We start from the raw sequence: 72,089 nt of genomic DNA on the forward strand, positions 1-72,089 counted from the left end.
GAGGTCATTGAGATGTAGTATCATGCTTACAACACTCATGAAGTGCTCAAGTTAACGCTACAAATCATTGGACATCAATGTGATAATATAGTTTCGGGCTCTCATGTCATTTTCTTTCAAAATTTCTCAAATGATAATCTCCTTCTCAATCGCATTTAGAGGAATATCAATAGGTGGTATATAGGACAAAATGTCATCTATCTTTTCCATATTGAGCATTATTTTTAGACTTCAAAACCAATCAAAAAAATTAGACGTAGTGAGCTTATTGGTTTCTAGAATATGAGTTAACGAATTTAAATTTGCCATTTTATTTGCAGTAAATAAATAGATATATTAGTTTGTATCTTTGTAAAACTTCATTTAATTAAGAACTTTTGATTAAATGGATACTCCCAATAAATTTTTTGAATTTTGCACTTCCCAATCAGAAAACGTGATCCTTATACAGAATTCCATAGTGGGTGGTCAAATTCTCTGTCATAAGAATACCCCTCATATTTACAGTTTTTTGAAATACTCTTGGACCGTCCGGGCCCAATCTCGGCCCTCTCCTTAGGCCCAATTTCAGCCCTCTCCTTAGGCCCAATCTCGGCCTGACCTGATCTCCCTTTTAGACCCAGCTTTGGCTTAGCGCTAGCCTGCCACGGCATCATTGCAAACCCACTGGATATTCGCGCAGCCGTCTCAGATCTCATCCTCATTAATGGCGGATCCCATCCACATTAATAAGAGTCCCGTCGCCACCATACTACCACCTGGGAACCACCACCGGCACCGGATAGCCAGTCCCATCACCTGCAAACGCACGTCTCATGCATGCAGGAGGACATCTCCTTCGTCTATATCAGGCAGCTCTCTTCAAAGCCAAGGTATGTTCTCATCTCTGACCTACTAATACACTGCCTCATTTTACTCTCCTACTCACTTGACCATCGTAGTGCTTACAGGTGCCAGCCGCCCCCCGGACGGACTTGTCTCTAGAACTTGCGCCCCGCCTCCGTTCGTCTTCCTTTGGTCAGGAAGGAACAACTCTCATAATTGAGTATGCAACACTTGCTACCACATCATATGTAGAGCTCAACCTTTAGCTTCTAACCCATCATAAACCTCACATTTACAGTTTTTTATACTGATAGACTAGTTAGATCCCACCCACTGTTTAACTAAATGCAATGAGTTGAACATCACCCTCCCTCACATTTTAGTTACTTGGTTAGGTGAGACCCGTTGAACATTGCCCCATCTCATGGTTAAATAGGATAAATCAAACAATCTTTCATGAAATACACCCTCACATTTTAGTTTTTTGGATATACCCAATGTAACATCTCGATTTTCCTTTGGTAATTTAATTATTAGAATATTTGGGTTAATAAGCCTAATCTAATCATTGTCAGGTATTGAGAGTTAGCGACGGGTTGCTTGGGAAAAAATGGTGATTTTTATCCAAAGAGTCGGGTAGGAAAATTTATTGTTTAATGCATTTTCAATAAATTATGTAAATTATGTGGGTATAATATGGGGATAGAAAATTGAGAGTTAGTCTAATTGTGGTTGAAAATTCAAAGCAAAGTCAATGGTGGGATTGGAGAAAAGTCTAAGTCTAGTGTAGGAATGAGGGAAGTGTAAAAGTCAAGTATGAGGAGAGTTGAAAAGTCTAAAAAAGTGGCTAAAATTGGGATGAAGGAAGTGGTGTTCTTGGAAGATAAAAAGGCAATTGAAGTTGGCTTCTAGAAGCATGGACTTGGGAAGAGAAAAGTCCAAGACTTAAAGGCTACGTTGGAGATTTAAGTTGGAACTTAAATAAATAAAGTTAAAGGAATTTATGTGGTAGGAATTACAAGGAAATTGAGGAACACTACAAAAAAATTGATTTTTTGCGGCGGTTTTAAAAATCGTCACAAAACATGGTATTTTGCGGCGGTTTTGAAACTGCTGCAAAATATGATTTTTGCAACGGTTTTTTTAAAATTTTGCGGTGGTTTCATAAAACTGTCGTAAAATTTAGTAAAACATTAATTTTGTGGCAGATTCTAAAAAACTGTCACTAAATTTAAAAAATAATTAAATAATCAAAAAATTAAATTCAATTTCGCAGCGATTATTTAGAAACCGCTGCAAAATTCAAAAAAAATAAGTAATTCAAAATTAAAAATAAAATAATATTTGCGGCGGTTCTCAAAAATCACCGTTAAATTAAAAAAAATAAATAATTCAAAATTAAAATTAAATTAACATTTGCGACGATTTTTCAAAATCGCCGCAAAATTCAAAAAAAAAATTGAATTTAGTGGTGATTTTTGAAAAACTGCTGCTAAATTCAAAAAATTAAATAATTCAATATTAAAAATAAAATAAGATTTGCGGTGGTTTTCGAAAATCGTCGCAAAATTCACAAAAAAAATTAAATTTAGTGGCGATTTTTCAATTCAAAAAATTAAATAATTGAAAATTAAAATTAAATAAAATTCTTAAATATTAAAATTAATTATTTTCATTAAAAAATTAAATTTTGCTTAAGAAAATAATTAAAAATTAAATTAATAAAATAAATATAAAATCTTAAAAATAAATTTAAAACTGCATTTAAATTAATAGCAAAATTCATTAAAAATCTAATTTAAAAAAATAAAAATAAATTTAACAAAATTTTAATATATAAAATTTTAATAATTTTTAAAAAATATATAAAATCTTCTTTTCTATTTTTAATCAATTAATTTATTTAATTTAACTCAATTAATTTATTTTTAATTTATTCTATTATTCTTTTAAAAAATAATCAATTAATAAATGTTTTTAATATATATTAAAAAATATAAAATATAATTCTGAAAATTAGTTGTTAGATTAGTATATAATATATATATGTGCATATATGTCAAGAGGTGTTTCGCAGATCAGGCGGTTCACATGCGCGCGCGCACACTAAGGGTCTTGGATTGAAAACTTGGGAAGGGGGAAGGTGATGGGTTTTAATTTCCAGCATCGCTACGTGGCGCGCACACAAATGGCCATGTGGCGCACAAGGGTTGGGCGGGGGCAGGGCGGGCGAGCGCGGGTTGGGCTGGCCCACGCAGGTAATTAAAAAATAAAATTTTTAATTTTAGCGGCGGTTTTGAAACTACCGCTAAAATTAAAATTTTAATTTTTTTTATTAATTTTTGCGGCGATTTCAAAATTAAAAAATTAATTTTTTTTATTAATTTTCGCGACGATTTTGAAACCGCTGCTAAAATTAAAAATTTAATTTTTTGAAAATTTTTTGTGACGATTTCAAAACTGCTGTTAAATCACTTATTTTGCGGCGATTTTTAAAACCGTCGCAAAAAATATAATTAGTGGCGGTTATTCCAGCGATTGCTGAAAACCGCCGCTAAACGCTCTGTGATAGCTGACTTAGTGGCGGTTTTCAAAACTGCCACTAAATGTAGATTTTTTTGTAATGGAAGTATATAAGCTCATAAATCTGAAAATTAGAGAGGAAAAAAGGGGAGCAAAATGTGAAGTCTTCTCGTGGGTCTCTTCCTTCTCCATCTTCAAAATTCCTTCTTTAATTTTCAAGCCAAATCTCATCCTCCAAAGGTTTCAAGTCATCCAATCATCAACTAAGGAAGCTAATAAAGGCAAGTTCCTCTTCCTATATCTTCTCTATGGTCATTTAAATTCTCTCTTGGGGTTAGATTTGGGGGTTTTTAAGTTATGGTTAAATTCCCTAATTTGGAGCCTTGAAGTGAGAGATTGAAAATGTGTAAAGGTTGTAAAGTATGGTGTTTTTGTGTTGGTAGTGGTTTTGGGGAAGAGAAATGAAGTTTTGGATAAAGTAGGGTTTGGTTTTATATTGGGGTAAATTCTTGAATTTGAGGGTTTCTAAGTTTTGGGCATGTTGTTATGAGCTTAAGTGGGGTTTGTATTCTCCCACATTTCCTAAGGAATGGAGTGTTCTTGAAATTAAGCATGGTAGAGAATTGGTCTTCTCCCATGCCTTGTGTTTGTGTATTCTTGTCATGGTTGGTCCCAAATGATCAAAAATATGTTGAATCAATGCTAGGGTGCATATCTTTATAATTCTAAATGCCTAAAGTTCTAATGAAGTTTTAAAGAAAGAATGGCAATGATGATTGTATGTAGATGCCTTTAATTTTATGAATGCGAAGCTTTGGCATGACATAATTTGGAAAGAGTGGTAATTGTTCATCATGGACATGATTTGTATGAACTTACCACATTTCATACATGAGTGAGCATGGAGCATATACTTTATCTATGGCATGAGCATTTGAATGTGGCCACTGAAATTGTTGCATTGCATGAGCATTATAGCGCGGTGCGGAGAATCTCCGCCGGGATATCCCCCAAAACTAGTGGGCATTAGCCGAACTAGTGTTTACACTCTTTCGGTGACGACTGGGGAGTGCGTCCATTGGTGACGACCATGGGCGAAGGTTATGTATGTATAAGTATTTGACTATAGCCATAAGTATGGCAGGACCAATGGTCCCCAGAGTTATTACAGTTTCTATGGATACAGGTTTCAGTCACGAACCCAATATGTATTATGATTATTATGTGGGTCGGGAGGCCGTGTATGTGTTACAAGCTTTAATGTGCATGTTGCATGGCATAATTTGCATTGGGTGTGTGTGTGATAGTGTATTCGCTTGGCATTTCAAAATCTAAGCAGAATGTTTCGAAATAGCTAAAATAGGGTCATATATTTTGAAATATGTCATGCAGGTTTCGAAATATAACATTCTGTTTACCAAGTTTCGAAACATGTCTGTTTACCAGCATGCACACCCTGTACGGTTTTTTCCATAACTTTTTATGTAGATATCCGATTGATGAACTGTTTAAAGCATTGTAAACTAGACTCAATAGGCTTCGAATGGGTATAAAATTAAAATCATTTGGACAAGAATTATATGGTTTCCCTCTGGTTTCAACATGAGTTAAAACCTACATATCTTGAATTCTGAAACATAGCAAAACAACATTGTATATTTCGAAACCTATGTCCTATTTTCAACTTTATTATTCTTTTATGCTTATTACTTGCTGAGCCTTGTGGCTCACTCTTGTATTCCTCACCATTCCAAGTAAGGGCAAGGATGTGACGAATGTTGGTCCAAGTAAGGTGGTTGGGTAGTACCATGTGTGCCGGGTGCCCTTAACAAAAGGTCTTGGGAGTGTTTTAGGAGACTAGTGTCTTAGGATTTTCCTTTTGAAGTAAATGTATTATTTTGTGAATGCATATTGGTAAAGTGATGAAAGTCTCCATGCATGTTTTGGATTGTGTAATGATGAATGCTATGTAAAATCTAATGTTTGTTTCAGTTTCTCTTATGCACATTATGATGTGAATATTTAGGTTTCTACTCTCCCGTGTGACACTCCCTACCCGGGGCTCTCTAGGCGTTGAGGATGCCCGACGGAGGGGTGTTACACCCAATGAAACTAATGAACCCCTACGACAGTGGAAAGTAATGATAAATTAGATTTACTATTTAGATCTAATATTAATTTTATGGGAAGATTTTTGGGCGTCTTATTTTAAGGTCTCATCAAATTCCATCATTCATTCTATCACACAACCATTGCATAATAAAATAAACAACAAATAAACCAGAATGACCATGGGCTTACACACAAAATAAACTCGAGCCTCCAGAGTTTAAACTATGTCACACATCAACTCCTTGATGGACTGTTGCTTCACCGCTTCTGCTACGATCGACTCCTTGACGTAGTCTTCATTTAGAACTTTTATAAAATAAATACTAATAGAAGCTATTAGAAGCTTATGCCTCAATATATACCCAAATGAATTAATTATTAATAATATGAATTAAATCAAACAAAGTCCTCTAACTTTTATTCATTCATACCAAGCTCATACTCATCTTGAACATACATCCGTTTCAGCTATTTCAAAACAATTTTGAAAATATTTATTTTGCATATGTCAGATAATACAATCCAAAATCCAAAACAAGCATATTTAAATCCCCGTAGTAATGTCCAATGTGAGTTACCGCACAATCATAAAAATGAAGCAATTAAAACATGTTGTATGGCTCTCAGAACCAACATGCTAATTAAATGCAATATTTGACACATACAATTGCATATATGCATTAAATATTAAGTTGCGTCTCTGATACCACTGAAACAAATCACTAGTATGTGGTTCGGGCAAAAATTAAAATTTTTACCGCATATCAGTTACACGTAGTGGAATATAATATACAAGCTATATATAGTTTGATTATTTAAGTAATACACATATGCAACAATTGAATATAAATAAATGCATATCTGCTGCCTGATGTAAGGATGGAGTACAAAAACGATTTATGTACTAAGATTGAATCGACATCAAGATGTGGTGGTCCTAGTCGGTTTACACCTAGTATGCCAAATGGTATGATTTTGGTCACTTCTTCCAGTGTTGGACACAAAGATTTTGAGTATCACCAGTGCCCGCGTCTCAAAAATTATATGCGTAACAATTATACGTATAATTTCTATGATAGTAGAATATTTTTCAGAAGAAGTAGAGAGGAAAAAAAATGCACGCAAAAGGAAAGAGAGAGAAAGCAGAGGCGTTGCCTCCTTTCTTTTATTCAATCTTTCTTTCTCCTTTTTCTTCTTATTCTTTTAATTTAATCCCTTCTCATGTCTACCCCCTTTTAATAATGTAATAATCGTGCAATTTACTATGCACTATGTATTATGCATTATGCACTTTGTACTATAAATATGCACTATATACTATGCACTATGCATTATTGGTAGTGGGTCAAGGGTCAACTTTTGACCAACCATTTTCAGAGACATTTCTGGCATACGATGTTGATACTAGACGCAACACTATATGGTGTATGACTTTCTAGATTCATTACCCGTTAGTAATTAGATAATACTAAAACATCTTTCGATATCGGTCAACCCCTTGACCCGTCACTGGAAGTTCTCCAAATCCCGATGACATTCCGAGAGTTCCTGAATAGCACCTAGCAGTGGTTCAAGACAATATAGGTGGTAGTGAAGTCTTATTTCAAGTGAACCTATTACAGTAGACGATTACCGTGTGCTATAATGCTTTCATCACCTAACATCCCGACTGATGGAGAGCTATGGAGTGAAAAACTCACAAACTCAGTAACTATGTGTCAGACTTCATTAATGTGACTAGATAATATCTTAGGAAACACCTTTCCTGACTTTCAATCTGTCTTGGCGAATGTCCTGTCACATTAATAGTAGTTACATAAGACGTTTACCCTATCAAATACCAATAAGGGCAATCGATTATATTCCCACACATGTCTCTATATACTAATAATACAGAACCATATAGGTGAACATTCTCACCATTGAATTGGATGGTTCAACTCATTAGCAAATCCCCCACACCAATACATAAAACAATCGTGTCAGTTTAAGTCTAAGGATCAACACACCATCGCAACCGGATGACTTGACTATTATTCGTCATGCCATATGGTCAGTCATCGGCGTCACATTTGGCTGATCATTCCCCAACAACCATCCATAGGTTTACTAGCTACATCTCATATCATATGGCACGTGACACACCATTCTCCCATCAGTATCCCCATACCTAATGAGGTAGTAACTCTTGTGTTAGTCCATACTCAATTATTCGAAGTCCCATCCAAAGACTCTAAGGACTATGAATAATTTAAAAAGTCCTGTTATCAGAGAATCTTATCACATAGTCTCAACACCTTGAGAATAAGATTCTCACACAGAAGATCTAGGGTCTGATTCATATAATTGATTGGGAAAAATATGAATGAAGAAAATCTTTCCTTTTATTGATTTATACAAAAATACAATTTATGCATTAAAATAACCCCACTAGATATCATTCAAATCTAGTATAAGGGCACACAACACTAACACCAAGATGTCTCTTCAGCTTCTCATGTGCACTCTTAGCCCTTGAACGAAAACATATTGATATATTAGATTGATTAAAGATATTACAATAAAAATAAGTAATGATATATGACATTTGAGTTTCATAAAGAATATCTGTTATTAGTAACATTGCCAAAATGCATTATTCTATTTGTCCACATTGTAACAAATTTTTTTCCTTATAATCATTCAACCATTCATTTCTCACATAATCAAGTGCATCCTCATATGCATTGTACTCAACTGTTAAGTCATGAAGATGACGTTCATACTCATTCTCAGTCGAGGCAAAAACAACAAGGCTCGAACCTAACATAAACTTCTCCCATGTCTCATTTCTATCAAATAATTTCTTACATTTAGCTAGCACATTTTTTATATATGCCACCTACACAATGGTCATGGTTGGAAAACTTTATGTATTACATTCATCATCCCAATTATCTGTTGGTGACAACTACTCCTGGAAATGTATTAAGAGTCATCAGACTCTTTAGTTTCTCTATTGCCCATGTGTAGTTATCTTTATATTCATGATCCATGAATGCAAATGCAACAAGAAAAGTTAGCTCAGTCGATATCACACCAACGATCTCAAGTAGCGAATACTTGTAACTATTAGTTTTATATATACAATCCATTATTAACACATGTGGGAAGACTTTTAATAACTTTATAGCCATCGGATAAGGCCAAAATAAGTTTGTAATACAATCTATTGATCCATCGTTTCTATGTCACTCCACATAATTGCATTCTCCCAATTTCTTCATCAACTGTTGCATTAGTGATCGACCACCTTTCTCTTTAGGTCTGTATCTTTAGCGTGCATTATATATACTTTTGATTGTAATAACGTTTTTCTCATCCTATGCCTTTAAGGTTATCAAAATATTTATAGACTTAACAAAATTCTTAGACATTGTTTTCAGGATTGCTTTCTCTCTGTAAGACATCTGGCATAAGAATGACCCTCAAGTTAAGCCGCTAGTGCATGATTGTGCAGTCCACATACAACCTTCAACTTCCAATGCTTATTTAAAAATTTGACGCCAAATAACTCAAATGGACTAGACTTTTTTGAAAAAAGCTCCCGTTATACAAGCTAATATACCTAAGAGTCTCTAGTTAAAGTTTTCTTGGTCTACCTCTACCTTTTCTTGTTCCATTCCATCGACTCTCCTCACATGAGCTTTTATTAGTCTTATTCTCCAAACCATTTTAATTGTGTCTAATGCATCTTATCTTCAATAATATCCACCTTGACTTTATTGTGAATTTAACCTCATTTCTGATTTTATCTTTTCTTGTATGACTTGACCACACATCCATCTTAATATCATGCTCATATTTTGCATATAGTGGTTGTTAAATTGTATTATTTCGAAAATATTTGGAGAAAAATTCCTTATTATTTACATGGATATTGACCCCTATATATGAACATCTTGTACAAGCCTAAATACGCAAAGAGAATAAAATGTAGATCTAGATAGTAAGAAACCAGGGGAGAGAATGGTGAATTAAAATAGGATAGTTCTAGATCTTAACACTCCCCCTCAAGATGGCATATAGATATCATGCATGCCCATCTTGTTTACAATACCATAAAACACTTTTCTTTTGAAACCCTTTGTAGGAACACCAATAAACTTTCAGAAGATTTGTGAAATGGTAGCTAAATTATTCCTCTATCAAGCTTTTCTTTGATGAAGTGTCGATCCACTTCAATGTGTTTCGTGTGATCATGCTACACTAGGTTATTAGTTATGTTGATAGCTGCTTTCTCATCATAGTAAAGCATAAGAAGATGCCGTGGCATAAGCCTTAACTCTATAAGAAGCCTTTGTAGCCAAAAAGCCTCACACACTTCTTATGCCATAACCCTATACCCACCATTTGCAGTAGAGCATGTGACTATATTTTTCTTCTTCCTACACCAAGTTTGCATTAGTGAATGTTTCATGGCAGCGATGATTGTTGTAGGCGAAAAACAAACCTTTACCCAGATAACTCTTAAGATTTACATTCACCTTAGTTGGTCATTTATAAGAATGTCCATGATAAAATGATTAAATGAAAAGGAAAGGGTAAAAAGTGAAGGGAAGTTGGAGAATACCGTTGGAAGGCATTATATCTAATGATTTGAAAAACTTATATCGGTCTTTCCCAGACTTCCTTGTTCTCAACAGTAAACTACCAAGTATTTTGTCAAGTTAGCTAAGTTGCAAATCAAATAATGTTGTTTTTGCTCGTTCTTGTTTAAGCATTTATTAAATCGAATTATATGCATATAGAAAAATACAACTTGTTGCATGAAAATACTAGAAGAAGGCAAGTCCATTGCTCATGATTCTTGAATCATTAGATTTGCCCATATTTGGCCATGATATGATTTTTTTTGTTCTCTACAGAAACTTCCTCTGTAGATGACTATGCTGCCTCTTACAAGAATGAATAACTATATCACTATATGTCTGCCTCAGCTTCATTTGTTGCCACTTGTGGACGTTGATCAGATTTGACAGGCTTAGTTTATTTTTCACTCTCTAGGCCCAACAAATGCCACCTGGCATCCGCTTCATTGTTTCATATTGTAAAAAACTAATGTCATTCTCTTGTATTGAGTTGATAATAATGTATTCCCTTTTGGTAAGCAAAGATGGCACAATTAATTCTATATATATGAGTGCGCGTGCATGCATGTCCTGCATTAGATTGTTGATGATGGATGGTGTTGAAGGGAATCATTAGTATGGCAGTATAGGTAAAAATAAATTTTTTACTGTGTATCAGATACACGCAGCGGAATATAATATACATGCCATACATAGCTTGGGTATCTAATTAACACGCATATTCAACAATTGAATACATAAATAAATCTCATACCTACTGTCTGATATAAGGTTGGCGTACAGAAACTATTTCTGTACTGAGACCGTGTCCACCTCACATTGTGGTTATCCTAGTTTGTCCACACCTAGTATGCAATAAGGTACCGTTCCGATCACCTCTTCCTATGCTAAACACAGAGAATCTATTATACATATCACACTGGTGTCCATGTTTCAAAATTATACGTATAACAATTACACATATAACTTCTATGATATTTTCAGAGGAAAAAGAAAAAAAATGAGAAAAGGAAGTGATAGGTTTGAAATGCAATGGTACACACCCAATAGGGGGGTGAATTGGGTAATTTAAAAAATATGATAGAACTTAAAATCTTTTTAATATAAATGAGATTTTAGTGAGTTAAAACATAAAATATGTATAGAATGACAAATGAAATGCTTAAAGGATAAAAAACAAGAAAGATAAAGAACACGAAGGATTTATAGTGGTTCGACTTAAATCAACCCTAATCCATTACCTTAGCTTCTCACTAAGGATTTTAAATCAATTCACTAAAACCTTCTACTTGATCCCAAGTAGACCCTTTAGTCCAAGATTGAGAAATTACAAACCTCCTACTTATACACAAGTATGTCCTCTAGCTTACAAACTAAGAAATACAAGAATTGAACACTAAGAGATAATCTAAGATATGAATCTCTTAGTTACAAGGTCTTTCAAAATGATACAAGCATTGAAACAAATAAATACAAATGATTTGAGAGAAATTTATGAAAGCACAAATACAATTGAGAAGTATGAAAATAATTTGTAAACTCACTTCTTTTCATACTCATCCATTAGCCTTTTCTAGATCATTCTTGGTTTGTATTTATAGGCATTCCAAGAGTTTTAAGAGAAAACTAGCCGTTTATAGCCATTGGATTTTGAAAAACTAGCTATTGGAGGCTTTCAATGACGAATTCGGCTAACAAATGAAGAGAATTAGTCGACATATTGAATTTAAAAATTTTATTAGTCAATAGATTGAATGACTTAGTCGATAGACTCAAGGGTTAGTCGACAGGTGAAAATGAGTTAGTCGACAGATTGAAAGAAATATAAGTTTATGCACATAAATGAACAACGAGAAATTCCAACTGGAATCGTTACTTGTGTGCACTTTGGTGCTTAGGTATGTTGGTGGCTTGGGTTTGAATCTTGGGGGTAGTAATGCTGGTTTTATTTTTTAAATTATTTGAAAAATAACTTTTTGGAGCATTTTTAATTAAATAAAAATCATAATATTTCAAATACAAATTTATCACATGATGAAATTAATTTTATTTAATAACAAATTTTTTAATTAAATAAAAACATAATATTCCAAATGTCATTAAGAAATTTATAACAAGATTTTTTATATTCAATTCTATGATCGAATTAATTTTATTTTGGTGCTTAATAGAAAAATAATTTAAAGCACCAAGATAATAAATATTAATAAAATAATTTCATCATCAAAATTCAATTGATTTTTATCATCAAAATGATATCAAAGGCAATCATCATTAAATATAAGTTGTTGCAAATCTCTATTTATATATATATATATATAAATTATAATTCATTTGATTTTCATTTTAGTAAAGTATTTAAAATTAATTTTTATTTGAAAACCATATACTTGACTTGTAACTTAGGGTGTAAAACTTATTGTTATTTTTCATCATCAAAATCAATCACAAGTGTAAAACATTAAGAAAAAGCTACGTGAGAAAATAAAAAAAAAAAAAAAGAAGGCAGAGGCCTTGCCTTTTGCCATTTTATAAAAGAATTCCCCATTCCCCTTATCTTTTTCCTCCTTTCTCCCATTTGAAATTCTTTCACGTTCGCTGCCCCACTATCCCAATTATTCTCTCAATAATTCAAGAGGTTATTATGCAATTTCACTATGCACTATGCATTGTAGACCTTTTGCAATCCGCCACCTCTTACTGTGTAATTAATAATTGATTTCACACTATGTAGTATGCATTATGAGTTATACGCCATGCACTATGCATAAAAATTATTTTTGTACTAAGACCGTGTCCACTTCACATTGTGGTGGTCCTAGTCTGTCCACACCTAGTATGCAGAAAGGTATCATTCTGGTCACCTCTTCATGTGCTAGACATAGAGGATTTGCGTATCACCAGTGCTCATGTCTCAAAATTATACGTATAATAATTACACGTATAATTTCTATTATATTTTCAAAGAAAAAGAAAAAAAAAAAGTTACAAGAGAAAATCAGAAAGAGAGAGAAGGCCTTTGCCATTTTATAAAAGAATTCCCCCTTTCTTTTATTTTTTTCCTCCATTCTCCCATTTGAAATTTTTTACGTCCATCACCCTTCATCTCAATTATTATCTCAATGAAAAGGTTACTATTCAATTCCACTATGCACTATGCACTTTCTACAATCTGTCGCCTCTTACTATGTAATCAATAATTGATTTCACACTATACACTATATACTATGCATTATTACTATGCACTATTGGTAGGGGACTAATGGTTAACTTTTGATTAATTAATTTCAAAGACAATTTTGGATATACGATGTCGATACCAAATGCAAAACTATATGGTGTATGACTTTTTAGGTTCACTACCTGCTAACAATCAGATAACACCGAAACCCTTTTCGGTATCAATCAACCCTTGACCCATCACTTGAACTTCTCCAAATCTTGATGACATTTCAAGAATTTCTGAATAACGCCTAGCTGCGATTCAGGATAGTATAGGTGGTAGTGAAGTCTCACTTTAAGTGAATTTATTACAGTTGATGATTATCGTGTGTTATAATCTTTCTATCACCCAACGTCCTGATTGAGCAAAAGTTATGGAGTGGTAAACTCACAAACTCATTAACTATGTGTTAAACTTCATTAATGTGACCAAATGGCACATCAAGAAACACATTTTCTAACTTTCAATCTGCCATAGTTAGAGAATGTCCTGTCATAGCAATTGTAGATCACATAGGACGTCCACCTAATCAAATACCAACGAGGGCGACATATTCTATTCCCAACGCCTGTCTCCATATACAGCAATACGGAACCACATAGATGAATGTTCCTACCTACCAATTGGATGGTTCAGCTCATTAGTAAATCATGCATACCATTACACAAAACCACCTGGCCATCTGGTCAATTATTGGCGTCACATTCGGTTAATTATTTTCCAATGACCATTTATAGGTTTACTACCGACATCTCATGTCATATGGCACGAGATGCACCATCCTCTCATTGGTATCCCTATACCGAATGAGATAGTAACTCTTGTGGTAGTCTATACTCGATTAATCAAAGTCTCCATCCAAAGAATCTAAGAACTAGGAATAGTTTAAAAAGTTTTGTTATCATATAATCTCGTCACACAGTCTCAACACCTTGAGAATAAGATTCTCACGCAAAAAATCTAGAGAATCATTTATATAATTGATTGGAGAAAATATGAATGAAGAAAACCTTGTCTTTTATAGATTTATCAAAAATACAATTAATGCATTAAAACAAGCGCCCTAGATGTTATCCAAATCTAGCATCAAGGCACACAACGTTAACAGGTGTGGTCTCATAGGTAAAAGTCCATTAAAATCTCAAAAGTCCAAAATATATTTTTGGGCTAAAAGGCGTAAATTTCTCATACATGGGGGGTCCAACAAAAACACGCAAACTAGATAACTATAACATTCAAAAATCCCGCCAAATATTCCAAGAAAAGAATAAACAATTATTCATAAAGAATTCTAATTTTAAAATGAGTTCGGATTATTGGGATAAATATCATCCATAATAATCCTAATCCCAATCTGATTAAAAAAAATTATGGTAAATGTTATCTGTAAGAATTATAATTCTAACAGAATTATTAAAAGTTAAGATAAACGTTATCTACAATAATTCTAATCCATATTACTTAAGGTTACTCTATATTTCTTTATAAATAAGCATGCACTAATTCCTGAAAAGGTATGCCTCTAATACTGGTTTCAAGATAGACTTCATGGTATTCAATGTCTAACTTAAATATCGGAGTGTTTGCGCGAGGACCTTCTCGCGTCCTCTAATTGTTTCATTTTGCAAGTTCAGGCGACTTAACGACAACGTTCCTAGTCAAATAAATTTATCATTATATTCAAACAACAACAATTGGCTCTATCTATGAGAGACGTCCAAAAAGCCTATGAATACTACAATGGCTCTCGCACAATTTCTAACTGCATGAAGCCAAATCAAATCTGTTGAGCCAACTTGCTCATATTAATTAAGTTTTGATGATTAACAAAAATATTTTTATGATATACATGTATTTCTTTGTTATATAAAAAAATAAATTTATTTTGAATTAAAAGTGGATACAAAGAGTAAATTTATTTTGAATTAAAGGTGGATTGTCTTTAGGCATGTTTCATTCTTTTGATTATTTATATCTCAAAAGTTTATGTTTGAATTTTCATTTATTGATAAATATTTTTATTACTTATGCAAAAAGTATATTTATTTTGAATTAAAGGAGAATTACTTTTAAACATGTTTTCTCTTTCTCATACAAAAAGTAAATTTATTTTAAATTAAAGAGAATTGGTTTTAGACATGTTTTCTCTTACTCATGCAAAAAGTAAATATATTTTGAATTAAAGAAGATTGTTTTTAGACAAGTTTTCTTGTTTTAATAATTTATGTCTCAAAAGCTTATATTTAAAATTTTAAATCTTCATTTCTTATGCAAAAAGTAAATTTATTTTGAATTAAAGGTGAAACATGTTTTCTTATTATTTGATAAAGTTTAAACATTTTTTGAATTTCAAATTTCATATTAATCATTTCTTTAGTGGATAAAATGCTTATAAATATCTCAAAAATTTATTTTTTGAGTATATATTGCACATTCAAATAATATGTGCAAAGCAAGAGGAGAAAAGTTATTCAAGTCTTCTACGACAAATCCGAACTTCTCCATTTGAGGTTATAAATTTATTTATTTATTTAAATATTATTGTCTTGTATAATTTATTCTTAATTGTTTATTTGTGTACAAATGTGGACAAATTATTTGTAAATATTTAAATTATTATTGAGAATTGTATAAGTTTCCTGAATCCATTAAAATCTAGGTGAATCTAGTTTTCAAGGTAAGTTAGGGAGAAAACCTTAGTATAGTGGTTGCCTAGAATCCATTGTAATCTAGGTGTATATCTAGTTTCCAATGTGAACTAATGTGGAAACCTTGGTGATTTTGATTTAATGGAACCCCAAGGGTGGTTAGACATTGAGAGAGTGAACTAGGTGTATGTGAAGACACTGAATCACTATAAATTGTCTTGTGCCTCATTGTATTTATTTTTGTTATATCCTGTGACTTACATTTATTATTAATCTCAAATATAATTTATTACATTTATCAAATATATATTTTTCAATAAAATCATTAATCAAGAATATTTATTAAAATTGAGAAAAAATTTAATCACTCAATTCATCCCCCTTTTGAGTGGCCATACCCTAAGGGACCAACAAAATCAATTGGGAAAAGAGATATTACATATATGTGATAATCTCATTAATGGTATGCCCCTTCATTTAATATTTCTGCACTAGCCACCATTTCATTTTTCAATTATTGTTTTATGTAAAAAAAATGAAAAAGAAACCATGAGGCATTATATGTATTAAAGCTTTTTGAGGAACCGTGGTGGAAAAGGAGTTTTATAAACGCTAAAAACATATTTTTATCCCTGAACTCTCCTCATTTAACTACTTATGCCTCTTAACTTGAGGAGGGACCGATTGTGCCCCTCAAGTTGTAAAAAAATGGACCTATTACACCTCTTAAATCCCAAAATCTTATGCGTGACATACATGTCTTGGTATTCATTATACATAATTATTTTATCATTAGATGTTGATAAATTATACCCAATTATTTATCAAATTTTTATATTGATACATGCATACACATAGTGCATAATGGTTGTTAAATAGATATGCAACACCCCACCTCAGCAGGTGTGCCACTTTAAGGGATTTATCAAGAATTTTGTTTTTCCATACATAGCTCGACACACGCGGTGTTTCAAAGAACAATCTTCACATGCTCACAAAAATGCCAGAACCCCAGTCTTGCCTACTTAACTAACAAGTTCAATAGACTTGAGCCAAGTCAGACATATCATTACGTAACAAAAATTAAGATTAAATATCACAGATTATCGCAATTGTTCATACACATTGTCTTCTAAATCAAGTAAGGATTATATGACTTGAAAAAAATAAATAGTAACAATCATGCTCACTCTCCAATGGTCCTCAAATGGCAATGCCTTTGCCTCTATTGCAATTTTCATTTAGAACGTTTAAATGTTCCAGGGGCACAATCCCGATTAGATGCTAAAACATTTAAATAATGGCACAAATACAGATTTATAGAATACATGTGTGATCATGAGCATATACAAATTAACATGTCAACCTAGAGAAAACACCTCAAGCATATTTAATCCCTGGGGTGCATATCGGGGGTCACCCGTGGAAAACTCCATTCCAAAGCTCCAACGGGATTAACGTAGCGATATCCTCAAGAAGACCCCACCCTATTTTACCGACCATTATGACAATGACACAATCCCAACATATCAATGCTATGAAAACCATATGCCATGCATTTCTATGAAACATAGTCAGTTGATGCATTATGTACAATGTATAATATGCTCAATATACTATTGAAATAATTAATTTGGTAAAGTATTTCATAAGGCATAATTCAAAGTTTGGAGGGTAAAACCGCTTACTAACCAACCATGAGCCACTGGTTTGGAGGGTAAAACCACTCACTAACCAACCATGAGTCACCAAAATCATTTATAATAAACCAAAACCAAGTGCTAGATTGAACCACTCACCTTAATTTAGCCTCACCACTTTTCTCGATTTGCATGCCTTGACCTCAAAATGCATCTTTTCCTTTTTCTTTCGCTTTTTCTCCTTCTTCTTCTCCCCTACTTCTTCTTCATTCCTTATGCTCATGTGAATAGCCATGCCAGCCGCTGCATCAGCACTCTACCAGTGGCCTCTGCCCACGACAGTCGCATCTCGGGCCTCCGCTTGCTACCCCAACTTTGCTGGTCGCTGTCATGGCCACCGTCGGCTGCCCCTGCCATGCATCCAGCAACTGCGTGCTTGCGGCCATGGCCGCCGCCGTTGTTGCGGCCTATTCTGGTCGCCTCTAGCCATCCTCGCTGTTGCCTCTGGCCGCCAGCATCACTCTCAGCTCTCTCTCGGCCATTTGCTCGCTACGTTGGCTTCTATTGCCTATTGTCTTCTTCCTCTACTTCTTCATTTCCATTTTTTCTTTATTTCACTCAATGTTTCCCTCTATTTATTGGCAACACACTGCCTCTTTATGCCTTGGCCACCACTCCTTGAAGCTAATTAGCCACCTGGCTTTGTAGAAGCTCAATCTTGAAGCTTCAAGAAGACGACCACCTTGCACACACGTATACACACATATATCTCTCTATATTGCACCACAAGATAAGGGAAATTACACATTTAAACCTCAATTTTCACCTTAAATTCACTTAGGCAATTCTTTTATTGCAATTATACCCTCAAACAATAAATTAATTTACATTGCAATACTAAAAACGCGGAATTTAATAACTCCAAAATTACTCAATAAGGACGATTTCACCCCTTGTTCTCATCAGGCTATTGTTTCATCCTGAAACCACCTCGGGGTTGATTCTTAGATAAAATTAGAGCCTTCTCAGGTTTCATTGACTTCCCGGAAGTCCCCTATGACAATTCGGTTTCTCAGCTTAAACCAAAGCTATACCGAAAGCTGTCTCAGTTCTGATTTTTTTTAATAACATAAATCTTATCTCGGAATGCTCGTCAATGACATACTTGTTTCCTTAGGTATCTAGGCTCTAGGCCACTCCCTATAATCAATTCAATACTGATAACTGTAAAAGATTATACTTAAATCTCAAATCTTTTGAAAATTTCACCTATGACCCAAATTAAAATTACTCTTGAGTTCTTTGAAAATTTTCGGGTATTATAGCATATATACACACACACACACACACATAGTGTTGACCACCACCTCTTCCTTCATCGTTAGCCGTCATCTTCCTTTTCTTTGCTGTCGACCTCCTATTTCTTTTATTCTCTCGTAACTTATCATTTTTAATGGTGGTTTTCTTCTTCTTCTTCTTCTTCTTCTTCTTCTTCTCTCTTTAACCGATTGACCACATAAACCCACAAAAAGGTTAGGCACCATGAAACTTGATTGGGTTTCATCCCAAAATTAGGTTTCACCTTTGGCTGCCATCTTTCTCTTCTCCATTATCAGCCGCATTCTCATCTTCTTCTTCTTTCATTGCTGACAGCTTTGGCTGGCTGCTTGTTGTCTTTAATGATGGCTTTGATAAAACCCAATCTCTTTGAGTTTTATCTCAAATGAAGCCATGAAACTTGATCGAGTTATCTTGTGTTGTATGTGTATATATACATCGTTGTGTGTGTGTGTATATATATATTTAATAGCCACTTTTATGCCGGTGATAGGGATGGGGCTATTGCAAACCCGATCAATTAAAATGTGCATATGATTTTGATTAAGATATGATTTTGAGGATTAAACATATATATTACAAAATTGTTTAAGGAATTGATTTAACACACAACAACATATATACAATATATATATTTTATTATATATATCACAGCGACAGGGTGGACATCGACGATGGAAGCGCGAGCAGCAGACGATGGTGACAGAGAAGCTGAGGATGGGTTTGGAGAGAGAGAAGATAGAGAAAGGAGAAACCTATTCCATCCCTCATTTTCCTCAACCACACGTGATTTAACATATGGTACTGACCGGATAATAAAGGGTGTAATAGGTCTTTTTTGCAACTTGAGGGGCACAATAGGTTCCTTCTCTCTCAACTTAAAGGACATAAATGGTTAAATTGGATAAGTTCAGGGATATGGATGTGTTTTTAGCCGTTTTATAATATACATACATATATATATGCGTTCTAAAGTTTTTGAGTGGAGAAAAGATGTTACCAATAGTTTATATATATATATTATATATTTTGTATCAAGAGAAAAGCTTTTGGAGGAAGCTTGGCTAGAAGGCTTGGAAGAAATCTAATGTGCAGCATTCTTGAGGAAAGGAATAGGAAATTGGAAGTAGCAATCTAGCAGAAGAACGAAGGCTGAAGCAACCACAAGTAGTCGGCAGCGAACTCGACCATAACGAAAGAAGCTAGAGACAGTGGCCCCGGTAAGCAACGACAACAGTGGTAGAAGATGATGGCAGAAAGTGGGGTTGGAGAACAAAGCGGCAATCTGAGTCGCGAAAGACCAAAGGCCACAGGAGACCAGTCGACGACTGAAGGTGAAGGCGACGACCGCTGAAGGTCGATTGTGACAACCGACGACGAGGACAATGCACTAAAGTAACGAATAAAAGAGGAGAAAACAAAGGTGGTGACAGAATCAAGGAGTAGTAATTAAAGAGAATAAAATATAATAAAGGACAACAATTGAAGAATTGAGATTGGAATTGGAAGAAGGGAGACTCACGCAACTATCAGTATGCCAGGTAGCAAGCGTGGCCTCATCGTCCTGTAACCAGGCAGCAAGGCACAGGATTGCAGCCATGGTGTGGTTGTGTACAACGGTGAACCAGTTGTGGTGCAACCGATGCAGATCCAGTAGATCTGGGCAGGAAGCCTATTTTCTTCTTCTTCCTTATCTAATTAATTTCTCATGCTCCCAATGTTGATTTTAAAGCAATGGTTGAAGCAAACAAAATTCGAGCACTCAGATTCGGGTTGCTGGAAAACTAGATTTAGTTCTAGATCTGGGCAAAGGTTTAATTGAAGGAAAAGAAGCAGTAACTAACTAATTAAGGAGAACAATGAAACGCAAGAGACACGGATCAGACGTGGCCCACGTAAGGTGCTTGCGTCAACCAAGCAGCAGCTAGACACGGCCAAGGTGCTCGCTACAAGGCCAAAAACCCTCAACAGCCACAAGTCAGAAGGCAAGCAACGTCTCAAGCAATCAAAATTTATGAATATATTGCAAGATGATTAATCTCTCCCCAAAACAGCGAAACAGCCTGTGAGGGAACAAAAACCACCTAGGAGAGAGTTGAAAAGGCAAGTGCATCCCTTGAAGTCATTATATCGTTCTGGTTGCGAACGTAGGTAAAAAGTTGAACCGCAAAAACAAAATATGGATATTGTTTATGATTGCGGACGTAGACGTTAAGTTGAATCGAGAAAATAAAATATGGATATTCTTTATAGTTGCAAACGTAGGCAAAAAGTCAAACCGCAAAAATAAAATATGGATATTGTTTATGATTGTGGACGTAAACGTTAAGTTGAACTGAGAAAATAAAATATGGATATTCTTTATAGTTGTAGACGGAGGTAAAAAGTCGAATAACAAAATCAAATCATAGATATTCTTTATAAATATAGGATATTCTTTATGATTGCGAACGTAGGCATTAAGTTGAACTGCGAAAATAAGATATGAATATTCTTTATGATTGCGGATGTAGGCGTTAAGTCAAACTGTAAAAATAAAATATGGATATTCTTTATAATTGTGGATGTAAGGGTTACGAAGAATTACAAAAACAAAATATGAGTATTCTAATTGTAGATGTAGGCATTACACCGAAACAAAATAAGCATATTCTTTCTAATTGCGGACGTAGGTGTTACGCAGAACCACAAAAATAAAATATAGACATTCTTTTTAATTACAAACATCACTCACAACTCCAACAAGCATATACACATGAAAGTGAGGAGCCGTGACAAAACAAATCGTTAAGATGTTTGAGAGTCACTTGAGTCAATGGATGAAGGACTTATCTCGAACATACGTGGATGTTGAAGACTGTTAAGATGTTCGGGGGTCAATAACGAAAGACTCGCCCCAAATATACGCGGATGTTAAAGATCATTGAGATGTTCAGGGGTTGAAAATGCTAATGGATGGAAGACTCAACCTCAAACACTCGCGGATATTAAATACCATTAAGATGTTTGGGGGTCAGTAGATGATCAGGACTTGCCTCAAACACAAACGGCGAAAACACACTGTTAAGATGCCCGATGGTCAATAGCGTTAGTAGACGAAAAAGACTCGTCTTGGACACACACGGTGAAAAAGATTGTTAAGATGTCTGGGGCTTAATAGATAAAAAAAACTCGCCTCAAACATGTGGTAAAACATATCGTTGAGATGTTTGGGGGTCGAAAGCGTCAATGAACGAAAGACTTACCCCGAATACATGCAGATGTTGAAGATCGTTAAGATGTTTAGTGGTTAATAAACAAACGAGTGACTCGCTCCGAATACATGCGAATATTGAAGACCATAAGAATGACTCAAAAAATTGAAACACGAGGGCGTGGGAACTATTAAAAAAATAAAAAAAATACAAAAAATGTAAGAATAATCCAAAATTAGAAGCTTAGAAAGAGTGAGAATAATTTATCATCAGAAATAAAGGCAAGTCATGACACAATCTACTCTTTTATATGAGAAATTCGAATAAATGAGTGGGGAACAATTGTTGTGTCATAAGTAAAAGTCCATTAAAAGCCTAAAAGCCTAAAATATCTTTTTGGTTTAAAAGATGTAAAATTCCCATATATCCAGGAGGGTCCCACACAAATGCTCAAACTAAGTAACTCCGACATTCAAAAATTCCTTTGAATATTCCAAGAAAAAAAAAGTAATTATTCATAAAAATTCTAATTCTAAACGAATTTTGAAATATTGAGATAAATATCATCCATAACAATCTTAATCTCTGCTAAATTAGGAAAAATTAGGGTAACGTTATCCGTAAGAATCTTAATTCTAATAAGATTATAAAAAGTTAAGATAAACATTATCTACAATAATTTTAATTTCAGATTATTTAAAATTACTCTATTTTTCTATAAATAAACAGACACTCATTTATGAAAAGGTACGTCTTTAATATTAATTTTAATACAATATTCATCATATTTAGGTTCTCGCGCCTTCTGATTGTTTTTCTTGTGCAGACTTAGGTAATTTAATAACGATGTTCTCAATCAAATAAATTTATTGTTATATCTAAACCACGAGAAATAAGTTTGTACAAGAAGAGATGTTTAAATGAATGATGTCGTGCAGGTTCATTTGTGAACAAAACTGTTGTCTTCCAATAGAGAGAAAGACCATTTGAGCATGATGTTCTTTTTTTATCTTTATTAATTTGCGTTTCTATTCCTTCTATCATGAGCCAATATTTGTATGACCTCACATGTTTCTTTCTTTCAAAATTCCTTTCATTCATCTCTAGTATCAAATTGTTTCCTCCCGTGATTAACGTTAACTTTTCTGTTGATGTGTCCACGTATAAATTCACTCAAAATTAACTTTGTAAAAAATCAAAAAATTGACAATAATTCCAAATAGTGTATTTGGAATTGCTAGAAAGAAGCCAAATTGTGCAATGGACGGGAGCCATCATGGATCAAATCTGCAATCAATCAATCAATCAATTATAATATTTAGGCTAAATTATTCATTCTAATGCCTTAGTGGACATTCCCAGCAAGGAGTGGGGACTGGGGAATCTTGCCTTTTGTACAATTATATTAAGAGTTTCTAAGTAAAATTTCACTAAAAATATAGAGTAAAGTGAAATTTTAAAAACATTTAAGAGATCATTACCACACAAAAGCTTTTACCCAGAATATAGTGTCCTGTAAATGGTAATTGAGGGAGATGTCAGCAATGAATAACAATTATGAGTTATATTCAATGTAATGATAATATTATATTAAAGGCATAAATATGATATTACAATTTAATATCAGCTTTTCATGTATTTAAAACTTAAATGCATGACAGTTAATTAAAATAAACTCTATTTTAAATTTTAAAATCTAAACTATCGGTCGTTATGTATTTAATATCTAAATGCACGATAAATTATTATTGAATTATAATATTATGTTAATACGATAATATAATATTATCGTTGCATTAAATATTTTCTTCGCTCAATGAGTAGAGTTTGAATATAAAAATAATTTTTGACAAAATTGGTATGAACCAAAAACATAATCACTAACAAATATTAGTGAGCTTAGATTGCGTTTTTTTTACTTTTCAATTTTCAGTTTTGAGTTTTGAATTTATTTTCAATTTTATGTTTTGGTAGTTTATTTTTAAAAAATTGAAAACTTATTCTCTTTGTTATTTTGAAAAATTATTTCTTAAAACAAAAAATTAGAAAACGCGTTCTTTTTGAAATTTTAAAAATATTTTTTAAAAATATTTTATTCAATAAATTTGATTATTTAGTAAATTATAAATATTTAATATTAATATATTATTAAAAAAATATATACATTTTAAAGTTAATAAATTTTGTAATATTTTTTCCTATTATAATAATAAAATATAAATAAATAAATGTGTTTTAAGTTTAGAGTTTATTTTGGATGAAAACATTTAAAATAACTTTTTGTTGTTTTGAGTTTTTTTTATATTTTTTTTTTGTTTTCAAAAATATATTTTTAAAAACAGTAAAGAGAATGTGTTTTCATTATTTTAAAAAATTAAAACTAAAAATGACTTGAAAACAATAAAGAGAATGCAACCTTATAGTTTCATAAGTTTTAAACATTTCTTTTTTAGATATAATATAGTTTATTATAAAATTAATTTGTTATTTACATTAAACAATAATTATCTTATTCGATACTAACGAGCTCAGAGATTATTGAAGAAATGAGACCTAATTGGGTCCCACTCTTCATAATTAAAACTCACTTCTGTTAATAATCTGTTATCACGTCAATATTTATGTTGTCTAACGAAGTGGGCAACTAATCAAAATTATAATTTATTAGTTTATATATAGTTGAAAGAAATAATAATGGTGACAAAAACTTAAAAGAATATTACTAAACTGTGGAATGACACCTAGACACTTACCTAATCCTAGGAGTTACGCGATGTTGTGACACCATCCAATCTTACACATATGCCAAATAAGTCAAAAAGCCAAAAAAAAGAGAAAGGGAGGTGTATCTTTCCACACGTACAGACAACTGCAATTTTTCAAACCTTGGGAGTCAATATGGCGATAAGTATGCGGTGGCGGGTACAAGTGACATAATAATTTTATTTTATTTTATTTTTAAAAAGAAAGTAAAAACCAAATTAAAATTCTACAAGGCTTTGGTTCATAACTTGGAACCCTTGCTCCATCCATTTCCTAGGAAATCGAAGTTTTCGTGGAGGCCCCAAGGCCCGACGAAGAATCAAAATGGCGAACAGCAATTTACCTCGTAGGATCATCAAGGTACTCCTACTAATATCTCTCCCTCGATTCCCTCTTTCTCTCTGTATGTATATGTGCGCAAATTGTTCAATTTCTCTGGGTTAGGTTTCTGGTTATATGCGTTTCTTTGTCTTTGAACAGGAGACGCAGCGTCTTCTCAGCGAACCAGGTATCCCGCTTTTTCTATTTCTTGGTCCTGATTTTAGTACTGCTTTGGGCTTGAAATTGTGATTGTGAAAGCCCAGCTGTGAACTTCTTTGCAAGGAGGTTTTGATATATAGTTACCTTTTGTGTAATGCAAATTGCAGCCCCAGGAATCAGTGCCTCGCCTTCAGAGGAAAACATGAGGTATTTCAATGTGATGATACTTGGCCCGACGCAGTCTCCTTATGAAGGTAACTATTTTTGTCTATGCTTGTTGGTTACTCTGGAAATACTCTTTCTGTTTTCCAAGTGTTGATTTTTACTCACAAGAACTAGCTGTAAAAATGATTAATTTTTTTTTAAACTAACATCCCTCTTCTACTTTTTGTTGCTTATAGAATTTGTTGCTCTGTGGATTTTTTAGAAATAATAAAAAAAAAAAACAGTTTTCCAGTGACTAAGGGCAACTTTGACTGTTTACAGCCTGTTTGCTTTACTGTTTTCATGGGTGAAATATAACCAGTTTTGAGTCTCAACTGTGACCGATTATGTCCTCTCTTAACTTAATCCTTTGTGATTTTGTCTCAATACCATTTCCGTGCATGCCAAAGACTTAGCTGTCGTGTTCTTTTAGCAGTAAATTCTGGTCCTACTCTTGTTGATGTTCTTCTGGAGGTAGACGCTGGTTATATTTGTATTACAGGGAATGCAAAGGCATAAAAGAAGTGTTGCTGTAAAATCTTCCACGTGAATTGGGTAATGTCATGCACCTTTGAGAATAAAATTAGTGGGGGGTTGAAAGGTAATATATACCCAATCTTGTATCCAAATGACCTGTCAAAGAAGGCACCAGAGTTGGGTGGAAAATCAGTTGGAAGTCCTTGCCAAGATTGGTAAAGAGTACGGAATCTGTAACACCTTGCTCTCCCGGGCGTATTACTAAACCGAAAACTAGGGGATTTTTTTCGTATTAAGGAAATAAGTAATTGAACTTCTATTGTTAAATTGATTCCTTCCCCCTTTGCTCGTTCAGTGAATCTGCTAACCCATTTTCATTTGGTTAAGCAAGTTCATACCAATAATCACTAGAGAGTCTCACCCTTAATCTATTTGAAGATCCAACATTTATTCTAAAATCATGATTAAGGGTGATAATCAGAGTTTCAATGCATCTAACGTGCTTAGATCGAATCTCACGATCTTACCATTTTATACTCTTTTTGAGTCATCTTTAGTCTACCTTAGGGTTAAGAGACTCCTAGAATTTTTCTTTGTTATGTTTTGCTACTTAACATCCCCATCAGAATCAAATGTTCAAAATATCCAAATAATTATCAAAATTCATGAAAATTTCATAACAAGAACACTCATAAGATGACCTTGTGTAAAAATATCAACTTCAAAGGATATTATTTGACCCTTCGAAACATTATATAAAGTTGATTGTTCACAGTATTCACTCTTGCTGTAACACACTTCTGTATCTCGGATATCTGACTAACTAAATATCCACCTTTTCATGAGATCTATGCACCATTAGAAGGCTCACTCGATGGGATAAAACATATTTAAAATTCATTTTATTTTATTGAAGTTTGAACTTCCTGATTTGACTCTAAGTCAGCTAGTTTGATTGAGTGGTTGCACATATCTTTTTCCACAAAAATCAAAGGGACTTGAAATCGAGTTTTCTAGAAACTGGACTTCTTTAACCATCATTTGGAATTTTCTTGTATTTTAATACATTGTCTACTGAATCTAGGAAGCTGTCAAAATGGACTGGTTCATAGTATTGTTTTGTTTCAAATCATTTAGACATGTTTTATGAGCAAATTCATAACTAAATGTAGAAAAATCAATTTTCAATGATTCTTACGACTTCTTCGACAACACATGCTAGTTTATGGGAAAATATAGCTGAAGACAATCATACATTGGGGACTTTGTTTAAGCCAAAATAGTAAGCATTGATAACATAGACATATACCGATTTGTCATGCCAAAATGTTTATGATGTAGTTGACTTACGAACCAATATGCATAGTCTACATATCTCTAGATGGGGTTTGTTTCCATTCAAAATCCATCTTCAAAGATTATAATCCAAAATATGCTAGACATAGGGACATTTAGATTTGGTACATAACATGGATTTATGTCTAACATGCTTCATTGCTCAAGAAATAATGATTTCCTTCAAACATTGATCTTTTCATTGCCCTTTGAAGATCCCGCATCCACATTTACATATATATACATTTTGTAGAACGAAGATATATTTGGGGGCGAGCTATACATTTATCAAGCATTGCATAAACATTTTGACATGTATTGCATTTTCAACAAACTTCAAATGCATCAAAACATTCACATATAACATGCATTTTCCAAAGAATACCTAATAAGCATTTGCATAACCATTTTTTTAACATTTTCCACAAGATATTCAAAATAACATTTATGAAGTCCAATCATCTTGTCAAATAGTGCAAGAAAAGTTTGCTCATATCCCTTACCTTGATAATATGTTTGAAGAAGACTTGTTTTTCCCCATGCCTTCCTTTCAAGACCTTTGTTTTGCCCCTAGATCTTCCTTTCAAGACCTTCTTCTATTTAGCCAAGCCTCCTTTCTTCTCTATTTCCTCCACTCAAATCTCACACTCTTATCTTCTCTCAAAATAGTGGAAGGCCACCCCTTCTCCCCGTTTATGTAGGCTTCAATTTTTACCCTAATTTCCCCATTTAGTGACCATCTAAAATTGAAAAGATTTATTTTAAATTGGATATATTTTTAGGGGTGAGGGTGGCATGGGATAATGGTTTGACTACAACCCATCCCTAAAAATGAAAATTTTGGAGGAAGGGACCCAAGGGTCTCTTTCCTCCTTAGTTGCTAGCCCCTGCAACAGTAGTGTTGCTGCCTGCAGGGGCAGCACATGACCATTAATATTATTGTTAATAGTGTTATTATTATTTTCTTTTTTTTTTTCTTTTTTTATTTTATATATATATATATGTTTCACTTTTGTCTTTTTCTCCATATATATATATCTACATATCTATTAGCCAATTTCCTTGGTCAAGTATACCACTTCCTAATATAGATATATAGATATATATATTTATATATACACATATTCAATCACTACCTTAGTCAAATACGTTGTTATATTCAATATCAATTTAATTTCACACTGATTCACTAACTCAAATAAATCATCAAATCTCACTATTTCATAATGTGCACTACTATTCAATTACCAATTGAATTTATCTTGGGTCCAAATTTTACAACCTTTACTTAAGAAATAATTATAAAAATTATTTTCCACAAGAATTATTTTCCCAAACCACTCAAGTATCAAAATTTTGAATACTCACTTTGATACTTTGAAACTTTTAATAATCATTCTTCAAAAGTTAACTTCCCAAACATTCTAGAAAATCTTGATAGTTATATTAGCACCTCGAACTTCCAAAAATTGATACTTCAAAATCCTAAGGAGCTTTGGGTAATCCCACTAGTATAGGAATTTTTAATTTATTCATCAATCGTGTCTATTTTAATAATTTTTCCTCATAAATTAACATTCCAAAATTTTGTAAAATTTGTGTTACGACCCTAGGGTTTGGCTAGGGTTTAGATGGAAAATTGAGAAGAATTCAAGAGAGAAAGAGAGAGGAATTGGAGGAAGACAACAAGAATAGAAGTAGAATAGAGAGGAAGGGAGAGAAGAACACAAAGATGCGAGAGAGAAATTTGGGAGATAATTGAAGAGAGAGAAGCATTCAATCAATTATTACTTAATATCCTCCAAAAGAGCCTCTCGAGCAGCTTATTTAGCTACTCTTACTGTTAGTGCTTTTAGTTATCATTTGCAATTGAAAGTATTATAACTTCTCATCTAAAGCATAAATGTAACTAAAGAAATACAAGAAAAATACAATCAGTAATTGTCGCATGCTTAATGACCATTGTATCCTAAGGTCTATCATGTTCTTAGGAGCAATAGAGGGCAATATTGTAATAAAGATATAATACTTGTTAGGATTACAGTTGTATTGCGCATGAGTGGTTGTATTCTATATGGGTGCAATGGCTGTGAGGCTATAAATAAGCCACTGTTGTAGGAGGAGAATTATGTTTGAATTGTTGAATGAAATCTCTCGTTTCCCTCTCTTGAATTCTCTCAATCTCTCTCCAATTTTTCTCTAATCTCTCTCTTTCTTTCCCTCTCTATTATGTTCTTCCTTAACTTCCTTCCATCTCTTCCAATATAACTTCCCCAATTACCTTTTAAACCTGTCATAAACCTAGGTTCATAACAGTTGGTATCAGAGTATCGTTCCTCGACGATTTTCTTGTTGATTAATTTCCAACGGAAAACGTTGCTATTGTTCGGCCTACTATCCCACACATGACTCAAAATTTGATTCTGATGCAAGGAGGATTGATTCTCAGAATTAGAAGGCTACTACGGAATCTGGAAGTGGCGGTGATTTTGACAACCTCTGGCAGTAAGTTTGAGAAGAAGACACGACTGTAGGTAGGCCAGAGGTATTGAATTTCAGGAAAATTGAAGTAGAGCCAACCAATCCTAAGCTATCACGATTTTGAAGGTAGAACCAGACCGATGATCTCAGTCGTGAGTCCAGAGCTAGTTGTTGCATGTGAAAGGGCGACTGTTGTGAGGCAATTTCGAACGAAATTTTGGTAAATATTGTTTGAAATTGGAAGGCGAGCATGTGAGTAAGACAAGGAAGGGGTGTCGCGGCTATTGTCAATTGCGGTTGGTGATTGAGTGCGCGATTGTCTTAGGCTGGTGGGAGGTGATTATTGCTTGGAAATTTTGGGGCACCCTTGTTCGACTTTTGAAGATGAAGACAACTAGCGATTGTAATTTTGGTGATTCCGACAAATTTTAGTGATTTCGGTAAAGTGATTGAATAGTGAGAACGACTATTCTAGAACGCAATGCAGGAGGATTGGCGTCCGGCTTGAGAAATTCGAAGAGTGTTGACCGAGTAGGAAGATGAGCTGCAGGTGGAGCAAATTGAATCCAGGCAAATTCAGTTTCACTGATTTTGGTGGAGGTGGTTTCTCAGCTATCAATCCTCGAGGCAATCGATTTTCCACCAACAATCAGAAATTTTGATGGCAAATGATATCGGGATGAAGCACAAGGAATCTCGATGGCAGCAAGTGTCGGCAACGATGATGGAAAGGCAAAACAACATGGGATCGATAGAATCGACAATGGAAAAGAAGTTAGACAGTGTTGCCGATCTGTTGTAAAAGGAGATCAAGCACAGGCCTGAAATTGTGGATGAATTCAGATATTGGATGATGGACCAGTGTATGATAATGTTTGCCAAACAGAATCAGGTTAGACTACTTGCTTGTTGGCTTTCCAAAGAATATTCAAATCTCATTATTATAGAAAAACTACCTAATCCTACAACTAATCCTTACTCTCCTCCAAGAACTGGATCAGGTCCTATTCCAGTTGACCTTACTCATCCTTGGAACGGGAACTCCATTGATAAATCTCAGAGTCCAATGCAGGGTGATAGAACTCTTGTTTCGGAATGGGATGTTGGAATATCTAAGGCAGAAAATGATAATAAGAAGGACGTGGTTAAGGAAGCATTACTTCTTTAGGAGTTCCCTAAAATACAGGAGCCTAAGGAGGGGTCAAAACTGTGGGAAAATGATTCATTGCCTACTTTAGATTTTGGGTTGAAGAAGAAGTACTTTGATTTAGGCAGCAATGACAAGAAGGATGACTGTAATATCGGGAATAATTTTGGCGGTGAAAAGCATAATCTCAAGGAAAACTGTAACGACCAGGTTGCTAGGGCAGTAGATCCAAAGGAACCAACTGATCTTTTTGAAGGAGAAGCTCATGTAGAGGGACATTCCGGCAAACACAAAGAAAAAAGAGTTGTTGAATTGTTTGCATGGAATCAGCAGGTTCCAACTGAAAATTCAGTCTATATTAAGGAAGTTGGTGCTAGAACTGAAATAAACTTATCAAGGGTAACTCTGGATCTTAAAGAAGAAAGGAGATTGGATAAGGAGATCTGGGTAGACCACATTTTACAAGAGCAGGAGGCCGAAGATTTGGTTGAGAATCAGTCTATAAATCGGATTGGGCCGGGGAACTGCTGTGAAGATGGCTTCCATGCAGTTGATATGTCGGTCAGGGATATTGTTCCATTGGATAATCTGATTATAAATAATGTTTGGAATGAAGGTAGTGATGGAGGCCTGGTTTCATCCATTAAGGAATCCATGGGACTTTCTCATCACTTTCTATGCAGCCAGTATGTCCGAACAACAAGGGCATGGAAATTTGAGTCCCTTACCATTGCTGGAAATGGTATGTTGGGAGGTATGTCCTTAGCTAAGATATCTTTTAATGTTGTGAAGGTGTGTGGATTTGATAAGGAAGTATGGGGACAACTTGTAATTGAAGGACAGCTATCGAAAAGAATTGATTCAAGCTGTATGGTCGGAAATGAGGTTTTGCATAAGTTAGACAATGACAATTCTCAAGGAGGGTTACAATGTTTTGTACCGATAAAGCAAAATACTGTTTTAGAAATGAAAGAGAGCATGGCTTCAGCAAATAAATTCCTAACAAGATTTTAGCTAAGGAAAAGGGCTAAGGAGGCCAAGAGTTTTGCGGTGGAGAACAAAGCTCCTGTAGGTTCATTCTTGCTACAGCTAGCTGCTTAGGATTTCTATCACCTCTGTTGAAGGGAGGATTGAGGATTGGAGTTTGTGCTGCAGCAACTCCTAGATCTAATCTACATTGCTACATGTAAAGGCGTTTGCGGATATTGTTGCGAAGGGTGATGAAGTATTCAAGGACATGAGAACCACTGTAAATTTGTTATGCATACAGAGGTTTTTCAAAACTTCTCCATCCAAGCTGTGGAAGAGAAGGAAAAAGCATACTAGAAGTTGTGGAGGTTTGGCATTTCTTGGGGACAAGAAATGTTTTAAGGCAGGGGGAATTGTCATGTTCCTAGGAGCAATAGAGGACAATATTGTAATAAAGATATAATATTTGTTAAGATTACAGTTGTATTGCACATGGGTGCAATGGCTGTGAGGTTATAAATAAGCCACTGGTGTAGGAGGAGAATCATGCTTGAATTGTTGAATGAAATCTCTCATTTCCCTCTCTTGAATTCTCTCAATCTCCCTTCAATTTCTCTCTAATCTTTCTCTTTCTTTCCCTCTCTATTCTGTTCTTCCCTAACTTCCTTCCATCTCTTCATATCTAACTTCCCCAATTCCTTCCAATTACCTTTTAAACTTGTCATGAACCTAAGGTTCATGACAATTGGTATTAGAGCGTCATTCATCGGCAGTTTTCTTGTTGATTAATTTTCGACGGAAAACGTTGTTGTTGTCCGACTTGTCGTCCCGCACAATGACTCTCAGAATTTGAAGGCTACTACGAAATCTGGAAGCGATGGTGATTTCGACAACCCCTGGCAATAAGTTTGAGAAGAAGGCGCGACTGTAGGCATGCTAGAGGTATTGAATTTCAGGAGAATTGAAGTAAAGCCGACCAATCCTAGGCTATAGCGATTCGAAGGTAAAACCAGACCGGTGATCTTAGTCGTAAGTCCAGAGCTAGTTCGATGCATGTGAAAGGGCGACTATTGTGAGGCAATTTCGAACAAAATTTTGGTAAATATTGTTTGAAATTGGAAGGTGAGCATGTGAGTAAGACGAGGAAGGGGTGTCACAGTCATTGTCAATTGCGGTCAGTGATTGGGTGCGTGATTCTCTTAGGCTGGTGGGAGGCAATTGTTGCCTAGAAATTTTGGGGCACTCTTATTCGACTTTTGAAGATGAAGAAGGCCAGCGATTGTAATTTCGGTGATTCTGGCAAATTTTAGTGATTGAACAGTGAGATCGACTATCCTAGAACGCAAAGCAAGAGGATTGGCATCCAACTTGAGAAATTTGAAGAGTGTTGACTGAGCAAGGAAGGCGAGCTGCAGGTGGAGCAAACTGAATCTAGGTGAATTCAGTTTCACTGATTATGGCGGAGGTGGTTTCTTAACTATCGATTGTCATGACCCAAGTAGTAATTCAAGGGCAATATAGTAATAGTATTATAATAATAGTTAGGAGATATTTTAGAAGCACATGGGGTGCATGTGCTAGGCTGCTATTGAGCTTGTAATGCCTATATAAGGCTGTTGCTATTGGTTTGTTAGGGTATGCTGAAAATTATTGAATTGAAATTCCATTTTCTTTCCTCTACCATTCTTCCTCTCTTTTTCTGTTCTCTATTTCTCCCTCTCTTTCCCTTAATATCTCTCCCTCTAACTATTGATTTCTCCCTCCTACAATCTGATTTTCATCTCCAATTCCTCTTTAACCTATCACAAACCCTAGGTTCGTGACAAATGGTATCAGAGCATGTTCCTCGGCTGTGATTTCAATCTATTCTAGACGGAATTGAGGCAAATATAGTGATATAGGCGAACTGTGAAAGAGCTTCAACAGAATCGATCGGCCAACAATTCCAATTCGATTCCTAAGGAACAAGAACAGATCGTCACCGAGCGAGGCGTCCCTTGGAACTGATTGAGGCTACTTTGGAGGACAGTTCGCGGAGCCGGTCGTGTTATAGGAAGCGATTGGGTGATTGGTGTCGCGGCTAAGGCTCCAATAATCTTGACCGGAATCGAAGACAAGCAAGCTAGGAGGATTCGCGATTAGAGCGAACGACTGGTATGGAAGATCCGCTGAAGTTGGTGACGCGGACAACACTAGAGGCAACACGAACTGAGGAGCCTTTGCGATTAGTGTCGGAGTCCGTCGAAGGTGATCTAGCAACAGATTCGGAATGGGCGAGGCAAGATGTTGACGAACGACAGTGAATTTTAATAAGTCTTGCCCAGAATTGGCGTGCGAAGGAGAGGCCGACGGTGATACCGAGTTGAATTTGAAGTCCAAATTAGAGTAGCGCAGCAGGTATGGGATTTGAAACGGAGCAACATTGAAGGTGGAACAACAGGGTGATTTGCTGCAGTTTTCTGAGTTGCTGTAGTCGATTTAGAAGGCGAGGTATAAAATCGTTGTCAGAGGCGTTGCGGCAATTTCAGCAGGACATATCAAGTGGGTTGGAAATCAGATAGCGACTGTGATCATCACGATAGGTCATAATAGACCATCAAATTCCGACTATTTCCGAACAAGACGAGCTAGGCAATCTCAACAGCAAGCTCTTGTACAAATTTTGAAGGCGAAGGTGGTCGGTGATTGGGCGGTAGCTGGCGCTGGGAGGTGTTAATCTCCAAGCAAGCGAGCACACTCAGTTCGTAATTGGAAGGCGTAGCAGAGAGTCTGGGCGATCTTGATTTGCTGTGATCGAGTGCTGGAAACGATTGCACCAGGCGATTTCGACGAAGCTTCCAGCGACTCCTAGAGCAGTTTTGGTTGATCGGAAATTGCAGTCGAAGCAGATTTGGAGTGTTGGACAATGACCAGAGGTGAAGCGAACGGCCCAGAGGGTTGCGATTGTCCAAGGCGAGTGTGAGTCTGTCGGAGGTGGAGCGGACAGCCCAGCGAGTTGCGACCAGACCGGAAGACTAGTCCGACCAGACCGATAAGTTTCCTACAGGTGCGGCTGTGTGCTACGGTTTCAGTTGCCTTCCGACTCGTGTTAGTGAAGCGACTGAGAGGGGGGGGGGGGGTTTGCTGCCGCTATCCATTGCAATGGTTGATGGTGGCGCATGCAATTCTCTTGGGTTGGTGTGAGGCTACTATCTCCAGAAATTCTGAACAGTCCTATCTGACTTTTGAAGGCAAAGGCAATTGGTGATTATAATTTGGGTCAATCCAGCACATTCAAGCGATCTGACAGAGCAGATCCAATCTTCATCTTCTTCTGCTGGTGCAATTCCATCTAAACAGTCATGACATTGGATGCTCCTTTTGGAAACTTGGAGAGAAGGTTGGGGCGCTTTGAGAGAAGGGTGAATGGGTTTCTAGATGAAATGAGGGATCAACTACAGGGTCTCATGGACATGTTCACCCGCCAAAATCAATCATCCATGAAGAAACTGACTCCAAATATCCTAGAGAATACTGAGAGGTATGCTTCCTCTTTCTCATCACCACCTCCTTCATCTAATTGGAATGAATATGAAAAAGAAGTGAGAAGACTTAAAGAGGCAACTACCCAAAGGCTACAAAGGGAGATGCTTGGAGATTGATGTTTGTCTAATGTGGTGGAAGAATTCTACAAAATCAAGCAAGATGGGTCAGTAAGGGAGTACGAAATGAGGTTTGAAGAGCTGAAGGCCTTGATGCACAATTATAACCCCTATTTGGCAGATGATTATTTCGTTTTAAGCTTCTTAATTGGCTTAAAATCAGAATGTCGATTAATGAAGGGGATTCAGCCCAAACTGTCAAGCAAGTTGCTGATAGTGCCTGATTCCACGAATTTGTGTTTGAAGAACAGAGGAAGGAAGAGGAGGAGAAGCTGAAAGAAAGAGCAAACAAAGAAGCAAGGAGCATTGATCATTTTATGAAAGAATTGGAGCATGAATCAGAAATGAAGGAAAGGCGGAACCAGGAGCGTGGTGAACACCACAGTGAAAATTCTGCCCCATCCAACCGAAATGATGAGAACTGCTATGAAGATGGCCTATTTGTAGCTGAAATATCTTCTAATGTTGTGTAGCATTGATCCTAAAATGTGCCACAATGTTGCTGTAAATTTTGAGGTTGAGGAGCAACATCAATTGAAGGTTGAAGGACTGCAAGTTACAGCTGTTGTCGGTGACCGGAAACAACTAAATTCAAGGAAGGCACTAGATGAGGATGTAGTGACTGGATTTGGCATCATATTGGATCCTCAATCTATGGGTATGAGCTATCTTAAATTGGTAGCTATCACCAACCCACGAGAAATGGTATGCCACTCCTTGGAGGAAGATGCAGTTTGTGATTGCACTGATTATCATTTTTGTTTCAATTGATGAGTATCCAAGAACAAAGAAGAAGTGGCCTAGAAAGGGAAGGATAAAAGAAAGAACAACCAAGCTAGAGAGAGTTGGTATTGGTTGATGAGCAATGACTAAATTGTTGTAAGTTCTTGGGGACAAGAACTCTCTCAAGAAGGGGGGAATAGTCATGACCCAAGTAGTAATTCAAGGGCAATATAGTAATAGTATTATAATAATAGTTAGGAGATATTTTAGAAGCACATGGGGTGCATGTGCTAGGCTGCTATTGAGCTTGTAATGCTTATATAAGGCTGTTGCTATTGGTTTGTTAGGGTATGCTGAAAATTATTGAATTGAAATTCCATTTTCTTTCCTCTACCATTCTTCCTCTCTTTTTCTGTTCTCTATTTCTCCCTCTCTTTCCCTTAATATCTCTCTCTCTAACTACTGATTTCTCCCTCCTACAATCTGATTTTCTTCCCCAATTCCTCTTTAACCTATCACGAACCCTAGGTTCGTGACATCGATCCTCAAGGCAATCGATTTTCCACCAACAATAAAAAATTTTGATGGCAAATGATATCGGGATGAAGCACAAGGAATCTTGATGGTAGCAAGTGTCTGCAACGATGATGGAGAGGCAAAACAACATGGGATCAGTAGAATCGATAGTGGAAAAGAAGTTAGATAGTGTTGTCGATCTGTTGCAAGAGGAGATCAAGCATAGGCATGAAATTGTGGATGAATTCAGAAATTGGGTGATGGACTAGTGTATGATAATGTTCGCCAAACAGAATCAATTTAGACTACCTGCTTGTTTGCTTTCCAAAGAATATTTGGATCCCATTATTATAGAAAAACTACCAGATCCTACAACTAATCCTTACACTCTCCAAGAACTGGATCAAATCCTATTCTAGTTGACCTTACTCATCCTTGGAACCGGAACTCCATTGATAAATCTCAGAGTCCAATGCAGGGTGACAAAAGTCTTGTTTCGAAATGGGATGTTGGAATATCTAAGGCAGAAAATGATAATAAGAAGGACGTGGTTAAGGAAGCATTACTTCCTTGGGAGTTCCCTAAAATACTAGAGCCTAAGGAGGGGTCAAAATTGTGGAAAAATGATTCATTTGCCTACTTTAGATTTTGGGTTGAAGAAGTACTCTGATTTAGGCAGCAATGACAAGAAGGATGATTGCAATATCGAGAATAATTTTGGCGGTAAAAAGCATAATCTCAAGGAAAACTGTAATGACTAGGTTGCTAGGGCATCAGATCCAAAGGAACCGATTGATCTTTTTGAAGGAGAAGCTCATGCAGAGGGACATTCCGAGAAACACAAAGAAAAAGGAGTTATTGAATTGTTTGCATAGACTTAGGAGGTTCCAACTGAAAATTTAGTCTATATTAAGGAAGTTGGTGAACTCCGCCTGGGGATGTTATCCACTACCGGTCCCAAGCTCGGATAAAGGAGGAGGGTTGTGTTAGGTAGCCGACAGCCAACGTAAAACTTAGTCGGATCCAAAACATGAACTCTAGACAAATTATGAAAAAACGTTTGGGCGTGGGCGTAACCCTTCATAGCGACGTGCTACACTGCCCGCATGTAGTGTCAAGTGGGCTAGGGCCGCTGCATCGGCGCCCGGATGTAGTGACAAATGAGCAAGGGTTTTCGCATTTGCTTGGACGGATGTGGGTAAAGAAGTTAGTCCAACATCAAAATCAAAATCAAAATCAAAAACAAAATCAAAATCAAAACCAAAACCAAAAACAAAATCAAAATAAAAAACAAAATCAAATTCAAAGTCAAAGCCAAAAACAAAATCATAGATTAAGGATTGGGTCATGGAACATAGGAACATTAACAGGCAAAGCTATGGAAGTGGTAGATGTGATGATTAGGAGAAAGATTAATATTACGTGCCTTCAAGAGACGAGATGGGTAGGGAAAAAAGCAAAAACTTTGTCAGAAAATGGATATAAAATATGGTACACAGGAAATGATCAAGCAAAAAATGGAGTGGGGATCATTATGGATAAAAGCTTAGTAGATGAGGTAGTGGATGTAAAGAGAATAGGGGATAGGATTATTATGGTGAAAGTTATTCTAGGAAGAATGACTGAATATCTTTAGTACATATGCACCACAGGCGAGGTTAGGTGAGAAGATAAAAGCAAAATTCTGGAAGGATCTAGAGGGACTCATACAAATGATACCAAGAGGAGAGAAAGTGATTATAGGAGGTGACTTAAATGGTCACGTGGGTAGAGACGGAAACGGCTATAGAGAGGTACATGGAGGGTATGGATTCGGGGAAATTAATAATGAGAGTAAGTCTATTCTAGATTTTGCAATGGCATATGGGCTCATCATAACCAATACTAGGTTCAAAAAATGGGATGAACACTTAATCACATATAAAAATGTCACATCAAGCACCCAAATAGATTACTTCCTCATGAGACAAGAGGACCGGGTATGTTGTAGGGATTGTAAGGTAATACCAGGAGAGTGTTTGACTACTCAACATAGACTTCTAGTACTTGACGTCCAAGTAAGAAATTGGAAGAGAAAAAATCACATAAAACAAAATCCAAGAATCAGGTGGTGGGATTTAAAAGGGGAGAAACAACTAATCTTTAAAGAAAAATTAAGGGGTAAAAGAGAATGGAATGGAGAAGGACAGACAAACCAAATGTGGAGAGAAATGACTAATGCCCTGAGAAACACAACAAATGTAGTGCTTGGAGAGACAAATGGTAGAGCCCCTAACCTTAAGGAGTCTTGGTGGTGGAATGAAGAAGTGCAATTGAAAATTAAAAATAAGAAAAATTGCTATAAGACTGTATATCAGTGCAACAATGAAGAAAATAAAAAAAATTATAAAGAATCAAAAAAGGCAGCAAAAAAAACTGTTAGTGAAGCAAGGTCAAAAGCATACGAGAATCTATATAAACGACTTGATACAAAAGATGGAGAAAGGTATATATATAAATTAGCTAAAGCAAGAGAAAGAAAAACAAGGGATTTAAATCAAGTGAAATGCATAAAAGATGAAAATCAAAATGTATTAGTGAATGAAGGAGCGATTAAGGAGAGATGGAAGGAGTATTTCACAAAATTATTCAATGATGATGGCGATACAAGAGTTAGGTTGGGACATCTTAGTAACTCCGAAGGGAACGTGAGCTATACATTTTATCGACGCATAAGTCCAAATGAAATAAGACAAGTATTAAAAAAGATGAAAAATTATAAGGCGGTGGGATCGGATACTATACCAATAGAAGCATGGAAATGCATGGGAGAAGAGGGTATCTCCTGGCTAACAAAATTATTTAATGCGATTCTTAAATCAAAAAAGATGCCAGATGAGTGGAGGAAGAGTACTTTGGTCCCTATATATAAGAACAAAGGAGATGTTCAAAACTGTGAAAATTACAGAGGAATTAAGTTAATGAGCCATACCATGAAACTCTGGGAGAGAGTAATAGAGCAGAGGCTCAGAAAAGAAACAGAGGTCTCAGAAAATCAGTTTGGTTTCATGCCCGGTATATACCTACTGAGGCGCCTAATGGAAAGGTATCGGGATCATCAGAAGGACCTACATATGGTGTTTATAAATCTAGAAAAGGCCTATGATAGGGTTCCTAAAGAAGTATTATGGAGGGTTTTAGAGAAGAAAGGAGTCCGAATAGCCTATATACAAGCCCTTAAGGACATGTATCATGGTGCAGAGACAAGGGTCAGAACATGCGGAAGGGATACTGAACCGTTTAAAATTACAATAAGATTGCATCAAGGTTCTGCACTAAGTCCATACTTATTTGCTCTAGTAATGGATGAACTCACTAAAGATATTCGGATAGATGTGCCATGGTGTATGCTATTTGCAGACGACATAGTGTTGGTGGATGAAACAAAAGAAGGAGTGAACACTAAGCTTGAGTTATGGAGAAACAATTTAGAATCTAAGGGATTTAAATTAAGCAGAAAGAAAACAGAATATATGGAATGTAAATTTAGTAAGAATGCAAGAGTGGAGGATGTTATAATAAAATTGGAAGACCAAATCTTACAAAGAAAAGACCATTTTCGATATTTGGGATCAGTGATTCAAAAAGATGGAGAAATTCACGAGGATGTCACACATAGAATTAAGGCAGGTTGGCTAAAATGGAGAAATGCATCGGGGGTGTTATGTGATGATAAAATCCTATTAAAATTGAAAGGAAAATTCTATAGGACAGCTATAAGACCAGTTTTGTTGTGCCGTTCAGAATGTTGGGCAGTCAAATACCAACATGAGCAAAAGACGAGTGTAGCGGAGATGAGGATGTTAAGATGGATGTGCGGCCATACAAGAAAAGATAAAATTAGAAATGAAGTTATTCGTAATAAGATAGGAGTAGTGCCAATAGAGGAGAAGATGAGAGAGACTAGACTAAGATGGTTTGGTCATGTGAGAAGGAGACCAAGAGACGCTCATGTGAGGAGAGTTGATGAAATGGAACAATTAATCAAAAAAATAGGTAGAGGCAGACCTAAGAAGACTTTGAGGGAGACATTAAAGTTTGATATGAAGTGTATGGATCTCAATGAAGATATGACAAAAGATAGAAATACATGGAAGTGTAGAATTCATGTAACCGACTCCACATAGTGGGATAAAAGCTGGATATGTTGTTGTTGTAAGGAAGTTGGTGCTAGAATTGAAATAAACTTATCAAGGGTAACTCTGGATCTTGAAGAAGAAAGGAGATGGGATAAGGAGATCCGGGTAGACCACATTTTACAAGAGCAGGAGGCTGAAGATTTGGTTGAGAATCAGTCTATAAATCGGATTGGGGATGGGAACTGCTGTGAAGATGGCTTCCATGTAGCTGATATGCTGGTCAGGGATATTGTTCCATTGGATAATTTGATTATAAATCATGTTTGAGATGAAGGTAGTGATGGAGGCCTGGTTTCATCCATTGAGGAACCTATGGGACTTTCTCATCACTTTCTATGCAACCAGTATGTCCAGACAGCAAGGGCAAGGAAATTTAAGTCTCTTACTTTTGCTGGAAATGGTATGTTGGGAGGTATGTCCTTAGCTGAGATATCTTCTAATGTTGTGAAGGTGTGTGGATTTGATAAGGAAGTATGGGGACAACTTGTAATTGAAGGACAGCTACTGAAAATAATTGAATCAAGCTGTATGGTCAGAAATGAGGTTTTGCATAAGTTAGACAATGCCAATTCTCAAGGAGGGTTACAATGTTTTGTATCGATAAAGCAAAATATTGTTTTAGAAATGCAAGAGAGCATGGCTTCAACAACTAAATTCCTAACAAGATTTCAGCTTAGGAAAAGGGCTAAGGAAGCCAAGAGTTTTGCGGTGGAGAACAAAGCTCCTGCTGCTCTGTTCATTCTTGCTACAACCAACCGCTTAGGATTTCTGTCATCTCTGTTGAAGGGAGGATAGAGGACTGGAGTTTGTGCTGTAGCAACTCCTAGATTTGACACTTCTACATTGCTGCATGTAAAGGTGCTTGTTGTAAAGGGTGATGAAGTATTCAAGAACATGAGAACCGCTACAAATTTGTTATGCGTACAAATATTTTTCAAAACTTCTCCATCCAAGCTGTGGAAGAGAAGGAAAAATCATACTAGAAGCTGTGGAGGTTTGGCATTTCTTGGGAACAAGAAATGTTTCAAGGCGGGGGGAATTGTCATGTTCTTAGGCGCAATAGAGGGCAATATTGTAATAAAGATATAATACTTGTTAGGATTACAGTTGTATTGCACATGGGTGCAATGGCTATGAGGCTATAAATAAGCTACTGCCGTAGGAGGAGAATTATGTTTGAATTGTTGAATGAAATCTCTCATTTCTCTCTCTTGAATTCTCTCAATCTCCCTCAAATTCCTCTCTAATCTCTTTTTTTCTTTCCCTCTCCGTTCTGTTCTTCCCTAACTTCCTTCCATCTCTTCTGATCTAACTTCCTCAATTCCTTCCAATTACCTTTTAAACCTGTCATGAACCCTAGGTTCATGATAGGGTCATGACAATCTCATCTCTTTAAAAGATTTCTTGTCCTCAAGAAATCACAGCAAGGTTCTGAAATGATTTTGGCCATTGATTCTGCATGCCTCCCCTTAGAAGAAATTACTTCATCCAATTCCCATATTCACTATCTAGTTTCTTCTTCGCCTTTTCTTGTTCTTAGCTCTTGATTTCCTTTTCTTTTGCCTTCCCATTTCTTTTTCTCCAAAAACAGCAGTACTATGATTTGTTGCAACACCTAGTTCAGCCACCCACCCATCCCTTGTTGCTATCAGAATTAATTTTAATTGACCAGTCATACCTTCCACCATATCATCTCCAATAGTAGAGGAATTCAAATTGCTCTGCAAGCCAAAACCAAATTCAATGCTGCTGCTCTCCAACGGAAATTTGAACAAGCAAAACAACAAAAACCCTTGCACAATCTTCCTAGACTCATCACGTTTCTTCCATTCATCTTGCTTCAATTGTGTCCTCTGTTGCTCCTGAGTTGTTTCCTGCTTGCTTTCATTCACCAACGGTTATAACTTCCAAGGATCAACCAAAAACACATCTATTGACTGCAAACACTCCTTGTTTTGATATATGCAAAGGACCTGGGACATGTATTTGTGCTCATATTTGAAGAAGGTCATTATGAGTAACAATTTTGGTATGTGTTTGTAATCTTTTTTTCCTTTTGTAATACTGTGAAAAATCTGTTGTCTCTCATAGCTGATTTTATAAGGAAAACTCATGTTGGATGTACCAGCTATTTAGATTCTTTGGTTACCTCTCCTATACATCATTCTTATGCTGAATTAACGCTACTTAAAAAAGAAACAAAATATGTGTTTGTCCTACTTATTTTCCTTTGTACAATCAAGCCCACCTTTACTCAATGGTTTTTCAGTTAGTTTTTGTCATGACCCTAGGGGGTAGTACTGTAATTGGGAGGGTATTAACCTTGTAAACCGTTAGGGTCTAACTGGAGGAGTTGGTTGGTTAATAGGCGGGAATGGGTTGATTGTATAATAGCTTCTTGTTAGGCTATTAAGTAGTTAGAAGAGTTGTTGCTGAATTGGCCAGAGATTCTATATAAAGGAACCTACAGTATTATGGAGGGATATCGGTTGAATGAATAATCAATTCCTCTCTTTCTTGATTCTCTCTCTCTCTCTGTTTCTATCTCTCTCCCTCATTCTTACATTCTATAGTTACTGAAATTGCCAGCCCTAATTCAAGGGCTTGACAGTTTTGACACCCATAGTTTCTTAATTTACTTTAGTTTTATCACAATTATCCTTTAGGTTGTTGGCACTTTCTTGATTATTCTTACCAAAAAAGAAAAGAAGAACTTGATTGCAATCTGTTTCTTTGAGTGGGACATTTACCATTAACTTACAAAACTTGTGTTTGTTGGGACTGACTTTTCACGTTCTAATCAATATAGAGATGAGCAGCGGATTAAGGGGTTGAATGGGCTTGGTTCTATGAGAATGTTCAGTGGATTAAGGGGTTGGTGATCTGGTGAAGTTCTGTGTTTGCACAAAATACTTACATTGATGGAAATGGACTTGAGAAAGTGCAAGGAGTGTAGAGATTTAAATATAGGAAATTGAGAATTTGAGGGAAAATCAGGAAACTATGTAAAGGCCATAGGATACTGGTTTTGTTTGGTTCCTTTATGTTTGCGAATATGTGGTTGAATGGGCTTGGTTTTATGAGGATGCACAGTGGATTAACAGGTTGGTAATCTGATGAAGTTATTATGTGATTACACAATAAGACTTGCACCAACAAAGATGCACTTGAGAAAGTGCAAGAAGGAGCATTGAGATTTAAATATAGGACGGTGTCAATTTGATGGAAAATCAGGAAACTAAATGTCATAGGAGATGATGTAATATGTTTTTTTTTGTTTATATTTTTTGTATATATATTTTTTCTAGTCAGGCTAGTTTTATTATCTTAATAATAGTAGCGGGGAAGGGCTTGTAGATGGATGATGAGCTTGAAAATGATCTGGTTCTTCTGGGAGAAGCTATAATGGAAGCTTTTGATTGAAGACTTGAGTCTAATGGTTTGCTGTCTTTGTTTGGTGGAGAACAGGATGGTTTTAGAGAGGCTTTCTTGGAAGGAGTTGGCTGAACCTATTGAAAGCTTCACTGGTGATATTTGAATGTATCACCATTTGAATGTATAGTTGAAACTCAAGAAACTCCCTGTTTATATTTGAATGTATAGTTGAAATGCACTTAAAAAGAAGTTCAAACTTTTATCTGGTAATTATGACTATCTTGCAGGCCTGACTTACTAATTTTGGATGTCTTGAAAAAAAAAGAAGAAAAAACTCTTGGTCAAAGCAATGATCTTAATGATCAAGAGTTCATAGTACTAGTGGTATTATCAGAGCTTTAATTTGAATAGTGTTTGAGTTCAATTTATGTCTTATGTGTTTGCCCCCGTCTGTGTTTGTTGTACATTATTGTTCTACATGTATTAGTGTACCTGTATTCACATGCAAGTTTTATGTGAGGGGGAATCTTGAAAACTATGATACACATTTTCTTAGCTTCTGCAACAGATTAGGCTTTTGGAGCAAGTGATAACATTGATTTTAGTTTCCCTCTCTTGGCTTTCGGCTAGTTTAGATGAACACGAATGCATGAATATTTGTGTGCTTTACTCTTGTTTTGTCTACATAAACGGCATATTTTAACCATTGTCATATACTACTCCCTAAGATCCATGAGAATGTGGCTTATTAGTTCTATTCCTTATTATCTTTCTTATAAACTCTTCAATATTTCTATGGTGTTTTTTTGTGTAACATAGAGAATTAGAAATAGAATGGTATCAATAATCTCTCAAAGTACACCAAATACAGCTTGAATTATGAGCTATGCTTGCCAGGCCAAATGATAAATGTTGGAACATATTCCATACTGTTATTATTCATGTTCCTATCCCATGAAATTGCCTGACATGTGGAGAATTCATGTAAGAAAAATTCGGGTGGAACATGTTTTTGATTCTTCCCCTGGAGATTGGGTACTCTTGGTATTGTTATTTGTTTATTCCCACAGTACAATCCTGCTATTATGTTCCTCATATTCCATTTCAGCTTTAGTTCTTTCTGGCTACTAACTGACAATTTATGTTGTAGTTCCTTGCCCTCAAATAAAAGAGAACTTTTTCTTTCTTGTGATCCTTTTGGTTGTCACCGATATTTTCTTTTTTTCCAGAAAATAATTAACTAAATGCAAAGTTGGAGTTCCTCATCTATTGAAGAGATATTGATTTTCAGCCGTTATAGGCTTTGTATTTTTATTTTTGAATCTTATGAAGAGCAATCATCTCTTTACCTCTTGTTTCCTGCAGATCATTTTAGTTTAGGATTTTAACCTTCATGTTATCTTGATGTCCTCAGGAGGTGTATTCAAGTTGGAACTGTTTTTACCCGAAGAATATCCGATGGCAGCTCCCAAGGTATATAACAATCTTCTTTTTATGCTGTTTCTCATGCTGTGCTTGTTATGTTATTTTGGGGCCTTTATACATGTACCTGCTCAATGAAAGTTTAAGTAATGATTCGAGAGAGAATTCAAGCCAGAAGCATTAGGAGGCCTAGTAGAAATAATTTATTGTAGACGCTATTTTCCCTCATCTCCGGACGGTGACAATAATCCAGGTTGCATTGTTAATAATCTATCATACTGCAAGTCTGAAACTGAGTTGCCAGCTTGCCAAAGTATACCAGTTGCACGGTTGCATCATCAGGTATACTCTCAGTAAGCTGAACATGTTGAATGCTAACTGTATCCTGGGCTCGTCATTTTCATCCATTCTGCTCAGTCAGTATACATATCTGTATATCCAAAAATAATTGATTAAATGGACCATTGGGGTTGCACCTGATACTATTTTGGAAAATTTTCCCATGGACTGAATGTAAACATTGATTTTGGAGAATTCTTTCATCAACTAAAAGTTAAAAAGGGGGAGTTGACTTTGCTTTTTGTGATGATGACTTGAACACATCAGAGGACTGGTCTCAGAAGTTGTGCTCTGTTCCATTAATTGAAGTTCTATTTATGTTGCTTTTCAATCTTAAATAACAAAACAAACTGGAATAGAAGTTTGCTTCTTATTTGAGTAGACATTGCTATTCCCAGGCGTCTTTTGAATTCTCTAGTTTTTTCTAGACAGGGTTTAACTCCTCTAGGTATTACTGATCAGAAGCTGTATTTTATTTCCCAAGTTATATTTGTTTGCATTTCTTCTTCTTGTTTAACCATTTCATGGTTGAGGAAGTAGCTGGTATTTGTGTCAAGCTTTGACAGCTTGTTCTATTGCAGTTGAAAGCCTTAGTAAAGAGTTCTGATTGGCAGGGCTCTTTATACTTTGCTCATTCAATCTCCCTCTGCTTGTTGTCTATTGACTCTAGTCAAATCCTGGCAGATAGTGAGCAACATGTTATCCTCACAAATTATCCTTGATTTTGCCAGTTGATGTCCCATGTTCATTGCAGTTTTATTTGTGTAACTGTTATTCCTTCTTACAGGTTCGATTCCTGACCAAAATCTACCATCCTAACATAGATAAGGCAAGTCTCACTCGTACTCTTCGACCCCTTGGTTTATGCCTCATTATCCTTATTCTAATTAGAGAAGTTATTGCACAGCTGGGAAGGATCTGCCTTGATATTCTCAAGGATAAATGGAGTCCTGCCCTCCAGATACGCACTGTATTGCTGAGGTGATATTCCTGTGCTCTTTTGATGAAGTTCTATTTTCTTTGCTTGAAGTTGGCTTGTTAACATACTATTTATGAAGGCCATTTGTGTTATAACTTGCTGCTTAGAGAAAGGCATAATACATAAGCCACTGAATGTTAAGAAGTGACCGAACAAAAAAAAAAAGAAAAGAAAAGAATAATTAGACGTCAAAATATGGCACGAACTGCCTATATGAAGTGCTTGTGGGTCTCACCGTCAAACACTCATCTCTCCTCACTCAGAGGATGCCATTTCATTTCACCCAGCACAAAAAAATAAAATAAAATTTTAATGGATGTGGTTCCTGCATTATAACTTTAAAGCAAAGTTTGAGTTGACTAAAATAATTGCCTTTATGTCATGGGCCAGCATTCAAGCTCTACTGAGTGCTCCAAACCCAGATGACCCACTTTCTGAGAATATTGCCAAGCACTGGAAAACCAATGAAGTTGAAGCTGTTGAAACAGGTAAATAATTTCCATTACATCCAAGTTGTGTTGGTATATACACAAATGTTGGCAACGTACATATGAGGATCATTGTAGGCAGTTTGCACGTGTGAACATAATATCTTTACATTTTTGTTTTCCTGAAAAGAATGCATATCAAAAGGAATACTGGCCCTTTTTTCCTTGCTCCAACCCCCTTATATCAAACCTTAATGTTAATCTTATTACACGGGTCAGGTATATGAATTCCAACGCCCCATTCTATTTATGTCTTTATCTTCTGGAAAACTTTTATAGCTCATAGTTTACGTAAGAGTCTCTTATCAAAATTTTCTTACTCCCTGGTTAAGTTAAAGACTTGTTTGGTTAAAGACTTGTTCCGCTCCCTCCACTTTTCAGTTCTCTCATTATTAGTGGCTAAAATTTCACATCTGATGTGTGTTTTGCTTTTGTGATAATCTCTCTTTTCGCAGATGGTTATATTAATGTGTTTTGATTTTGTTAATTGAACTCCTACAGCTAAGGAATGGACCCGTTTGTATGCAACTGGAGCATGACCATTGGAGTTTACTGCTTGCAAATATTAAATATATGGTCCCTCCAATGTATATTAAGTGAATGATTGCCTTAGTCTCCCAATGAAAATGAAAACAAGTGTTTGTTATAACAGTATGATTTCCAATCTTATCTAAGCCCCGTACCTATTGAATTCCATCTTACTAAGTCCATTGACTGTTCTGTTTGAGAAATTAGATTATGCCCTTCTATCGCCATGTCTCTGTAGAAGTGCCGTCAATGAATTTCATCCAAAATGTCAATTTTTTGCGTGCATTTTAAATTTATCTTTAAAATTTTTATTTCATAATTTATGAAATTTATCATAATCCCATGTTGCTGTATCTAATCCTCTTTAAGATCTTGTTAGTTAGCTATAATGGCTTAAATGAATCGACGAATTAAGCCCATAAAATCTTAGTTTAGGTTTATTTGTTTAGAATTTGGAGCTAAAAAATGAGGCTTAATTTTGTTGAAATTGTTATGCCGGGTGTGTTGGGGAATATAACGTTTGCTTGATGCTGATAAATCAAGAGAGCATCCTCTCTCTTGTATGCCTGCATTGAGCAAACTTGATGTAGATAAGAGAACATTTCTCTCTATCTTGTTTGTTAAGTTTAAATTTAGCTCATCTATGCAAAAGAGTATCAAATGAGCTTTGAGTAAGTGGAGTGATTTCATAAGTTTTTTAAATTTAAATGTCAGTATGAAAAATATATAAAATTAGTGTATTTTTATATTGAATAATATAAATAGCATAATAAAAAAATTAATTATAAAAAGTATATTATTACAAAATCAGTGTATTTTTATATTGAATAATATAAATAACACAACAAAAAAAATAATTATAAAAAGCATATTATTTTAAAATATGTTGCAGATAAATGTATAAATGAGTTTATAAACGAGTCAGGATGAGTTTTTAAACAAATTTAAATGAGTTAAGAGTACTATAGAACTTAAGCGCTGACTTATATATCAAATAGATTTAAAAATTATGTTTAAACTTATTGCAATATTTTGCCGTCATCTAAATTCCATTAAAAGGCCATATTCCCATCCTGTTAATGGCTCAAGATATGTTTTTTTTTTTAATTTTTTTTACAATGAATGAGCCTTAAATTAATTTTAAGTGAGTGGCAAACAAGTTCATGTTATTTAAATAAACTTATAAACTAATCTTAATTGAAAAGATCAAGAGCTAAAACTAATTTAATTATTTATTTTAATAGTTATAATCTTATTAAATAGAACATTTTTAAACAAGGTAAATAATATAACAAAGAAACACCTCAATTCTAAAAGCATATATTATTGTGAAATGAGCTGAGGGATTGTACTGACCCATTGGGCCAGGGGCTCAAAGCCTAGCACCGAGCTCGCCCCTAGATTAGATTTCAACTCAAGAAGCTCCGATAACCTATATTATGTTACAGTTTGGCTTTAACTTATGTTACAGTCTAGTTTCGTGTTTCTTAGGCTTAGTGTTTCTTATATTGGTCCAATCAATTTTTTTGGTAATGCCGCTATTTTTTGTTTTGTTACGAGACATATTACCTAGTTCTACACCGAGGACATCTTGTCAATAAATTCAGATGTTCAGTCACATGACATGTTACTCAATTCAACACTAAGGTCTTCTTATCAATGAAGTCAGATGTTTTATTACATGGGATGTTATTCGGTTTTACGTTGAGGGTTTATTATTAATAAGATCATATGTTACACTTTTCGAAATTTCACGCCAAGTTTCACTTATTAGTAAAGTTAGATGTTATTCAATTCTACATCGAGCTTCTCTTATCAATGAAAATAGATGCTTAGAAGATTGATTTTGTTACACTCCTAAGTCGAGCTCTGCCTAGTCAGGCTTGGTCAGTTAACCCATTTGCTCTCGTGTCAATCCTGGTAGGTGGACCTCAGGTCACCCCGATTTCCTAAGCCAAGCCCTACTTAGTTAGGCTCGGTTAGTTTGCCTACCTGTACTTGGGTCAATCCCAACAGGCAAACTTTGGGTCACCCCAATTTCCTAAGCCGAGCCTTGCTAAGTCAAGCTCAATCAATCCACCCACTTGCGCCTGGGCCAAACTTGGCAGGTGGACCTCAAGTCACCCCATTTTCCTAAGCCGAGCCCTGCTTAATCAGGCTCAGTCAGTTCACCCACCTGCTTCGGGCCAGTCTCAATGGGTGAACCTTGGGTCACCCCAATTTCCTAAGCCTAACCCTGCCTAGTCAAGCTCAGTCAATCTACCCATCTATGCCAGAGATACCCTTATATAGATATTGCATGGCGCATTCAATTGCCAGAGATCAAACGTCACCAAACACCCACAGAGATCATGCCACCTGTCACGAGCATTAAACGCCTTTGGTTAAAACGTCAGAACATCTCCCTATCCGCCCACGTTGTCACGTCTCTCAAAGCGGGCGCCCCTAATTTTGAAATCGCGTGTGTTATTTGTCAGAACCTCGAAAAATGCCCCGAAGCTACTATGCTCAGCAATACCCAGCTTGGCAACACCAAGTTTGGTCTTAGCAAGCCTGGTTCTAGGCCAACGCAACTAGCTCGAATGCTCGCCCATGCGAACATCTGACTTGGGGGGGTTTTGGACCTTACTGATCCATTGGGTTAAGGCCCAAAGCCTAGCACCAAGCCCAGCCCCGAACTAGATCTCAGCCCAAGAAGCTCAGATAACCTTTCCATCCAAGCCTAAATCCCCGCGCTAGTAACAAATCCTATCAACTCCGAGCAACTCCCACACTGATCCTCGATCTGCTCCTAATCTCCATCAAATCAGAGATTCTAGGAGATGGCTCCTGTCATTACTGTGTATCTCGGCTTCCTATCCTCCCATGATGGCCGGTGACACGCAAGACACCCTCACCTCTATATAAACAAGTCTAATCACAGGCCAAGATATGTTCTTTCCAATCTTAATCCATATTCTGTTACTTTAAACCTTTACTGATTTGAGCATCGGAGTGCTTGTAGGTGTCAGCCACCCCCGCTGGATTGTGACACTTCGCCATCGCAACATCCAACTTTGCCAACCCCATTGGGCCGAAAGGAACAAACTCAAGTTGGATCATTTAATCGAGCATAAGCTCAAATTTATTTATTTAACCAAAAATCATAAGGAGACTTAGATTATTTTAGCGCCTAATACATACACACCTCCTCAATAATTAAAAAAATATAACGTTTAGTCTCTAAACATCAAGATTTAGTATTTCAATTATTAAAAAATATTATTTTAAGTTCTTATCATGACAGAATGTTAAGACATGTATGAACGTGCTCATTTTCGCAAGTGACACACCAAGTGAATGACTAATTACAGTATTTGAATATATTGACTAATTTGTTGTGCTCAATTAATAATTAAAAAATATAATGTTTGAGTCCTAATGTTAAAAAACGTCAAGATTTTATATCTCAACTATTAAAAATTATTGTTATTTTAAGTCTTTACCTTGACTGAAAGTAAACAAAGTTATTACATATGTCACGTAAAACAGATAAATAGAAAAAAAGAAAATATCATGTCATAAAAAAAGTTACATTAGCAAGACACATTAGATTAAAATTTATCTTGAAGGAAAAAAAGCCAAATTATCCATAGTATAAAAACCTTAAATCCCAAATATCTAAATCTCTGAATCACTAACCCCAAAAATGTTTCATTCATCTATCTTCAATTACAAAATATAACAGAACTAATATCTATCATTTCTCTTTGTTGAACACGATTTTATCACACTCTCTTTCTCTTTTTTATATCCTATTTTGTATCCTAGGTCATGAGTTAAACCAATAATTTTTAATAATTGAGATACAAAATATTGATGCTTTTGTACATTAGAAATTAGAAAACATCATATTTTTTAATTGTTGAGGAAAGCACAATAAATCATTCAATCTATTCAAATATTACCAACTAGTCATTCACAAGGCTTGTCACTTATTGAAACGGCTGTGTTTATACATGTACTAACGTTCCGTCGTACTAAAAACTTAAAGTAATAATTTTTAATAATTAATATATCGAATCTTGATGTTTTTCATATTATGAATTAAATATTATATTTTATAATTTTTAAGAGGACGTCATTTTTATTAAGCCTAATTTTAAATTAGTGCTTGTAATTCATGTTATCAGGTAGACAAAGATGAGATATATAGTATTTCAGTTAGATGGTTCTCACATAGTATCTTAATTATTATCTAATATGGACTTATTACTCTAATGTAATTAAAGGACTTAATTATTATCTAATATAGACAAAGATGAGGTATATAGTGATAAACGATATTTTCCCACTTCAAAAGAGAGGAATATTAGATTCATGATATCTATATATCCATTGAGTTAAAGGTTTGATATGCAATACTTATTTGATTTTATTAATTCGTCTTTTAGGGTTTGTTTAAATTGTAATGATTATTTTGTATTTTTAAAAATCGTGCACACATCTCATCATTAATCAACTAAATAAAATGATCATTTTTTCTCGATATTTGAAATATTTTTTTTTCTTTTTCTCTCCGTTTTACTATCATTTTGTAACGCCCAAGATTTTTAAACTGAAATATAATGTAATACTTGGGATTTTATTTTAGCTTCTAATACTTGAGGAAATATGTCATTTCAAGGGATTATAGAAGCCTTGAGACAAAGGTTCAGTTTTTGAGCCAGTGGCAAAATCGTAAATATTGAGGTTCGGGTAAAAGTGTAATTTACCTAAAAACCAGGGGTATTAGCGTAATTAGTCCTTTCTTCGGGGACTAAAATGCAATTAAAAATTGGCCTAGGGACCAAGTTGAAAAGGGTCTAAGTGCAATTACCTGAAAAGTTTGGGCCAAAGTGTAATTCTTGAAATATTTTTCCTAAGGGCATTTGGGAGATTCAAGAAAAGCCTTATAAATGATTTTAGAGATAAGGATGAAGCCTCATGATGATATTAGAGATAAGGATGAAGCCTCATGATGATATTAGAGATAAGATGAAGGCTCATGATGACTTTAGAGATAAGATAAGTATTCATGATGACTTTAGAGATAAAGATTAAGCCTCATGATGACTTTAAGGATAAGATTTGATATGATTTGGATAAGATTTGATAAGATCTTATTTGGATAAGATTTGATAAGAATGATTGCAGAATATCTTAGAAGATTTGGAATGATTAGAGAATATTTTAGAAGATTTGAAATGATTGGAATATCTTGAAAGATTTAGAAAAGATTTGAAATGATTGTGACTTACTTGGTAACCAAGTTTCCAAGCCTATAAATAGGGCTCATGGCCAAGAGTTTCCTCATTCTAAGTTGGGATAAATTCATGCTAGACGGGAGTGCTTCGAGCTTTTTGTAAAGGTGAAGCCTTCAGCATTCAAATCTCATCAAACCAAGTTAAGGTAAGTACATTATGAACTATTTATGATGTTTAAGCATGACTATGAACTATGTTATGTGGTCCCTCATGTTATGTTATGTTCACGCAAGTTTCGAGACCGGAGCTCGGTAGCGCTACGCACGAGGGTTCTTACCCCTGCAAGTTGGTGGAACCTCTCGTGTCTCCATACGATATGTTATGTTATGTTATGTCATGACTTGTTTAAATACATATGATGGTTCTCTTGTACTTACTGAGATTTGCGTAATCTCACCCCCCTTATGTTTCCCCCTCTCCCAGGTGAGCATGAATGAGGAGACCAGGACATGGACGTGGAGCGTGGTGGCTTGTTTAAAAAGGATTTTCAAGAATTTAAGTTTAGTCATCCTTTTGAAAACAGTGTTTCTAGGGTTAAACTATGATCTTTTCTTATATGTATGCTATAAAGCATGTCTTGGAATTTTATTTGATTTAAAGGAAGTATGATTTTGGTTTTAAGCTCCGAATATTTTTATATGAATATTATTATCATTAAGCATGTAAGTAAGTTACGGGTGTCACATAGTGGTATCAGAGCAAAGTTTACTTTCCTGTAGACTCAAATTGTTTTTAAAGAAAATTTTTGTGCTTTTAGTAAAATTTTTAAGGAAATGCTTTTAAGGAAACATGAAAATCCACCTCGTCCCGTTCAAGCTTCTGATCTCCGGGTAAGTTATAAGAATTGCTATGCTTATTCTTTATGGATACTATGCTCATGCAAGTCATATCCCCCTTAACTATGCAGTTATTCTCTCAAGCTATATTTATGAGCATATGTTGTTATATGTATGCACACGTATGAAGCTCATGTTGGAATAAGTATGTGAGAGATATGATTCTTATTTGTCATTAATTAGTATGCGTTTTTCGCTAGTGATATTGCTCCAAACTCAAGAGTTCATGATTATAGCGGAAATACTTGTTTAGGAAAGGCTTATTAGAATGAAAGCAATTAGGAATCAAGTCCATCAAGAAGAGCTTGCAAAATGAATCGTAGTACTCTTTATCTTTAAGGACCCTACATTTAGGAATTAATTATTCTTTTTCACATAAGGTTATGGAAACCCGTGCAAGAAGTGCCAATAGTAGGGGCAGGCAGCCGCAAAATGAGGCTAGCGAAACCAACAACCTCAACGGGCAGTTCATGCAGTTCATTGATGCCATTCGCAACATGACGCCACTTGCCACACCACCAGTTGCACCTCCCCAAGAAAACCTAAGAAACAATGCTACCTTGGTAGAGCAATTTTGGAAGCTTCAACCTCCAACTTTCGAGGGTGGGTTAGACCCTCTAGTAGCTGAAGATTGGATAGCAACAATTGAACGGATCTTTAATCTCATAGATTGTCCAGACCCTAGGAAGGTAACTTGCGCTACATATATGTTACAACATGGAGCAAGGCATTGGTGGGATTCTACTGCCAGATCCCGACCCCAGGGACATGTATGGACCTGGGATCAGTTCAAGGAACTTTTTCTTAAGAAGTATTACCCCGCTAACATCCGTAACCAGAAGGAAGCAGAGTTCCTCATGTTAAAACAAGGTAGCTTGACCTTGATTGAATACGAAAGGAAGTTTGATGAGCTATCACGTTTTGCCCCGGCCTTAGTGGATACAGAACAAAAGCGGGCAAGGCGCTTTGAACAAGGGTTGAGAGATGATTTACGGCAGGCAGGCGTAACTTTTGAGTTAGGCACATATCATGAGGTGCTAGCTAAGGCCCAATTAGCGAACTTTAGAGAAAGCTCCAGCAGCAATAGCAAGCTATCACAGTCTGGACCACTAGAAAAACGTAAGTGGGAGGATAAAGGTAAAGGAAAGCAGGATTATTCGAAGAAGAATAAAGGAGGCGGTCCAACATCAGGGTATTATCAACTGAACCCAGTGTGTGACAAATGTCAGAAGCGTCATACTGGACTATGTCTCATGGGAACCGGCGCCTGTTACAGTTGTGGTGAAATGGGTCATATTGCCAAATTCTGTCCCAAGGGTCAGGTAAAGAAACAGCAACAACAACCATATCAACAGAAGCCAGGAAATCCCCCTAAGGGGCAAGCTAGGGTGTATGCACTCACAGGACAGGAGGAGGATCAGGACCGCAACGTGTTGGCAGGTAACATCCTCATCTCTAGAATACCTGCTTATACTTTGTTTGATTCTGGTTCCACCCATTCTTTTATATCCCCTAAGTTTGCAAGTAAATGCAATGCACATGTGGAACATGTAAGTACTCGCTTAGGAGTAACAATACCCTCAGGAGATATAATAGGCACGAATCATGTAGTAAGAACAGCTAAGGTGGAGGTCGGGGGAAAGTTTTTAGAAACAACCTTATATGTTTTAGATATGCAAGAATTCGATGTGATTTTGGGAATGGACTGGCTTTCCAAGCACCATGCGACCATTCTATGCTTTGAAAAGGAAATAGTTTGTAAGTATCCTGAAGGGATAGAACTTTGCCTTTCAGTGGCTGAGACAAAATACCTTCCCCGTGTCATTTCAGCATTAAAAGCCAAGAAACTATTACAGTCGGAAGGATGTATTGGATTCTTAATGTCAGTGGTGGTTAAGGGAGGAAAAGAATTAACAGTGAATGACGTTAAAGTAGTAAAGGACTTTCTAGAGGTTTTCCCTGATGATTTGATTGAAATGCCACCAGAACGAGAAGTAGAGTTCACTATTGATCTGGTGCCCGGTTCCGCACCTATTTCTAAAGCTCCTTACAGGATGGCACCAAAGGAGCTACACGAGTTAAAAATCCAGTTAGAGGAACTATTGGGGAAAGGATTTATTCGACCAAGTGTATCCCCCTGGGGAGCACCGGTATTATTCGTCAAGAAGAAAGACGGATCAATGAGGATGTGCATCGATTATCGAGAATTGAATAAGATTACTATTAAGAACAAGTATCCTCTTCCCAGGATCGAGGACTTGTTTGATCAGTTACAAGGTGCACAAGTATTCTCAAAGATTGATCTAAGGTCAGGATATCACCAGTTGAGGATCAAATCTAGTGACATCTCAAAGACAGCTTTCAGAACTCGGTATGGTCATTATGAGTTTTTAGTCATGCCCTTTGGCTTGACTAATGCGCCTGGAGTTTTTATGGACCTAATGAATCGAGTTTTCTATGAGTACTTGGATAAATTTGTCATTGTCTTTATTGATGATATATTGGTGTATTCTCGAAGTGAAGAAGAGCATGAAAAACATTTGAGGGTTGTTTTAGGGATCTTGAAGGAAAAGAAGCTATTTGCAAAATTCAAGAAGTGCGAGTTTTGGTTGGAGCGAGTGGTATTCCTTGGACATGTTGTCACAGCTCAAGGAATAGAAGTGGACCCCAGCAAGGTAGAAGCGGTATTAAATTGGTCAAGACCAACCAATGTAAATGAGGTTCGCAGCTTTTTGGGTTTAGCTGGATACTATAGGAGGTTCATCGAAGGATTCTCCAAATTGGCGGGGCCTTTGACGCAGTTGACTCGCAAAGGTACTAAGTTTGAATGGATAGAGAAATGTGAAACTAGTTTTGAAGAATTAAAGAAGAGGCTGGTCAATGCGCCAGTATTAACTATTCCTCAAGGGTCAGAAGGTTTTGTTATTTATAGTGATGCGTCCAAACAAGGAATTGGATGCGTATTGATGCAAAAAGGTAAGGTAGTTGCATATGCATCAAGGCAGTTGAAGCCTTATGAGCAAAACTATCCTACACATGACCTAGAACTTGCTGCAGTAGTGCATGCCTTGAAAATCTGGAGACACTATCTATACGGAGGTAAATGAGATATCTATACCGATCATAAGAGCCTTAAGTACATCTTCACACAAAAAGAGTTAAATATGAGGCAAAGGAGATGGCTGGAATTAGTGAAGGATTATGATTGTGAAATCCACTACCACCCCGGCAAAGCAAACGTGGTGGCGGACGCCTTGAGTAGAAAGAAAATGAGCCAAGTAGCAGCTTTGACAGCACAAAAGCCTTTGTGGAAGGAGTTTGAGAGGTTAAGCCTCGAGTTTGTTGCTACGCCATCTAATTCTAATGCTCGTATGGCAACACTCTCTGTTTGACCGACTCTCCGTGATCGGATTAAGAGCCATCAGAAGGGAGACCAATTCTTTGAATACATCAAAGCTGAGGTTAACACTGAGAAGCGGAAGGACTTCACAATAGCTAGTGATGACACACTCTACTACCAAGGGAGACTGTGTGTGCCAAACTTTGAGGAACTAAGGCAAGAAATTCTAGAAGAAGCCCACTCCACTCCTTATTCTGTACATCCTGGAAGTACAAAGATGTATTGTGATCTAAAGGCAGTGTTTTGGTGGAGGAATATGAAAGAAGACATAGCTAAATTTGTCGAGAAGTGTTTGATATGTCAGCAGGTGAAAGCTGAGCACCAACGACCAACAGGGTTACTGCAACCATTGGAGGTCCCAGAGTGGAAATGGGAACATGTGACGATGGACTTTGTTGTAGGATTTCCAAAATCAGTAACAGGACATGAGGCTATTTGGATGATCGTGGATCGACTTACCAAATCAGCTCACTTCTTACCTATTCGGATGACATTTACAATGGATCAGCTTGCACGACTGTATGTTAAGGAAATAGTAAGACTACATGGTGTTCCAGTTTCCATTGTATCGGATAGGGACCCCAGATTCACATCTAACTTTTGGAGGAGCTTACACAGAGCCATGGGAACCAAATTGAGTTTTAGTACAGCTTTTCATCCTCAGACAGATGGACAATCTGAAAGGACAATACAAACTTCAGAGGATATGCTTCGTATTTGTACCCTAGAATTTGGTGGACATTGGGAGAAACATCTACCATTAATTGAATTCGCATACAACAATAGTCACCATGCATCTATTGGCATGGCACCTTATGAGGCGCTATATGGAAGGAAATGCAGATCACCTGTTCATTGGAATGAAGTTGGCGAGCGAAAGATTTTGGGTCCAGAGATTGTGGAACAAACTGTACAAGCCATTGAAAAGATCAAAGATAGTATGAAGAAAGCTCAAGATAGACAGAAAAACTATGTAGATAAAAGAAGAAGGGATTTGGAGTTTTCCATTGGTGATAAGGTATTCTTAAAAGTTACACCCATAAAAGGAGTTTTACGATTTGGGAAGAAAGGAAAGCTTAGACCTCGGTTTATAGGCCCATTTGAGATCTTAAAGCGGGTTGGGAATGTTGCTTATCAGCTAGCCTTACCACCAGATCTCTCAGCAGTACATGACGTTTTCCACATATCAATGCTCAGAAAGTATGTCCCCGACCCAACCCATGTAATAAAGCATCAACCATTAGAGATACAGCAAGGCCTGAAATATGAGGAGGCACCAATAAGCATTGTTACTCGGGAAGTAAGAAGGCTTCGCAATAAAGATATACCATTGGTCAAGGTGTTATGGAAACATCATTCAGTCGAAGAAGCAACATGGGAGCACGAGGACGATATGCGATCCAAATATCCCTAGCTGTTTGATGACGAGAAGTAAGGTAAATTTTCGAGGACGAAAATTGTTTTAGGAGGGTAGATTGTAACGCCCAAGATTTTTAAACTGAAATATAATGTAATACTTGGGATTTTATTTTAGCTTCTAATACTTGAGGAAATATGTCCTTTCAAGGGATTATAGAAGCCTTGAGACAAAGGTTCAGTTTTTGAGCCAGTGGCAAAATCGTAAATATTGAGGTTCGGGTAAAAGTGTAATTTACCTAAAAACCAGGGGTATTAGCGTAATTAGTCCTTTCTTCGGGGACTAAAATGCAATTAAAAATTGGCCTAGGGACCAAGTTGAAAAGGGTCTAAGTGCAATTACTTGAAAAGTTTGGGCCAAAGTGTAATTCTTGAAATATTTTTCCTAAGGGCATTTGGGAGATTCAAGAAAAGCCTTATAAATGATTTTAGAGATAAGGATGAAGCCTCATGATGATATTAGAGATAAGGATGAAGCCTCATGATGAAAGCATTGTTACTCGGGAAGTAAGAAGGCTTCGTAATAAAGATATACCATTGGTCAAGGTGTTACGGAAACATCATTCAGTCGAAGAAGCAACATGGGAGCGCGAGGACGATATGCGATCCAAATATCCCCAGCTGTTTGATGACGAGAAGTAAGGTAAATTTTCGAGGACGAAAATTGTTTTAGGAGGGTAGATTGTAACGCCTAAGATTTTTAAACTGAAATATAATGTAATACTTGGGATTTTATTTTAGCTTCTAATACTTGAGGAAATATGTCCTTTCAAGGGATTATAGAAGCCTTGAGACAAAGGTTCAGTTTTTGAGCCAGTGGCAAAATCGTAAATATTGAGGTTCGGGGAAAAGTGTAATTTACCTAAAAACCAGGGGTATTAGCGTAATTAGTCCTTTCTTCGGGGACTAAAATGCAATTAAAAATTGGCCTAGGGACCAAGTTGAAAAGGGTCTAAGTGCAATTACCTGAAAAGTTTGGGCCAAAGTGTAATTCTTGAAATATTTTTCCTAAGGGCATTTGGGAGATTCAAGAAAAGCCTTATAAATGATTTTAGAGATAAGGATGAAGCCTCATGATGATATTAGAGATAAGATGAAGGCTCATGATGACTTTAGAGATAATATAAGTATTCATGATGACTTTAGAGATAAAGATTAAGCCTCATGATGACTTTAAGGATAAGATTTGATATGATTTGGATAAGATTTGATAAGATCTTATTTGGATAAGATTTGATAAGAATGATTGCAGAATATCTTAGAAGATTTGGAATGATTAGAGAATATTTTAGAAGATTTGAAATGATTGGAATATCTTGAAAGATTTAGAAAAGATTTGAAATGATTGTGACTTACTTGGTAACCAAGTTTCCAAGCCTATAAATAGGGCTCATGGCCAAGAGTTTCCTCATTCTAAGTTGGGATAAATTCATGCTAGACGGGAGTGCTTCGAGCTTTTTGTAAAGGTGAAGCCTTCAGCATTCAAATCTCATCAAACCAAGTTAAGGTAAGTACATTATGAACTATTTATGATGTTTAAGCATGACTATGAACTATGTTATGTGGTCCCTCATGTTATGTTATGTTCACGCAAGTTTCGGGACCGGAGCTCGGTAGCGCTACGCACGAGGGTTCTTACCCCTGCAAGTTGGTGGAACCTCTCGTGTCTCCATACGATATGTTATGTTATGTTATGTCATGACTTGTTTAAATACATATGATGGTTCTCTTGTACTTACTGAGATTTGCGTAATCTCACCCCCCTTATGTTTCCCCCTCTCCCAGGTGAGCATGAATGAGGAGACCAGGACATGGACGTGGAGCGTGGTGGCTTGTTTAAAAAGGATTTTCAAGAATTTAAGTTTAGTCATCCTTTTGAAAACAGTGTTTCTAGGGTTAAACTATGATCTTTTCTTATATGTATGCCATAAAGCATGTCTTGGAATTTTATTTGATTTAAAGGAAGTATGATTTTGGTTTTAAGCTCCGAATATTTTTATATGAATATTATTATCATTAAGCATGTAAGTAAGTTACGGGTGTCACACATTTCCTATCTCTTTTCCCCTTATTCATGCTCCTATTTTCAATGGCGAACAAAAGTCGACAACCATCTCTTCTCGCCTCTCTCATTTCCTTCTCCACTCACTTCCCTCTACTCTCTCACATCTTCAATCATCAACATAATATGAGTTTAATTGAATTAGGTTCAAAGACAAATCTCGATTCAATATCTCGCTACATCTTTCCAAAATGAAGACAAACTTATCTTCAAGAAGATTCTAGGTTTGTTTTCAAACAAATCTAGATTCAAATCTAAAAACTCATGATAGCAGAGATGAGATGACAACTATGGCGGAGATAGTATCACGGCAACAAAAGCAATGTTTTGGCAACATGTAAGAATTATTTTGAATTGCATAATATTTAAATTTGTTTTGTAAGATATAATCATATTTATCTGATAAAATAATTAATAAAAGATTTAATGAGATAATTGAATACTAAAATTCTATTTGATTTTGAAGATATATACAACTTTTAATAGGTCTTGATAGAAGGCTACCTCTAAATCTATAAATAAAAGTTTCATCCTCTCTCTATCCTAATCAATAAAAAAATAAATTAATGTTCAATATTTCTTCTATCATTAAGATTAAAAGATTAAGGGAGAGAAATCAAATCATGTTATTCTCCTCATCAATTGGCAGCATCTTGACGTTAATGGATTTATTTATTTGTACTATGTGAAAAATAAGAAATTTTAAGATTTAATTATAGGTACAATGTGTATATGTTTGTTGTCTATTGTTTTCTTTACAAGGAGCATTATGATTTATATGTGGTATGAGAGCAATAGTTTAAAAACTCAAATTTTTTTATTTAAAATTATATAATTTATTAGATAATCGTCCTTGCACCTCTAGTGTTCATGTTATTGATTATGTTAAGAAAAGTAAATTATAGGTTGGATCTTTGTCCCTTACTCATGGCGAGAATCAAACTCGCAATTCATTAAATTAAAACTAACATATTACTCATCTAACCACTCAACATTTATCTTAGGGGCTAAATTGTATAATTTCTGCCTTTTCGTAAGTTAGTCTGTTCACGAGGATAAAGGCAAAGGAGTACGGTTGCAGAGACTCACCATTAGACGTTGGAAATTAGGGGCGGAGCCAATGTAGGCCCAGTGAGGGCCCTTGGCCCGCCATTGAGTTTGGCCTGCACTCGGCCCGCTAGAAATTCAATATTGGGAAAGAAACCCTACCTGGCTCCCTCAATCAAACCCTCTCTCACTCGCTCGTCCACCGCCCACGCCCTCTGTTCTTCTTCCTTTCTCGCACGGTCGTGACTCACACCAGCTCTTGCTAGCTACCGTTGGCTTCGGGCTTCCACTTCCTATCTCTCGCCCTCACTTGCTCCGGCCTTCCTCCATGCCTGCATCGGATCGGATGACTGGAACCATCGCTGAGGTCGCCGCTGACTTGCTCGCCTCGCCTTCGCTCACCCTTCTTGGTCGCCCACTGCTCGCCTCGCTCAGTCCGTCAGACGCCGTTGCGCCGACTCACTCACCCTCCTAGACCAGTGACGCTGAGGCTGAGCTAGCCTCTCTAAGCTCTCTCTAAGGCCTTGGCCTCTGTCTCCGTCGCTCGCCGCCTCTGCCTTGGCCCTCGCCCAGTCGCCCTTGTCGCTGGCTTGCGACACTTGCCCCTCCACCTCCGAGCTCCGACCAGCGACCCAACCCACCCCCCTGTCTGTCGCTGATCATTTTTATCCAAGAAGGTAAAATTTTTAATCCCATTTTTAAAATTAGGTGAACTTAAATTTTGTTAACTGATGTTGGGTTAATTGATGTTGGGGTTTTGTTTTTGAAAATAAATTTGTTAATGTGATGTTAATTGATTGTTAATGTTGAGTTAATTGATTGTTAATGTGATGTTAATGTTGGGTTAATTGATTGTTGGATCAATTGCACAGGCGCACGTAATTTGATATTTTGATTGTTGGATCAATTGCACAGGCACACATAATTTGATATCAATTGTACAGGGGTACGTAATTTGATATTTTGATTGTTAGATCAATTGCACAGGTACACGTAATTTGGATATTGATCAATTATAATTTACACGTGCACTTGATAAATTTATGAATTTGTGCATTCTCTAATTATCATTTATTATCTTGAATTTGAAACAGTCATGGATAGATTTTTTAAACGAAAATCTCCGTCGGTTGTAGAAGATGTTGATAGGGAAAAATCAAATAGTGTTACTTTTGATATTACACAACTTCCCACCGATCCCGAACTAAGGATTCCAATTTTGGATTACGATGTTAATATTCGAGATCAAGTCCGGAGAGCTTATATGCAAAAAGGTCCGTGTTAGCCTCTAGATCATGACTTTCCATATAGACCATTTGGACAAACACAAACTAGACGATTCAATCTTGCTTAGTTTAAAGAGTTTGGTAGTTGGTTGGAGTATAGTGTATCAAAAGATACTGCTTTTTGCTTGTATTGTTATCTATTCAAAACAAGTGTGGGTAAACAAGGAGGAGGCGATGCTTTTGTTAGTGAAGGATTCTCGTATTGGAAAAGTAAAGACAGGCTTAATATTCATGTTGGGGATCATGATAGTGTACACAATAAAGCTCGCATCAAGTATGAGGCTTTGATGAATCAAGAGCAACACATTTAGTCAGCTTTCTTCAAGCAGTCAAAACAAGTACGAAGTGATTATCGTATTCATCTTACTGCATCAATTGATTGTATTAGACTTTTGTTGCAACAGGGGCTTTCGTTTCGGGGTCATGATGAATCTGAGAATTCAGAGAATCCAGGTAACTTTTTAGTCCTATTGCAGTTTCTAGGTGATCATAATGATGAGATTAAGGCAATTACAATGAACAAAGCTCTTTTAAATTACAAATTAACATCACCCGATGTTCAAAAGGATATTGTAAGTGCTTGTGCTGCTGAAACGATCAATGCTATTATCAAAGACATTGGGGATTCATTTTTCTTTATTCTAGTTGATGAATCTCATGATGTGTCAACAAAGGAGCAAATGTCAATTGTTTTACGTTATGTGAACAATAATGGACAAGTAAATGAACGTTTCATTGGTCTTGAGCATGTTTCTAGTACTATAGCTCTCTCACTTAAGGCTGCAATAGACAAGACATTTTCTAAATATAACTTAAGCTTGTCTAGATTGAGAGGACAAGGTTATGATGGGGCAAGTAATATGAAGGGTGAGTTCAATGGTCTCAAATCACTTATTTTAAAAGAGAATCATTGCGCCTTTTACATTCATTGTTTTGTTCGCCAATTTCAGCTAGCTCTTGTAGCCGTGGCAAAGAAGAATACTCCAATTTCTAATTTTTTTCGTTTGGTTGCTGATATGGTCAATATTGTTGGAGCATCGTCTAAACGTTGTGATCATCTTTGAGAGAAACAAGCAAATATTGTTGCAAAAGCATTGGAGAATGGTGATATTTTAAGTGGAAGGGGACTTAATCAAGAAACTACCCTTCAGCGTTCTGGTGATACGCATTAGGGTTCACATTATAATTCTTTGATCAGCTTACTTGCCATGTTTTTAGCTGTTATTAATGTGCTTGAAATGATTAGTGTTGATGGATCAAATTCTGATAAAAAAGGTGAAGCATATAATTTGTTAGAGTCAATACTATTATTTGATTTTGCATTTAATTTACACTTGATGAGAACTGTTTTGGCGATGACAAATGAATTATCAAAGGCATTATAGAGAAAAGATCAAGATATTGTAAATGCAATGGAATTAGTGAAACTATGCAAACAACGACTCCAGTCTTTTAGAAATGATGGGTGGAATTCGTTTGTGCAACAAGTATATTCTTTTTGTCAGGTGCACTACATTGATGTTCCAAACATGGATGATATGTTTATACGCCCTGCAGCTTGTGGTCGCCCACAACGTCAAGCTCCAGAAATAACATATTTGCATCATTTCTGTGTAGATTTATTCTATGCTGTCATTGATATGCAACTTCAAGAGTTGAATGATCGTTTTTCGGAGGCAAATACTGAGTTGCTTCTTTGTGTAGCATGTCTATGTCTAAAAGATTTATTCTCTGCTTTTAACAAGAAAAGATTGATTCAACTTGCTGAGTTTTATCCAGAAGATTTTTCATCAATAAATCTCCCTACACTTGATGATCAACTAGAAACTTTTATTTTTAATATGCGCTCTAACAAAGAGTTTGAAGGATTGAAAGGCCTTGGTGATTTTGCAGAGAAGTTGGTTATGACGAAAAAAAACATAATATATCCGTTGATGTACAAACTTCTGACTTTGGTACTAGTTCTTCCGATTGCTACTGCTACTGTCGAGAGAGTATTTTCTGCAATGAACATTATGAAGGATAGATTACGCAATCGAATGGGAGATCAGTGGATGAATGATAGCCTAGTTGTTTATGTTGAGAAAGAGATATTTTCGAACATTAATAATGAAGTTATTATACAACGTTATCAAAATATGAAACATCGCAAAGAACTATTGTAAGGTATTGAATAAATAATGTTAATCTTTAACATATTTATATTACCAGATTGTTTCTTATTTTTTTCTTTAGTAAGTTGCGCCCTTCCTGAATATTTTTTCTAGCTCCGCCCCTGTTGGAAATTGTCCAAAATTTTGAAATTGGGCTGTATGATGACAGATCACTCGCCGGAAAGGTTGGTGGCGGTGAACTGTGATAGCGTGGTGGCGGTTGCTGGCAGTGGGTCATACGTTCTCGCTGTGACTGATCGGCCATGGCCTTGCGTTCTCGTTGTGAGTCTTGTGACCAATTAGCCATGGCCTTACGCTTTCCCATGACCGACCGACCATGGGACTTTGGCCTTTGCTTGGTCTTGATCGACTGTCTCCGAATGGTCCATCTTCTTCTCCGATTGCAGCTTGCGAAGGTTGTGACGAAGATGTCGATGCCGGCATAATGGCCGGTGAAAGGCTCCGCTTCTTGTCGCGCAAGTTGTTGGCGGACAAAGGTTCGGTCTCGCAAGTCATCCGTAGTTGAAAGCTTGATGGACCACCATTGGAGGAGGTAAGTCGGATGAAGTTAGACATGGCCAAAATTGAACCGGACCAGCGGTTCGAACCGAAATCGGACCGGCCGGAACCGGACCCGGAACCGGCCGAACCGGAACCGGAACCGGACTGAACTGGCGAAATTCGGTTCGGTTCCGGTTCCGCGGAACAGGAAAACCCCCCCCCCGTGCCCCCCCTCCCCCAACGGTCCACACCCCCCCCCCCCCCCGTGCCCCCCCTCCCCCAACGGTCCAAAATTGGACCGTTGGCCCCCCCCAACGGTCCACACCCCCCAAGCCAATTTTATTAATTTTTTTTTTAATTTTATAATTCCTATCTATATATACCCCTTCCTCCCCCACTCATTTTTCACACTTTTTCTCTCTCTCTCTCTCAAGTCTCAACCTATTATTCTCTCAATTTTGTCTCTCATTTAATATTTCAATTTCAATTTCTTCAATCTTCTCATTTTGTTATTTATCAATTTATTCAATTATATTGTTAATTATTTATTACTTGTTACTATATTATTTTATCATTATTATATTTTTTTATTATCATACTTTTTTCAAAAAAATGGCAAGTGAAGGTAGAAATTTTGAAAATGTTGAAAATGTTGAGTTTGAAGCTCAAAATTTTCAAACACAAGAGAGTGAAACTCAACAAAAGGGAGGTGGAAAAATTTCTACTTCTGATATTTTTAATATTCATTTCAAGAAAACACCAAAAGGAGATGGTAAATTTGATGTATCTTGTAATTATTGTAATCAGGTATACAAATTCAAGCAAGGAGGTGGATATGGTACTTTCGCCCGACATTTGCAAACAAAGCACCCGCTCAAGGTTGGATTGAGCCGCGATCAAACACAAATATCCGGGTTTGCTACCTCTTCAAACTCTCCTCAATTATTTCATTATAATGAAGCTAATTGTAGGTCTGGTTTAGCTGAAATGGTAGCAATTGATCATTTATCTTTTAGTTTTGGTGAAAAATTAGGTTTTACTCGATTTTGTCAAAACTTTGTTAATCCTAGTTTTAAATCAATTCCTAGAAATACTTTGAAAAGGAATTTGTTAAAATTGTTTAAAAACTCAAAAATTGAATTGATAACATATTTTCAAAACAATAATATTAATGTTTCTATTTGTAGTGATATTTGGAGTGATCATTGGCAAACTCATTCATATATGGGTATTACTTGTCATTGGGTTGATGAAAATTATGTTTTACAAAAAAGAATTCTTGCGTATCAATATTTTGATGAAAGTCATAATGCTGAAAATATTTGTAGATTAATTCAACAAATTTTACAAGAATATAGATTAGTTAATAGAATTTTTTCAATTTCTTTTGATAATGCATCGGCTAATACTGCTTCTATTAATGAATTGAAAAGAATTTGCCAACCAAATTTTGGTGGAAGATTTTTTCATGTTAGATGTGCATGCCATGTTTTAAATTTATGTGTTCAAGATGGTATTAAGTCACTTAATTCTTATTTAGATCCAATTAGAAATGTTATTTCTTATATTTGGGTACACCCTCGAACTGCAAAAGCATGGGCACATTTTTGCACCTCCAATGGTCAAACCCCAAAACGTTTTTCAAAAGATGTCCCTACTCGTTGGAACTCAACTTTTAAATTACTTAATCAATCTTTTGAATATAAAGATTTATTGTGTTCTTTTGCAGCAAATTATATTCCACAATATCCTATTTTTCCAACTATGTGGAATGTTTGTAGTTCAATTTTGAATATTTTACGAATTTTTAATGATGCTACTCATAAACTTAGTAGTGTTTATAAACCAACTTCACATCAATTTTTAATAGAAGCAATGAATGTGGTCGGTGTATTAATGGAAGGAATTAATGTTGAAGAAATTTGTCATGCTGTTTTAGAAATGAGAGAAAAATGGTTACGTTATTATCAATTTATTCCTGAAATTTATCTTGTTACTATGGTATTTGATCCTAGATGTAAATTTGATGGTTTAATTGAGTGTTTGTCTAACTATTATTCGTTGTTAGGATTAGAAAATAATGAAGAAATTGATGTGAATATTATAATTTCTAAGGTTAGAACTTTATGCAATCAATTATATGAAGCATATGTTATTGCTCCTAGTAGTGAAGAATCATTTCCATCCATGGCTTCGCATTCCTCTTCCTCCCAACCAATGAAATGGGGTCATAAATTTTTAGATCAAAGGAGGAAAAAACCTAGATCGAGCTCACATTCGGAGCTCGAAACTTATCTAACCACAGTTTTTGAGTTTGGTGATGATACAGGTTTAAATTTTGAAATTTTGGAGTGGTGGAAAAGGCACAAGGAGACATTTCCAACTCTTGCAATTATTGCAAGTCAACTTCTTGCAGTTCCAGCTTCAACTGTAGTCGTTGAACAAACATTCAGTAGTGGAGGCAACATTTTGGACGAAAGAAGATCAAGATTGGCTCCAGAATCATTGGAAGGTCAAGTTTGCCTCGATGATTGGGAAATAGCTAACATGCGACGTCAAGAAGAACTTATCCATTCATCATCATCTGACGAATGGGTTAATGATGGTTCAACAACGGCGACTTCCGACTCCAATGAAGATGCGTAGGATCCAACTCATCCAAGTCCATATTTTATTTTTTTTCACATTTGTAAAAATTAATTTCTTGTATTACATTTTTGTTGTAATTATTTTTTAATGAAATTAAGTCTAATTCTATTTTTTATTTTTTATTTTTCACATTTGTAAAAATTAATTACTTGTATTACATACTTGTTTAGTTGTTTTAATTATTTTTAATGAAATTATTACTTATATTTCTTCAATTTTTAGTAGTGTTTTTTTATTAAAAATATGGTTGAGAATATTTATATTTACAATTACATTTAACAATTAAAAATCGAAACCAAACTGAACCGAACAACGGAACAAGGACCAAAATTGAATACAACAATATTTAAAAAAAATTAAAAAAATTCGGTTTGAACCGGAACCGGAACCGTTGACCGAACCGGCTCAAACCGTTGACCGAACCGGTCCAAACCGTTGACCGAACCGGCACGAACCGGAACCGGAACCGAACCGTCCCAAACCGCCCTTGGGCGGTTCGGTTCAGGTTCAAAGATTTCTTGAACCGGAACCGGCGGTTCATGAACCGTGGCCATGTCTAGATGAAGTTGCAGAGGAATGAGGAAATAAGGTGGCGACAGCGAGTTAAGGAGGCGAAACCTTAGGCTTGACCCACTGTTGGGGTCTGAATCCAATTTGCTGCAACCAGTCCGCGTGGATCTGGATCGGGTCAACAACCCAATCCAATCATTCGATCCAATAATCTAACCTATAATAATAATAATAATAATAATAATAATAATAATAATAATAATAATAATAATGTGAAATTATGAGAAATATTTATAATTTGACATTTATATTAGAAATTATTTGTTAGTTACCAAATGGCCAAATTTTAAAGTAAATAACTTTTAAGTTATAAATTATTTTTAATTACCCACCAACTTTATGTTTTAACAATAACCTTAAGATTACACAATGATATTTATTTATGGATAAATTGAAATTTTCATTATAAAACACTTTGAGATTAACCAAAATTCTAATTAATTACTCTTATAATAATTGGCGAACATAAATGTGGTGATTAGTATATTCTATTAGTTTTACTTTACATATCCAAAGATAGTAAAATAGATCTAATTCGTGCATATATGATTATTAATGATTGTTTTTATTTTTGTACATCTTAGTATCACCTAAAGGAGAACATTTATATACCTTATGTTTATTCATGTTATATGACTAAATCAAAATTCATGTGAAAATTTTCCAACTCAAAGCATTAATATACGAGTACTTTAACTTTATTTGCAATATCTATATGTGTTTTACTCTATTCGCATATTTCATATGTTCCTCTTTTTAATGAGTTGAATTTTTGTAATTGGAGCGAACAAGTCAGTTTTACTTAGATGTTATGGATCTTGATTTGGTATTCTGAGTTGAGAAACCCATTGCTATTATTGCTAAAAGTAACAATGATGAAAAGACTTTCCATAAAATATAAGATTGAATAGATTAAGCTTAATGTTTATGCGATTGACATTGACAGTTGCAAACAACTTAATGACAACTTTTCCTAAAATTAATGATGCTAAGGAATTTAAAAAATTTGTGGAAAGGTATTCTCAAACTACTAACAAGTATTTGCTAGTACATTAATAAGTACTTTGACCACCATGAAATAAGATAATTCGCGTACCATGCATGGGCATGTTCTTAAAATGATAACCTTAGTAGCAAAATTAAAGACTTTGAGAATGAATGTGGATTAGTACTTTTTATTACAATTCATACTTAATTCCTTAGCTCCTGAACAATATGGGTCATTTCAAATAAATTACAATACTATAAAGAATAAGTGGAATGCAAATGAATTGACCAACATGTTTATTCAAGAGGAGACAAAGTTAAAGAATCAAAGAGTTTATTCTGTTCATCTCCTAATTAAGTCATCAAGAACTTGGAAATGATTCTAAAAAGAAAGGTGGAAAGAGTAAAAAGAAAACTTTTCACAACCTGAATGAATCTTTTAAGGATGCTCACAAGAAGGAACATGTAACCATTAAGTGTCACTTTTATAATAAATGTGGACACTACAAGAAAGATTATTGAAACGTAAAGTTTGGTTTGAAAAGAAATGTAAACTTTATATTTTAATATGTTTTGAATCAAACTTTATTAAAATTCCTCATAATACTTGATAGATTGATTATGGTTCTATTACTCATATTTCTAATACGATGTAGGGATTTCTTATGATTCGAAGCATAAAGTCAAATGAAAGTTTTATGTTCATGAGGAATAAAACCAAAACTTCTATTAAAGGCAGTGGCACTTATTATTTAATTTTAGACACCAGACATTATTTAGATTTATTTAATACTCTTTAATACTCTATATTTTCTCGCAATTTAGTTTCTTTACAAAAGCTTGATGTAGTAGGATTTTATTTTAAATTTGATTTTGGATCTTTTAGTTTATTTAAGAATAATAGTTTTATTGTTTCTGGAATGTTATATGATGATCTTTACAAGTTTAAACTTGATAATGTTTTGTTGAGACTTTAATGGCCTTACATTATAATTTTGGCACTAAATGCAATTTGGTTGATGAGAATTCTGCTTACTTGTGACACAAATGTTTGTGTCACGTATTTAAAGAAATGATGCAAAGATTAGTAAATAATGAAATCATTCGATATTTAGATTTTATTGATCTTGAAGTGTGCATTGATTGTATTAAAGGAAAATAAATAAAACATACTAAGAAATGAGCCATAAGAAACACATAACTTCTTAAAATTCTACACTGATATTTGTGAACCTTTTGATACTCCATCTTTTGGTAGAGAAAAATATTCTATCACATTTATTAATAATTTTTCATGTTATGGTTACATTTATCTATTGCATAATAAATTTCAATTGATTAATGTACTTGAGGTGTATATTAAAGAGATTGAGTGACAATTAGATATGATATGCCCTACAAATAGCAAACAGTTCGGGTATGGAGCGGACCCAAGAGTCAAATTTGGCTTAGATCTATAAAAAGAGCTTTGGGGCAAACATGCACATAAATGGGCTGAAATAAAAATACAAGGGAAGATGAGCAAAGAAGAGAGCCAATCAAACAAAATACTAAGAGGAAGGAACTCAATTTCACTATGATCGTGTAACCACTTGATCATGGCTCCCCAAGCAAATTAGGCCATGATCGAGTGGCCACTCAATTATGGCTCACCAAGGCAATTCAGTCGCTCCATCCACCACTCTCGGGAGCCTCCCTTGTAAACAATGGATCCTCCT

The 72,089-nt window shown here is 35.7% G+C and overlaps 1 protein-coding gene across 1 annotated transcript; it reads left to right on the forward strand.

The window, feature by feature from the left end:
- Positions 1-25,117: 25,117 nt before the first annotated feature.
- LOC127792088 (ubiquitin-conjugating enzyme E2 36-like) lies at positions 25,118-48,345 on the forward strand. The gene is made up of 8 exons (XM_052322430.1): positions 25,118-25,257; positions 25,378-25,405; positions 25,545-25,631; positions 45,838-45,896; positions 46,972-47,013; positions 47,092-47,165; positions 47,554-47,651; positions 48,153-48,345. Exons 1-8 carry the CDS (start codon positions 25,222-25,224, stop codon positions 48,188-48,190), a joined length of 462 nt encoding a protein of 153 aa, XP_052178390.1. The 5' UTR covers positions 25,118-25,221; the 3' UTR covers positions 48,191-48,345.
- Positions 48,346-72,089: the final 23,744 nt, after the last annotated feature.

The sequence above is a fragment of the Diospyros lotus genome, chromosome 15 (genome assembly GCF_014633365.1).
Source record: "Diospyros lotus cultivar Yz01 chromosome 15, ASM1463336v1, whole genome shotgun sequence".
Classification (NCBI taxonomy): domain Eukaryota; kingdom Viridiplantae; phylum Streptophyta; class Magnoliopsida; order Ericales; family Ebenaceae; genus Diospyros; species Diospyros lotus.

What these genes read in the sequence shown, in the direction of transcription:
- LOC127792088 (XM_052322430.1), top strand. Translation starts at nt 25,222, where the DNA reads ATGGCGAACAGCAATTTACCTCGTAGGATCATCAAG. An exon ending in GCGTCTTCTCAGCGAACCAG is followed by an intron (nt 25,406 to 25,544) that starts GTATCCCGCTTT and finishes TGCAAATTGCAG; the next exon opens with CCCCAGGAATCAGTGCCTCG. An exon ending in GACGCAGTCTCCTTATGAAG is followed by an intron (nt 25,632 to 45,837) that starts GTAACTATTTTT and finishes TGATGTCCTCAG; the next exon opens with GAGGTGTATTCAAGTTGGAA.